The 72,089-nt window shown below is 40.7% G+C and overlaps 1 protein-coding gene across 3 annotated transcripts; it reads left to right on the top strand.

Moving 5' to 3' along the window:
- Positions 1–27,114: 27,114 nt before the first annotated feature.
- On the top strand, positions 27,115–71,738 carry ndst3 (N-deacetylase/N-sulfotransferase (heparan glucosaminyl) 3). Of its 3 annotated transcripts, XM_030736183.1 has the most exons (16): positions 27,115–27,326; positions 28,762–28,853; positions 28,961–30,262; positions 39,277–39,364; positions 41,094–41,248; positions 42,661–42,846; positions 49,797–49,925; positions 62,055–62,237; positions 62,775–62,871; positions 63,778–63,901; positions 64,450–64,624; positions 65,030–65,200; positions 65,461–65,570; positions 69,230–69,332; positions 70,363–70,473; positions 71,251–71,738. In XM_030736183.1, the coding sequence occupies exons 3-16, from the start codon at positions 29,264–29,266 to the stop codon at positions 71,278–71,280; spliced, it is 2,661 nt and encodes an 886-aa protein (XP_030592043.1). In that variant the 5' UTR covers positions 27,115–27,326; positions 28,762–28,853; positions 28,961–29,263; the 3' UTR covers positions 71,281–71,738. The 3 variants fall into 3 exon arrangements, with proteins under 3 accessions (XP_030592043.1, XP_030592036.1, XP_030592050.1); XM_030736176.1 differs by lacking the exon at positions 28,762–28,853; XM_030736190.1 differs by lacking the exon at positions 28,762–28,853 and having other exon boundaries at positions 27,116–27,326; positions 71,246–71,738.
- The last annotated feature ends 351 nt before the right edge of the window (positions 71,739–72,089 follow it).

Raw genomic sequence — 72,089 nt, 5'->3', positions numbered from 1 at the left:
ATAGGGCCTTCGCACAGTTCGTGCTCGGGCCCTAATAATAATAAACGAAGCAATTACAATAGGGCCTTCGCACAGTTCGTGCTCGGGCCCTAATAATAATAATAATAATAATAAACGAAGCAATTACAATAGGGCCTTCGCACAGTTCGTGCTCGGGCCCTAAAAAACATTCCTCATGCAAATTTGGCTCATATTCTCTCTACGGCTATCTTCTCATGCATCTCTGGACTTCTTTCAGTGTGGCTGTGACTTTCATGTCACTCCCTGAGGGGTTTATCTCTGTTGATGAAGAGCTGGGTCTCAAGCTATGACCCAGCAGTTTTCAGGTGAAGAGTAAACAGAGTCCAAAGGAGATGTGTAGGAGCACAAACAGGACCATGCCTGTCCTTTCCAGTTGGGGTTGTGTGCTGTGAACTCTTCCCCTAAAGCGAGACTTCCAATGGAGAATTCTACTACACTCACACTTTATTAGGTCCACATTCTCCACTGCTCATTAATGCAAACATCTAATCAGCCAATCCCATGGCAGCAACTCACTGCATTTAGACATGTAGATATAGTCGAGATGAAGTTCAAATGAAGATCCCAATTGGGGAAGAAAAGGGATTTAAGTGGCTTTGAATGTGCCATGGTTGTTGGAGCCAGATGGGCTGGTCTGAGTATGTGATAAACTGCTGATCTACTGCAATGTTTCCAGCAAACATATCTAGGGTTTACAGAGAATGGTCTCAAAAAGAGAAAATGTCCAGTTTGCGGCAGTTCTTTGGGTGCAAATGCGTTTCTGATGTCATCTTGCTTTAAGCTGATAGGAAGGCAACATTAACTCAAGTAACCACTTGTTACAACCAAGGTATGGAGAAGAACATCAATAAATACACAACACATCAAACCTTGAAACAGATGGGCGACAGCGGCAGAAGACCGCACTGGGTGGCACTCCTCTCATCTAAGCACAGAGGGTACAATTCACACAGAAAACAAAATTGGACAACAGGAGATTGGAAAAATGCTGTCCAGCCTGTGAGTCTTGATTTTTGCTGTGATTTTCAGATGGTTTGCCATAAACAACATGAAACCATGGATCCATACTGCCTTCTATCAGTGGTTTAGACTGCTGCTGGAGGAGTAATAGTTTAGGTTATACAGTGCTCAAAAATATTAAAGCCAAAACATTAAAGGAAAAGGGTGGCATAAGGGCCCCTCTAGTGGATGAAGGAATTGATACCACTGACTGGCCCCCATGCTCGCCTGGCCTAAATCCAATAGAACACCTCTGGGACATTATGTTTTGCCATTAGGTAGCACCTCACACTGTCTTTTAAGAAGTATATTTTCTTGGGCCCCTTAGTACCAACTGAGCATCATTTAAACACCACAGCCTACCATGTCCCTCCCTGTATTACCACAGTGTATCCACCTTCTGTAGGCTGCATCCAGCTGGATAACACACCATGTCACAAAGCTCAAATCATCTCAAGCTGGTTTCTTGAGCATGACAATGAGTTCACTGTACATAAATGGCCTCCACAGTCTTCAGATCTCAGTCCAATAGAGCACCTTTGGGATGTGGTGGAATGGAAGTTTCACATCATGGCTGTGCAGCTGACAAATCTGCAGCAGCTGTGTGACGCTATCCTGTCAATATGGACTAGAATCCCAGAGGATGTTTCCAGCACCTTGTTGAATCTGTGCCACAAAGAATCAAGGCAGTTCTGAAGGCAAAAGGAGGCCCAACCTGGTACTAACAACTTGTAGCTAATGAAGAGGCTGGTGAGCGTACAACCCTGGGGTGTCTGAGGGAGAACATTAACCTGAGATGTCCTGTGTGCCAGCACATAGCACATTAAAAATGCAGGAGTTCATCGGTCACACCAACACATCTTCACTCAACACCTGTCCAATTGTAAGATTTGCATCGATGGGACTTTGTCAGCTTCCACAAATCAAAATCAAATTAAAGGGTTGCTATTAGACACACTGGAGGAGATCAGTGTGCATTGCAGAGGCAGTAGTGCAAGGGGAGCTATTGAAAAATCTGCTGGGCTGAAAAAAATGCTGAGACAAGAGAAGATGACCTTGGAGGGTCACATGTGAGAATCATATTTCAAAAAAATTATTATTTAAAAGTTATTTGTTGGGGAATGTAGGGATGAGATTTTAATGATGTAATTCTCCAGATGTCATGCATTTACTTGTTCATTAAAGGTAAAGCCAAGATCAAGCAGACATTATGACACAGTGAAGTCATTTAACACAGAAGGCATATTGATCCTGTTTATGGGTGATTCACTCATCCCATATTAATGTGGAGGCTGAATCCGTCATTCCTCGAAAACCACAGATACCAGCACTGATACACTTGAACACTTCAGTGAATGTCATTTTAACAGTATGCTGAAACTTTATCAAATTAGGCAAAAATAATGTCTTTCTCTTTCTTTCTGGCCTAAACAATATTTCCCCAGAGTTTGCACTTATTGTTTGTTATACTTTTGATTCTTTTGGGGATGTTAGTGGAAGGTAGTGTTCACTGCTTATGATGTTATATTTATGTTACTGTTTTATATATATTTCTATATATATATATGTAAAAAAAAATAGGAGGTAATGTCTGAAAAGCAATATGCAGTGCAAAAAAAAAAAAAAGCTGGAGAAATAAACTAGAGATGTTATCATCTGAATTATTAATCAAGCTAATTCATCTCTCAATGATAAGAATCCATCTCTGCACCGTTCTGTACACACATAGTCAAAGATCCACAAAGACACAACCATATACACACAAGAACATTTGTTCTGGCATTTGCACGAGATACTTTTATCTTGTCTACTCAATGGTTATCTCTTTAAAATGGGTCAAGACAAAATGAAAATCGAGAAAATTCTCACTGCATGAAATAGATAGACAAGGAGAGACAGATACACAAGGGGAAGGAAAAGAGATAGATTGGTGCTGGAGTTTGGGGGTAGGGAGGTGGGGAATAGGGGGCTGTTTGATAAGAAAAGTTCCCTTCAGTATTTGCAGGACTGCAAAGGGAAGTTGCCTCATATTTGTAGATACTGTGTAAAGGCGTTTTCCTGGTACTACACATGTGCATTGGTGCACAGTTGTAATGAAGCCTTCCTAAAATACACTATTTAAAAGTGCAATTCCCTGGTGTAGCTGTTGTTTACTGCTGTGACTTGTTTTTCCGTCTCTGTTACCAGGACAACAGACTATAAAACGAATGTTTCGCTCAATTCAAATTTGCCCTCAGCTTCTTCTTCCCTTTAGGTCGAACAGTCCGAGAGCATCCAATACAATATTAAGGGAGGATTGTGGCTAACACCCAAAGTGTCAAACGTGGCAGAGAAGACAGAGTTTGGTGAAGATGAGGTCTAAAAATGGGAACAGCTGCTTTATTTGCATGTCACATTCTCTTCTAATTTGTCTGTTTATGCTGTTCAAAAACATTCAAAACCATTTAATAATTAGAAGCTGTATATAGATTGTCCCTACTGTTGAAGCTATTCAGTAATGTATGGCCTGCACTGTTGCACTTGCTGCTGTACAAGCTCTTTGGGAGTGCCTCATTCCCCCCATTTGCCATTGGCTTTGTAATAATTATATTTAGTTTTCTTGAGATATGGAATCAGGTTGAAATAATCGCATCACAATGAGAACTGACAAACCATGGCACTTAATCAAAATTTGACTATATTGAACTTTAAAAGGCAAACTGCTGTGCACATTTTGTCCAAGTACAGTTTTAATCAAATTGTTCAGCTTTTACTGGCATAAAGACATACCATACAGTATGAAGGTCATCTAGGACCAAAAGCATGCCATTTTTGCTTTGAAAGCTGTGCCTTTTATACCTTGAGTCTTCACTGCATGGCTTCCCTAAAGATGGATCTTTTTTTTTCTGTCTGAAATGTGTCAGGAGTGTCATATGATGGTGAATAAGTCCTACTATGCTCCTATATCCTTGTCAATCTGTCAGTCCTGACTTCTAGCTGAAGGATAAGAGAAGAAGTGATGGAGGACAGCACAAACATTGACTTTTATCGATTTCAACTTGTACAGCAGGATATCTATGTGGTTCACACTTAATGAAATGCAACATTTCATAACTGCAAAAGAGCAAAGTACAAAGAACAGTGGTTTTTTTTTCTTTTTTTTTATTAAGATTTACATTAGCATCACCATCAGCCAGGACTGTTCTTCCTGAGGTTACATAATTAGTGCTGTTTTGCCAAAGCCGCTGGTGTGGGTCATTTAAAGGCAAGTGAGCCTTTGGCATCTGTGCCCTAACTCAAGGAGTTATGGCATTAGTTAGAAGCATCTGTCACTCCCAACTCATCATAAGTCAGCAAGCAGAGTTACTATTGGGAAGGAGCGTATGTTACCATAAATTGTATAAAGTGTCTTTAATTTTTTAACTTAGTAGTTACTGTATTTGGTGGAAACAGTGGCATGGTACATTATCAGCAAAAACTAAGTTTCTTTAGTCATCATCTGTGTGCCTGCAATGCACAGACACATGGTGATAAGTAAATGGCCCTGAATCGGATAAGTGAAGAAAATGGATGGATAGAAAACTGAAGCACAAACTTCTCAGATGGGCTGTACCACGAAAAGCCACAATATAATTCCATTTAAATGCTCCAAAAGGTATCGACAGCACAAAAACAGTGGAAAGGTCCAGTTTAATTACTTGAATTATGGACGATTAGTAGACATGGATTGGCTACAGCTCCCTGTCTCAGCACACATGGCAACCAAAGTGGCCACACAATTATATTTAAGCCTTATCATACTAACACTAGGATGAGTTAAATAAAAAAAAAAAAATCCCTGAACAGAGTATATGAAAGAGGTCACCATCAAAAGAGGCCAAAACATGAGTATCTATAGGGACTGACTTGCTTTTGAAGCCAGTCTTCTAGAGAAGATGCAGTTTTTGGCACTTCAGTGTTGGCTCCATTTTTAGTCCAGAGGTTTGCAGCTTGGTTTTAACCCATGACTAATCCTAACCAGTGAGTGACAGCAAAAGAATTAACCAAGTGGAAAAAATCTGCAAATTATATTTCCACCTCATATTGCTTTTCCATATCACATATAAATTATTCCTTCACCAGAGGCAGTTTAAATCATTCAGTAGCCAGTGACACTATTTTGTAGTTTAATGTACTTTTAACTTTCTACTTGTAACCTTCTGAAATGAAGAGAAAATTGAGGTTGAGGGGACTGACAAGTATGCACACTCTACCTGAAACTCTTTCTGTTACTTTTGGAGTGAAGAACCAAGTAAAGATCTGCGAATGTCTTCCAAGAGAGGCTATCTGAAATTGTGAGCCATTGTCCATATTTCTGATCCCTACTTTTAAATTCCCTTCTGCTCTACATGACTGCAACATTTTATAGTTGAAACTATACTGAAAATCATGTACATGCCACCGTGCACACTTCATACCATATAGTGAGAATTTGTGATGATTGGTAGTTGGCAGTTCAAATATTTTCCTCAAGCACATTTGATGAGTTTTAAATAGTTTCTCTGTGGTGGCTGTATTGCAATCAAGCAGCTGCATATAGAGCATCTGACCTTAAAGAGAGGATAATGGTTAAACCTGGAATCCCCTCAGCCAGATCATTAACAAGACTGGTACTGACTACTGAATGGAGCAAACATTAGCCACCTCCTCTACATGGATGACATCAAGTTGTATGCCAGGAGTGAACAAGACATCAATTCACTGATCCACACCACTAGGATACAGCGATGACATTGGACTGGAGAACTGCAGTCGTATGGTAACAAAAAGAGGGCCACGGGTTGTATTGTAAAGCGTTACCGGTAGTCATTACTTTTGAATCTCTGAAAATGGGACTCTATGCATAAAAATGACTGTAAGCAACTTCAATTAAAGCTGAAATTCTGTGTTTCAATCACATATCGATTGTTTTATTTAAAATCCACTGTATTGTGTCTTTGTCCAAAAACTTATGGACACGACTGTTTGCTTGTATGTATATACTTATTGCAGCAAAATCACACTTTACAATTTTTATTTTTTTCTACAGATGGTGCACCAACTTCCGCTTTCGAATAATTCTCACAATGGCAGCAGGGCTGCGTGGCTTCTCTTATGCAGATTCCTTTTTAATCTAATCTGGAATGAGTGCTGCCCAGAAAATCAACATGTTGTACGTTCTTCTTCTGTAATTTTAGCCGCTCATTTTGTAGTCAATATAATTTTTGTTTTAACAACTTTTGTTCCTGACCACAGATTCTTCCATCTCTGGCCAGTGTATTCCTAAGCACCACATATCCATCATTTTATGGATGGCACAGGTTGACTCTGGCATCCAATATGATTTTGGAAATGATGGAATTTAGGGAATTTTTGTGTATGTACTTACACTAAGTGTGTCTTAGAGAGGATAAATATTTACACAGTCACACTGTAGAGGCATCATTGAATGTTAGCTGCATAAGACCTGTTTAAGGGATAAAGTAGTGTAAAGTTAGGGTATTAGGCTAATGCTAGGCTATATCAAACACATGTAGGTCAATTTAATGTCATCTAAAGTGACAGAATCACATGAGTGTGTGAACAGTGATACAGATGGGGGTTAATTCTGGAGGTAAAGTGAATATGGGAGGAAGGAGACATGCTCAAAATCCTTTAATATCTGTTCTTATCATTTTCATCACGTTGATCTTTAATAAGTTCTTTGCAGAAAATTACATACAGTGTTTAATAATATATTACTAAATACTGGAACACCTAAGCTTACAACATTTGGAAACAAACGTCTTACAGCAAATGCTCAACAGGCAGATTTTCATTTTAAGATTGTTCTGAAAGTGTGCGCCACCAGTCAGTGCAACGTGTGCTGATTGTTAGTCACAAATATATAATTATATTCATGCACGATTTACCGTTTTTCAGGAAAGAATATAATAACAGTCTATTCAGTGGGTATTAGTAATCAGTAGTTGCTGAAGTTCTGTACAGGCTTTGAATTAGCTCAAATATCCCCCTAATGAAGGCGGTCATGTTCCTTTCTTCCTTGCCTTTTGGTGTTTCCTTCATATGTGCTTACATCGTTTCAAATTCATTATTTTTAGCTCCTCACCCATAGTAATCCTGCAGCATGGATTTGCAGGATAAAACAGAATGGACCATGTGGAAATGTTTAATAAGAAATCCAGTGGGATTCCTTACACTTTGTTACTAGCAGCATGTTGCAAAAACACATAATTTATTCCAATTTCTTTAGTTGAATCTATGAAAAATGCCAAGGATAACACAACTGGGCTTATCTCAGCATGGTGTGTGTCCTTAAAAGATTTGAGAAAATTGGACAAGAGGGGGACAAAAGAAAAAGTGTTAAGCCTAAAAAACAATTTATAGCAGTTGAACAGTATCTAAAAGTCATGTCCATAAGAAACAGAAAAAAACATCCAGCAAATACCTGTGAGATGATCCATCTACAGTTCACTGAAACCTTGTCAGAGTTGGTCTCAGTGGAAGGGTGTGTGTCAATAAGCCATTCCTAAGGAAGAGAAACAGGGAGACAAAGTTGAGGGATGGAAAATTTCACAAGAACTGGATTGAAAATCAGTGGTAACAGGTCTTGTGGAATGATGAAATTTCTGCTTTAAATCTTGGTCAATATGTATGGAGGAGCTCAGCAGAGAGGTACAACAGTGAATCTGTACAGCAATGTCATGGTTTGCAGCTACATTTCAGTCAGTGGTGTTGAGGATCTTGTCAAACCTGATGGAATTATGAAGACAGAAAAGTACCATCAAAATTTGATCCACCCTGCAGCGCTACCTGGAAACATTCTGACTGGCAACGACTTCATTTTTTTTGGAAAAACAATATCAGTCATGGATTGGCCTCCCGAGAGTCCAAAACTCAACATTTTGGAAGCAGTGTGGGATCATCCTGACAGAGAATGGAACAAAAGGCAGCCGGCATCCAAAGTCTAGCTTTGAATGTCCTTCAAGAAACCTGGAGAACTGTTCCTTAAGACTACTTAAAGAAATTACAAGAAAGCTTGCCTAAGAGACATGTTTCAATAAATCGCTGCACCTATTTCTAATTTTGCTAGCAAAATGCTTTAAAAAATGAGCAGTTCCTCAAGACTTTTGCACAATACTTTAGTGAAGAACAAAAGTAAGGAGACAAAGCCATATACACAAGCAAAGCTGTGAGAAGGTCTGTGTTTTTCCAAGTGAGGAACTACAAGTAACCTTTGTAGATTTACATTTAAAATCTCTATTCATGTTTTATAATGCTAATGCACAAAAGGAGCAACCCTTTAAATACTTAAAGAAAGGCTGTGAGTCTTGGTGACAGCATTTGAGATTTTCAGTTGGCATTTTTTTTCCTTCTTCTGGATGTGGTTTGACACTTTCAAACAGGAGATGACTAAATAATGAATCATAATGCATAAAGGAAGGTTTGTCCCTTTTTCTCTGCAGTCAAGCACACAATTTAATGATGTATATTGCCACACCCCCAAATGCCAATTAGTATGAGAAGGTAATTAGTTTGTAGTTTAGTGCACAGGCTGTAATCCCCATGCTAACTCAAAAAGTAGTGAGGGAGAACAGCCCCCTTCCAAGCAATTATGATGCCGTCAACACATATCATAATTTAATTTTTCTCTGAAATGCCCAAATTAAACAAATAATTTTGATTCCACCAAAAGAAGTGTTTTTTTCTCTCTTCTATCTATCTGATTTAAAGTACACCATGGACAGGTTAGTAGTCTATTTCAGGGCTCTTGCTGAGTCAAAAAGGTGATTTGTGAAAAAATAAACATGCTCTCGATGCTACCTTTTAGACTGTGCCTTTTTGGAGTCTTCACACAAAAATAAGCATTATTTCTCAGTTGTGTCAAAGCTTTGAACCAGAAAATATACCTACAACTCTCAAGTGCTTTCAGAGAGAGTCTGCAGTTGTGCCTCTTGCTTCAAGCTTTAGGAGAAATGTATTTACTGCTCTTCATAATACTTAAGTTCATGCCGTGCATTCATATTGCGTAGTTCTCTTAAGATCAGTGCATCTGTTTATGAGTGATGATGATGATGCATGCATATGTGTGATTTGCATATTTGTGTGTTTTATATTGATCGCTGGTTGCAAAGGAAAATGCTGAATCTGCTCCATTGAATCTACACATTTTTGAGTAAAGGTATTAAGTCCCTGCAATAAATCCAAAACATAAATATCTCCTGAAACCTTTTCCATTTGGGTACCAGCAGAGGCTGACGGGGTCCTGTAAGCAAGCGTAAACCATTAATTCTATTATGCTTTACTGCTCATTATTGTGCTTTTATGTCAGATTTCATATGCCAGGATAAGTTACAAAAACACCTGAAGTGTCACCTGAAGTAAATTATTTCATGAATAAAAGCCCATGACTGAGCATGTTTGTTTCTCTATTCTTGCTTGTCACAACTTCTGACTCGCTCAGAGAAATGTTACCCTTAAATTCAAAACACACACACACACACACACACACACACACACACACACACACACACACACACACACACACACACACACACACACACACACACACACACAAAAAAACCCCAAAACCAATTGTATAAATACATATTAAGGTAGTGCCCACAGCCAAACACAGACTGCTTATATCAAACACTTCATTTGTGCTCTGACAGCTAAGTGCATGTCCAAGATGAAAAAACTGACAGTTCAAGGTGATGGCTACCTCCAGTCAATCCAGTGTTTCGCCGTGTGATGTGAGCTCTGAGCACTGGATTTGTGCGTGTGTGTGTGTGTGTGGGGGGGGGGGGGGGGGGGGGGGGGGGCAGTGTGAGTGCACATGTGGATGTCTCATCTCTTGTAGAGTGGTCTAGGTAGGGGGGTAGTAGGTAGGGGGTAGCTGACAGGTGTCCCTTCTTCTTAGCCATGCAATTTATCAACCCTCTGGTAGTAGGAACCTAGGAACCTTTGCCTGAGTGCAAATGCCCCAAATGCTCATGCTTCCCGCTCTTTCTACACAATTAAACAGCAAGTATAGCAAGCAAAGATCAAATCATTTCAAACCAAAACCCCTAATGTTGCTCTGCTATAATGAGGCCTGTTTTTTTTCCCCTTGTCTCTCTCACTCGGTCCTACTATCCATATGCTGACAATGGCAGCGAATATATTCTACCAAGAAAAAAAAGAAAAGTCACAGCATGCTGAGCAGCCATGGAGATTTTAAATCTTTTGTTCTTTCTGGCTTAATAATAAAAAGTGTTTCAGGGCTTGCTATGAGCCAGCTGTCAGAAATAAACCACGGCTATCAATATCACTCCCCAGATATCATTATTTTAGTTCTTTTCAATTAATTATGAGAGCGTGGTGAGACGGCACTTTAGATCTCATTTCAGGGCCTAAATTGGTTTGCGAGCATAAAAACCTTTATTGTGAGTGCCCCGCGGCACACGCACTAGCGCACAAACTAGTGTGAAGAGTTTAGATATGGAAGTTAATTGTAGAATTTTGCAGCTGCAGATCACAACATTTTGCCGGATATCAATCAGTTTATCATCAAGATTTTTTTTTTCTGAGGTAAAACTCTTCATAGTTTGTTTCACTGGATGATTTTTTTTTTTTTTGTTTCCATTGAAATGCACATTCCTTCACTTTCTCCTTGGTAACAGTAGCTTTCTCTGTGGGGAGCTCCTTAACACCACCAACACACACCCTCCCACACTGTCCCCCCCCCTATTCTATTCATTCAGTGTTGCTGTACCAAATCAGCCAGGGGTGAGGGCTTTGTGGAGAATGGGAGTGGGCTAAAGGGTTATGAGGGAAGCATGAACCATAGAGAATGATATAAGAATAAAGGCGGGCTTTAAAGTTAAGATAAAGATCCAATTCTTTGTTTTTTTTTATCTTTTTTTTTAAGTTTCTCTTCTGTTTTTGTTGCTCTAGCCTTGCTGTCTTCATCTGCTTCATCTCCCTCTCTCTCCTCTCCCTCTCCTTGGCAGTGGACGGAAGGAGTCAGGGTGATAAATAGGTGGTGTCCGATGTGCTTCTCCTCTCCTGTCGTTCTTCCTCTCCTTCTTTTCCACTCCTCCTCTTCGGTTTCGGCTCACCGCACTCCCAGGCTTACAGCGTGTTCATTCCTGTCAGCAAAAAGAGAATCACTGGAACAACCAGATCTACTCGGCACATGTGCGCACACACTTGCCTGCGCATACACAAAAGTAAATGAAGAGTCACACACAAGCATAGACCATAGAAGGTCTGATAAAATAGGCCAATGGTGGTATGCTAATGTGCAAAATGTACTCTGATGCATAGAAAGCCACAGTACTTAACAGTTCTTGTAGAAATACACTCACAGCCACAGCCTATTAGTGTTCACAATGCACATAGTCTGGATGAATTAACATCACCAGTGGCTAGCATTGACACTACAGATAGACCTATTTATCCCAGGCACTTTCTTGTGCATGGGATGGAGGTGTTTGGATTACTTCAAAAGAAAGAAAGAAAGAACCAACCAAGCAGCCTGGTTCACAGTTAGAGTCCTGAAGCTAGAGCTCAGGGCAGCTTTATTCCTCTTACCAGCTACTGACATGTGTCCTCCAATGTTCTGTTTCTACCAGCACCACATATCTCAAAGACCTATCAGTAGTGGAGAGCCCCTTGCTACATTTCTGCCACCTGTGCAAATCCTATCAGGACATCTCAGGAGATAAGACCAACATACCATACACTGTTTTTGAGTTTGCACTAACATCGCCTGCAGTGTCAGCGCACCATCTCTAAACATTCCCATTCTAGTGCACTTCTTTTGACCTTGTGCTAGGAAAGCGTGAGTGTGTCAGTGGAGTTTTATTGAAGAACAGTTGGTGTAAGCATCACCTCAATGGTGCCATGCATCACTTGTTGTATAATTGAAGGGGCTTGTTGCCGGTTAATGATCCTCTGGTTGACCCTGGGCCAGTATTTGCATTGTTTTTAGCTTAGCACATGGCTAATAGCTAGCCCAAAGGTAACCTGGCCTCACTAAGGATCGAACACCAATTTCCCCCATGCCGAGGGCGAGCTCACCACATCATTTGAAACATAAGAGAAAAGGTGCACGCTCACTCACAAACGTAGCCACCCATTCTCTGCATTCCCTGCTGTACAACAGACTTCTGCAGACATGTGCACAAACACACTGCATAACTGAACCTAGCATGTGGCCTCGGGGTGTGTTAAATAGGAACAGTGAAAGGTGCTATTTATTTAGCTGATGAGAGTGAACCTGCTAATAGAAGGGCTCCGAGACGGAGAGCTGGGTTTTTCCTTAACCCAGGAGGACTCCTTTAAAGAGGTCACAGACAGTGAAGTGCAAAGACAGAATGCTACAAAATAAAATTGAGCACAAATAAAATGCGCTAAACACAAAGATACACCACACCCCTTGCCAATTTTTTTTTCTGAACATGTCTTTAAACTGGGTTATAAAAATGTGCATCTACTGGCCTTATAGGAGAATCCAATCTTCAACAAGGAGGGGGGGGGGGCGAGCAACAGAGCGAGTGATAAAAACAAATAAATCAATTTAGTAGCCAGATTTATTTTCCGATCAGAGGGAGCAGTGAGTGATAAAAACTGTATTACACCAATGCTAAGCTTCGCTTGCATTTTTTATTTATGTGCACAGAATCTGTGTGTGTGTGTGTGTGTAAAGTATGTGTGTGAATATATTTGTGCAAGACCGCTGCCTTTGTTGGTGCTAAGAGAAATATTGTGTGTGTGCGCTTAAGGCAAGTCACCTAGCAGATGTACAGTGTCATAACCAATCCACAGTAAAAGCCCACTGGGTTCCATTTAACAACAAAGAAATATCCACTATTGCGTGCGCAGATACTGTATAAACAATGTTACAGCCCCATCCCTAGCCCACTGCTGTCCTTATGCTGTGTCCATACTTCACTCTCTTTATGGTGCTTATTATTGGAAAGTCAACAAGCATAAAAGAGTAGAGGAGCCCAGCCAATGTTTTTGGAGTGTCGTTTGGCAGGTGTAGTAAGGAGGATATTGGGAGATGGGCAACAAATCTGCCTCAAATCAAAAAACTACACAGGAAATAATTCACTTGGACTGTATGTCTCTAGGCACTCAGCATTTAGAATGGGCTCTGCCACTTTAATTGAAAGGGAAGGAGAGACAGGGTAAGAGAGGGAAAAGCTGTTACAAACAAGGGCATGATTTATGAAATCCATCCTTCTGTTCGTCCGAGCGAGCTCATTATGTATGCGCAACGGAGAGAGTGTGAGAAGACGGATGAGTCGTCCCCGTGGCAGAGGAAGAGGAATGGCGGCGCTAAACTCCGCCGGTAATCAACTGGTGAAATTAAACATCAAAAAAACAGGAATGATTGTGTGCGGCAAAGCGATTTGTCTGCAATTAGCGACCAGTCGCATAACTCACACACAGGCACACATAAACACATTCACTCTTAATGGAACAAGACATGTCACTGGGTGTGTACTTGTGTGTGTATGCAGAACTACAGCGCAGGGTAACCATAAAAACAGTAAGTTAATAAACTTGAGAGACATTAACAGGATCTGGGGGCAATTGGTGAACAGCTACTTCATTTGTCAGCAGCTTTTATTGAACGGTTTCTGAAAGGCAGCTGCATTTATGACCTTTTCGCTGTCATTTGTTTACACTAGTTTAGGAGAACTCAGAAAGGGAGTCAAAAGAGGAGTGATTCAAGTTTTCGTAGCTATAGGAAAATAGTAGAAATAGTAAGTGATTTCATGAGGAGTAATATCCATAATGATAGGTTCAACACTGCCTTTTTTCTCACAGCTTAGGAGCTCTCTTTATTCCTAGATTGCTCTCAGCAGCTTTGTGATTAGCTCTTAAGTACGAACTCTTAGTAATGCTTAGTGCCATTTAGGAGGACTAAGACAAGATGTTTTGTGAATACCACCATGGATATTTTTGAGGAAGTGTTTTATAGATATGTCCTGCATCAATATTTGCATAATAATTTATTTGCAGCTAGATTTCCTTTGAAACACATTTTGCAAGTTGTGCAGTTTTTTTAGGAAGCAGGCTGCCAGCTCTCAGACTTCTGTGAGTGTGTGTGAGTCAGTAATGAATATAGCCTAATCCATACTTTAAAATAAAATAAAATAAAATAAAAAAAACCACGAACTGGAACTGAAGTTGTGTTTGTGTGAGTTTAATAACTGAGACTTCAGAAGGGTAACCTACAGGATCTATATGTGAGTCAGGAAGTCGAGAGTTGCAAGGGTTAAAGCTTGTTACACGGCAGCAATAACTTCCTTAATTATTAATAACTACTCATTATTCTCAAAACAGAAACATGGTTGTCAGAACCTAGCAGTAAATCAAAATCTGTGTGAAGCACTGGGACCTCAGAGCTGCCACACAGATTCTTTTTTTTTTTTTTTTTTTTTTAACACAGTGTCCATTTCTAAAGTTGAGTCCTAAATGCCATTACAGTAGTTGGGACTTTTGGGATTTTATTTTATTATTATTTATTTATTTTTTTTACTGTTACTAAAAACCTGATCTGTTTGTTTTCTCCCTGCAGTAGGGATTTTTTGAACATTATAGTTTGCATACGTACATATTTTGGCTGACAGGCAGAGTTTCATGACCAGGTGGGGCCCGTCCCCTTGTTATTTCATTACAAATGAAGCATTCTGAAGTTGATTCAAAGTGCTGAACTTATATTTTATAGCTTTTAAAAATGAGGCACAAAGAGATGTCAGTGAAGGTGCAGGAGGCAATCATTAGGCTGAAAAACAATGTTCCTTTCTCTTACAATCCAGTAGTGCTATTTACATTTGGTACCTTGAGTTCTAATGATATTGTCCCTGTGTCTTCTGCATGTCCTTGTTCTGTCATTTGAGTTTGCTATTATATGTTATGGTTTGGATTGATTCTTTGTATGTTTATATTCTTAGTTCACATCATGTAGCATTGTTACCTTAGTTTAGGTCCTTGTATGTAGAAGTTTAGAAGTCTTGGTTATTCTCTAATACTCTGATTGGTTTCTTTATTGTTTGATCTGTTTTTAATCTACGGGCAGTTCCTTCTCTCTATTTTTTTTTCTGTTCTTCCATCTGTCTCATTTTTGTTCATCTTTGCCTCCCAGTGTTTCCTCATCTCGGTCTTCATGCAAAGTGAGTCTTGTGTTCATGTTCAGTATGTTTCCTATAGGTTATTTCCTTGTTGTGAAATTTCTGCTTTCATGTCTGTGTCTGCTTCCTTTAGCTACTTCCTGTTTTTACTTTGAAATGTTTGTTCTTCTGTCATATCATGTGCAGTTTTACTTTCCATCTCTGTCCTCTCTAGTCCCCTGATTATTGTCAGCTTTTCTTATTATTCACCTGTTTTGTGTTAGCCCTAATGTGTTTGTGTATAAATGGTATCAGTGCTCCTCTTGTTCCTTGTTGTGTTGTACTGTGTTCTCTGACTGTGTACTTGATCTGTTTGTTCCTAGCTAATTTTCCTAGTTTATTCCTTAGTATTTCTAGTGTTCCTTGTGCCTTATTTTGGGATTTATGTTATTCTCCTTTTTAGTTGGACTTTTGTGCTTTATGGCATTGCATCAGCCTGCAAATAAAGCACTTGCTTGTTGTTTTGAACTCTGAACTCATCTAACTCCAAAACATGACATACAGAGACTTTATAACAAGGTGCAAACTGCTGGTTGCATTCAAATGGTAAATGGACTAGCTCTTATATAGCGCTTTTCTACTCAGTATGAGCACTCAAAGCGCTATTACAACACGTTTTACATTCACCCATGCACTCCCATTCATACAAGCACTTCTATGTTTGCTAAGCTAAGTGCTTTTAATTAACTATCATTCATACACATTCATACTCCGACGGGACGGTCGGAGAGCAACTTGGGGTTAAGTATCTTGCCCAAGGATACATTGGCATGTAGCCTGGAGTAGCCAGGAATCGAACCGCTGACCTTCTGATCAGTAGGTGACCTGCTCTACCTACTGAGCTACAGCCACCCCAACAGCATTCAAGAACAGGAAAGCCAAGTTAGACTTTGCCAGAAAACATCTAAAGTTAGCTAGTTTGTCTAATTACTTTTGAGCCTCTTAAAATGGGGTGGGGGGTATAAAAATGGCTGTGAATTAAAAATCAATAAAAATAATAATTTGGTCAATAACAGGACAGATAATGAATAATCAGTTTATTAAATTAGGATATTATTGTGGCGTGGGACTTCACTAAAGTGGAGTCCCCCTCCCCTCAAATACACTGTGGCACCTCTGCCTCATAACATGTCATGGTCACTATAAACTATAGTCATTTGCACACATGTACCACACCCTTAACGTTTCTAGTTGAATCCAAATGTCCAAATCTGATATAAAAACAGACTTTAATCTGCTAGCTCCTTTGTACAGATGTCTGACTGAGCTTATGTGCGAATACAGTGGGTAATTGTCTGGAGAACTCACAGTGACAGAGTGAGCATCAGTTCTCTTCAAAATGTTTCCAGTGGAAAAAAATCCGATCCGTGTGATGTGTCTAATGAATTTGCCTTCATATAATTTGGGCTCACTTTCATATTTTACCTCCTGCCATCCTCATCATTGATTTAGTCTCCCCACTAAGCTTCAACAAACTCTTTTTTTTTATTTTTTTGTCTTTCGGATCTGCTCCTTTCATTGAAGATTGCTGAAGAGGTTAACATTAAGATGTGGGTTAATACTGAGATATTAGCCAGCTGCAAACTAGCCAGTCAAAACCTTCTCAGTGCTTTTCTATTCATGGTATCACTTTATGTGCAGAGAGTGCTAAAGTAGTTCCCCATTTGAACAGGACTCAGGTTACAGCCACACTTTAAAATGAAAACATCCAGACAATCATTTTAGGACAATTTTAGAATTATTCTCTGTCCATCGTAATATGCCCTATAATGCAAATCATGTGGCCATTCAAGTATACTGGGTAAGCCTCCTGTGCATGTAAGCAGTAGTAGCAGGACAAGGTCAGCAAATCATGTAATTTGGTATTCACATTGAATTAACCACTGCTAGTGAAGAATGATGTCTTTGGTTTGATCTGGAAAAGAGTCGTGATAGGAGCTGATGAATCTGGGAAGGACACATAGTGATCAGACCCAATCACGCAGCAAATGTGGGTGTCTGAATCATTTCCAAAGCTGTAAAACTAAAAGGGGTCCACAGAAAAATTATGCATTTTACAAAAATTTTGACATGGCCTCAAAAAAAAACACTGCTTTCCTCTGTCCCCTGAACAGAAAACTGCTTTAGTGCAACACATAGTGATGACTTGGCTGAGGTGGCATGAAGGGGAGCTTCCAGCATCAGATGATGTGTGTGAATTGGTGTCGCCGTATGTTTGACTCCTCACCTCATGCCAAGAAGCAGGTGAAATGGAGTTGACCCTAATGCTGTTTTGCTGCAACATGCAAAGGAAATGGAATCTTATAGGGTTCATCAGATCACATAAACTATAGGGCTGGATACAAAACCAGCTTTACCAAAGTCTCTTTTTGGACAATACCCAAGCCTCTCAATCTCTATTTACCCCCGTTGTCTTCAATCTATCTTTTCCTCCCTACCTCTAACCTTTTCACTTTTGAGTTCCTTCATACCAATCTGCTCTTTCATCTTGTCGTTCATTCTTTCTCAATCCCGCCATACTACTGACCTTTCAGTTTCATTCTTCCTACATTTCTCTGCCTCTCCTTTCGTCCTGGTCTAGGCTGTAATTCAGCTTGTTTCAGGGCCAGTTAGGCAGCCAGTGGAGTTAATCTGTCTTTTCAGGTCATAAATCACTGCTTGGCGTCTCTCTCTCTCTCTCTCTTTTTCTCAATCTCTCTTTCTTTTCTCTCTCCCTTTTCCTTGCTCTTACCTGCTGCTTAGACATGGAGTATACTTTGAGGTTATTGTGTCTGACAGTCAATGCTGGTGTTCTTTGTATGCATGCTTGTGTGTGGTTATCACTTCTTTAACGCCCAACAGATAGAGAGTGAAACTGCATACTCTGGAAGTGCCACAGCCAATAAGAAAAGATTGTTAAAATGTCAAGACCAATCAGAAGTGATGCGTCTCTCTGTGGTGCAGTTTGCAACTGTGTGTGTGTGTGTGTGTGTCTGTGTGTGTGTGTGTGTACGACAGCCTTTTTGCAAACACAACAATAATATGCACTGGTTAACAGATGGAATCTACTGGCTGAAATTTCAATCAAAAGCTGTGTAAAAAAAAAAAAAAACATTTAGAAATTGCATTAAATACGGCTTTGTGCACGTGCATGCGCATGTGTGCATTTGTCTGTGTGCATGTCTGTGTGTGCACTCTGACATATGTACAGCCAAGCAGGTGCATGGGAAACTGTTGGCCTCTACAACAGACAAAACCACATCAGGAACTAGAGTGGCAGAATTGATGGGGGAAGCAACGCAGAAGAAAGAAGGGGAAGGAGAGAAAACAGACTAGCGTAGCAGGAGGGAGGAGAGAGAAAGAGGGGGAACGCAGGAGGAGAGTAAAGTTGAATAGCAGGAGGGCGGGAGTTGGAGAGCGGGTGAATGAATGTGTTGTGGATCTATTGTGGCCGGTTCCTGAATGGCGTGTTAGTAAGCTAAGTAGTAACTGGTGATTTACTGCTCCAAGGCCATATCAGCTGAAGTGGCCAAACAATGCCCTTTCGTAAGCAACATTTACCAACTAGAAGAACCATGTAGGACTGTGATCTGGATCTGAAGTGCTTGAGAAGTTGGTGTTTCTGTGCAAAGAGACACTTCAGCTGAGAGGATGAATGCAGGGGCAGACGTTGAAAACTGAAAAATCAGGGAGGTTTTAGTGACTTTTCCAATGTGTTATTTAAGTCTTGAATTCTATAAGAGAACTGTAACAGGTGATGTGACATCTTATCAGCCGTGTTAAAAATACATCACAAAACTGGATTTGTGTGCATTTAGGGTGTATCCCTGAGTACAGGGATTGTATTTTGCTAATTATATTTTCGACCACACTTTTCTTGTCTCAGCTTCTCACTTTCTCTGTCAGCTTTTTCCTCGCGCTCAGTAAAAAAATTTGAAATGCCAGTCATTATGAGCAAAACTACCCAGCTTGGGGACCCTGAATTTAGACCTATCCATGACATTAGAAAAACAAGCCCTGTGACGAATGAGAGAAAATAGACAAGTGGCAGTGTGTGAATGTTGCTGAGCGTGCGCGCGTGCACGAGCATGTGTGTGTGTGTCTGTGTGTGTGTGTGTGTGTGTCCTTAGCTAGACATCTGCCATTCTTATTTGTTGAGAAAGATTCAGCTGACCATTCTGACTCTGTTGCACTGCAGAATTGTGATAAGGACCACACACACACACACACACACACACACACACACACACAATCACTCATCTAATTACTAACTGCATTCCTTACTGCACTGCATTATTGCTCTGCATATATAGTAGACTGCAACAAAGATAATCTGCATCAGGTTTTCTGCGGGAGTGTCACGGGAAAGGGACACTGAGAGAAACATGATTTCTTTCCACACTGAAAAGCACACACACACGAGTGCTGCATGAGCAACAGTTGGCTCTAACTTGCCTCCAAAAACCCCACAAGACCTCCTTTCAGAGACCCCAGAGACCTCAGCCTCCATCCTAATACTCCTCCATCCCTTTCCAATTCATCCTCTCCTTAGTTCTGTCCCTCCCCCTCCTCTGCCCTTCCCGCCCCAGCGAGTTCTCAGTTCTGACAGAACAGTTAATCATACACTCTCTGCAGGGTCTCATCCTGTGTGCGTGCGTGTTTGTGTGTATGTGTGTGTGTGCGCTCCTGCACAGGCAAGCATGTGTCCAGATGTACACCTTCATTTTCAGCAAAGCAGAAGATCTATCTTTCTCACCGCTATTTTTCTCATTTCTCATCACTTAAAGAATCCTTATCTCCCAGCCTTCATAAATAAGCACATAAACTAAAAGACTGTTTTCAGTTTTCACGGAGAAAAGTTTTTCTTTTCAAATACCAGACATTACAGTGGAAAGTAAAAGCTCGCCACTTAATGAGAATTGCTCTCCAGCTTCGTAGCTGATTTGCTTCATAATTAATCATTCATTTTCATTTTCATTCATTGCTATGGGAGGTTGTTGATTAGATCAAAGAAAGAGGCTGTTGAGCTCAATTCTTTCCGGCTAGTTCTTGAAAAATTTCTATGAAATTCCACTCAGAGTGAAACATAAAAGCAGCCTCTGAGTGACGTTAAATAAATAAATGAATTAATATATAAATAAAACCTGCGCATATTCCCGATAACCCTGTTAAAGGCATCATAATGCCAGAAAGAGCCGGGTGTGTGTGTGTGTGTGTGTGTGTGTGTGCTCATTCAGTGCTGTGAAGTGATCTCAGCATGTGGTGGAGTGCCCCTTTAATCGGAAGCAAAATGATGTGAAATCTGGTCTGTGGAGGAGAGTGAAGGATATGTAGATATGTCCTACTGTGGCAAGTTTCATCCCCATTTTAAAACTGAAATCTCTAACTTACACTGCACGTTGGCACCTTTGCATGTAGTGAGAGATCTCCAGCAATGCCAAGTTGTTACAGGGGTTTGCGAGGAAGCCTGTGTTTTATGTGAATCAGCTCTTGCAAGATTTGGAAAATATCTCAGCTAGCGAAGTGTGAACCTACTGGGCTTATGCTTGACTTTGATGCGTGAAACTACAAATGTGGTGCGAAATGTGTCTCTTTCAGTACGCTGGTTCGGTTTTAAGTGGACTGTATTGGCACTGTCAGCCGTGAGAGGAGCAACCTGTCGACTATCTGATCAACTCAGTAATAGACTGCAGAATTTCCATTAATGTGTGAACTTTCTCTATTTTATGTGCGCAACACAAATAAATATCTTGACAGCTTATGATTTTAAAAGCTTAATAGCTTTTGGTTTTTAGAAAAGTTGAAGAGATCTACGGGATAAAAAACAAAAAACAGAACGCATTCATTTCAGATGGGCGTGTGCAACTTTGAAACAAACAGAAAAGGTGACAAAACATTCATCGAAGTGCAGAGAGAATAAATTAAAAATAAATATCAAAACATGAAACTCTCCATTCCTTCTATGCAATATCTCCAAAAATCACGTGATTCACTTGTAATTATCTCTGGACTTGTAAGCTTTCAAATAGATTGTCTGAAACGCATCTTGTGTTTTGGGTCTTCAATTAAAATTTGTGCGCTTTATAGATTTCAGTCAGCAGGCAAAACTGTTACAAAGTGTAATTTGTCTGTCTTGCATTCCTTTAGCTACTTTGGTTATTGTATTGTCCATGCGTAGATGCATACTTGCAGATTTTAGTTACTAATGATTCCATACATTTGAAGCTTTCTCTTATGTTTTTCATATTAAATCAGTGGCCAGTCTCACTGCTGTTAGAGAAATTTAAGAACTTAAATCTTGTGAAAACCCGTGCGGCATCAGTCAAAGCAGCAGGAAACAAACGTGCTTGTTAGGACCAATGGAATCGAGATTATTTTGTTCTTTAAAGTTTCTCCTTGTGGAGAAAATGAATTGCTTAGTCAACCAAAACACTGAACTTCTCCAGACCACCTTCTGTTCACATTCTCATGTTACTCGTACTCAACTGGAATCTGCAGGCAAAACATCTTTGTTCTTATTCTTGCTGATATAACATGCTCAGGGACACACAATCTGCCTCATTCTCGCACACACACACACACACACACACCCCCAAAGTGCACAAAAGTGTGGGTGTGAGTGAATATTAAAGTCAGCAATTTTGAGGTGTGAAAATTGCTCTTGCTCTCCAGGATATTTTTAATTTCCTATTAAACATCATTACGCTCGCATGATTATGCATGAAAACCACACCTATGCACATGATCACACACTAACTGTCTAGGCGCACACACACACACACACACACACACACACACACACACACACACACACACACACACACACACGTACGTACACACCTTCGCTCTCTGTCAAAGACAAACTCACCAAGCTCCCATTGCGTGACTGACCATGTGACTCTCAGCCTTGTCCTTCATTTTATTAGACAGGGGGCTGAGAGATCTATTCTGGGAGAGAATGGTAACTCTTTGTTGATTGCTCAGCTGAAGAGATGTCTCCAATAGCAACTGAGACCTATGGCCTGCCCCCTGTGGCGTCCAGCTCTCATACTTGTGGCTGAGTGTCCACGTCTGCATGGATTCATCCCTCTGTGTGTGCTAGCTTTAAACCGGGTTTCTGCACGTGTGTTTATGTGTGTGCAGACGAAACAGCACTCGGCCTGTCTCTCCCAGATCTATAATAGTGGTGCACAGCAAGGGATGAACACGTTAGTGTCAGTTGAAGATGTAGAAGATGAGCAGAGGACAGGAGTGATGTGACTGTTATCGATCCTGTCTGGTAATTACAGCACGATTTATTACCAGAGGAAGAGTGGGGGGGAGCAGGGGTGGTGAAGAAAGAGGAGGTATCATATTTGGTTTGGGGTTGTAAGTCAGGTTTTTGGCGAGCCTGAACAAGGTCAGAGAGACAGAGATAGATCACTTTACCCTTCCTTCCCTTGAGCACTGTGCGATCTGATCACCGCTGTGCTTTCTGACATCCTCCCCTGTATTTTCTCTCCCTCTCTGCTCATTCCTATTTTTTGTTGTTTAAATTCTCATATGACCAAATGATATGCGAACGCTGCACAGGCAGACTCGTGTTTGTTTTCTTAAACACTTCCGCACATGTCTAGCCTTACCACTACTTGGTGGCTTTTTGACTGTCAGAAACATCACTTCTAATCAGTGCTGAGATGAAGTGTTGATATGATATGAAATGAAGGTGCGCTCTGTCACTCTAACAAGCAACAAGCCTGCCAGTGTTTGTGGCTTGTGAAAGTGTGGGAGTGTTGGGTTGTTTACAGAGATGTGTGGGCGTTAAGCATGATCTTGTGGGTACGTGTGTGCATTTCTATGTGTTTCTGTTTGTGTGGAGGCAATATTGTTCCTGAATTTGTCAAAAACCGTGTTCTTATTGGCGAACCACATCCTGTCTGTCAATGAGTCACACAGCGTAAACAAAGTCTTACCAAAACACACTGCTGTGATCCTGCTCGCTGTGCGCACTGTTGATGCATGGAGATCTTTTCTCCCTGACCACTAAGTGTTATCTAATGAGGTTGCAGTTCTGTAGTAAAATATTTTTATTGATGGAAATGACCAAAAAAAAAAAAAAAAAAAGGTCTTAAAATGGTTGATCGGATGAAGAGTTCTACACACATACGAGAGAAGCATTTTTTCCAAAGTTCCCAAGCATACACAGAATAAACTGGATGTTGAGTCTGTTGTGCTTCATTTCTGTTGTGTAAAATTTGTCAGAGCTGCAGCTGAGAATTTTGAGAATACATTCAATGGCCTCTGTGTCCACTGACTCACATTACACAGAAATCCTGGGAAGTATGGGAGGTAAACAAGTCTCCATTACTGCGATGACTTCTTGCATTTTAACCTTTGCTTTCTATTATGTATTATGCTGTACTTTCTCAGTTATCTGCTGCTCCAACTGGCAAACTTCAACTCTGGAAAAAAAACTGTAGAATACAAAAGTCTTTGCTTCACGAGCGACCCTATCTGCCCCTGCCTGGCTCAACACTTAATATAGGTTTATTCGGTGTGCAGAGGACTGAGATGAGTTTCAAGTAACATTTTATCTGATGCTGTGTTGCTGTTTGTTGTTTGTTTGTTTTTTTTTTAATTCAATTTCATTTTTAATTTTTTTAATCTATCTATTTATTTTTGGGAGGCACCTCCTGTCTTAATATACTCCATATTAAGACATGAGGTTTTATTGCTGAGTTATCAAGTGATGGCAGCAAGCTTAGTTGGCAAGGTTCATTCATAAACTGTACAGATACCTGTGAAATAGCTGTGAACTTATTTAATCATTAATCAATCAAATGCAACAGCTACACTCAAAACGCTGTCGCTCCAGCTAAACACCTCAGGAGGGACAGCAGCAGCACTAGATGGCAATACTCACGTCAGTAAGTGAATTATTCCAGCCTGTTATTTATCCTCTTTTGATTAGTTTTTTTTTTTTAATTAGTCAGAAGTAAATTTGTCCGTGTTTGCAGGAGTTTTTCAAAATCTTCCAGGTGTCTGATATTCACAACTCATTGTTTTGCACCCATTTGTGAATAAACAAGAGCTGTGGGCTTATTAAGTAAAATAGATTTAACCCTGTTAATTTCATTCATGATTTTCCTGTAAATTGTGCTACTGAGCCCTTCTGGCACTCAGGCTTTTTCTTGAAATCATATGCATGTGCTATACAGTATGAGTATGCTACATGTGGTATGGAACAGATTAAAAGTAGCAATTTATCTGGGTGCATAAAAAAAAATGATGTTATTCATAACAGAGTATAGTTGGTGCTGTATGTTGCTATGGTAATCCTGCTACTGGCAGCCTTCCAGTGATAGATTGATCCAGGACTGGTTATTCTATACACTAGACCCAAAGATGGAAGAAGAAAATCTTTCTTTTTCTCTATGTGTGTGCGTGCATGTGCTTGTTTGCTGTTGTGTATGTGTATCTTTGGCTTATCAATCTGCAAGTGCTGTATTGATTGGCCAAAAGATATTTCCTCTAATGTGCTTGGGGATGATGGGTAGGGGGGCAGCTTTCACTTAGCCTCCAAGCTCTTAAGAGAACATCTATCTATCAACATTTCCAGGCACGGGGAGGGGTCAGGAGCGGGTAGGTAGTTCGATCACACACACATACACAGAGAAAAAAACGAGCAGGAATCATTGAAATAGCACCAGCATCAAGCAGCCAACACACCTTAGCAAAGCGAGCATGTTGTTGTTTACACTGTGGGAGGCAAAGAGCTGATACATCTCAGAGAGCTGCTACTTCGAGCAATAGATCCTGTGCTTTGTGGAAACAGCCAGCAGAAGAGAGTATCATTAGTAGTAGTGCCCGGGCACAGGTTCCACTATGTGTTCTGTGTGAGCATGCAACAATCTGTCCAATGGTTTGTTTTGTTTTTAATTAGGACTGTATAGTGTGAACGATGTACTGTGTGGATGCCTGCTGCTCCAACTCCTGCAATGATGTGATGCATCGTAATGATAACATCTCCCCCTGTTTTTACACTTGAGCTCCATTTGCTCTCTTCAGGCCTCACGCAGGACTAGAGACTCGCAGAGCCACCATTTAGCTCTCAGCGGGGAGAGAGAAGAGGGGGAATCAGTCGCTCCTCCTCTCTTATCTCTCACTTAACAAAAGCCTCTGATGAAGACAACAAGCATTCTGCCTCCCGCTCTCTGTCTCTCTTGCTCTCTCTCATTTATCTCCATGCTCTCCTCTGTTGAACAGTCAGAGTGCTAGTTGAACATGGCAGCTCTGACACTTTTCACATAGTCCTTTGTTGCGTGTGCGCTCACATGCGTTTGTGTGAGCGACTGCATCCGTTAGTGTACTGTTGTGAGTTAGAGACAGCATATACTTATGCATGTGTGAGCTTAGCATTCTCAGCAGTTATTATTCTGTGGTTTGTGGCAATGGGCATCTCTGTAATTAGCTTTAGGGTTAACACACTCGTGTGGAAACACATACACATTATGGCCTACACTGCACCCTGTGCACAGCTGTCTAGTTTTCATTTCTGGCTTATTGTCTCCAACTAGCACCATAGCAGGATTGCTTCTTCACTTGTAATGTGGAGGAAATGGGTGAACAGCCTCTCTAATTACACTTCACCCACTGACACTAATTTACATACAAACACAATCACACTCCAATCCAAACCTTCATTATCTCTGGATTCCATTCTGTAGGGCATGATATTTTGGCTATTATGCGGTTTTTCATTCAAGCTCTGCTACTCGCCACTGCTGCTTAGTTATTACGCTAGGTCAGAGTCACAAACAGGGACGGATCAACTCAAAGTATGACCCAAGAATGTGAAAAATTCTTAAAGTGTGAGAAAAAAAAGAACACGGTAACAGCCTGAAAGTGTTTTTCACCGTGCTACTATATTAACCTTATGTGTGATGGTAAAGTTCTTTGCACAAAGTTCCATCTTTCTGTCAGTGAGTCTCCTTCATCAGCCTCTGCACCGTCCTGCTGGCTCTCTAGAGTTGATACATTTTCTTTATACCTTATGCTCTCTGTCAAACACACATTACTACAACAAGCTCTATTGTGATGTGAATGAGGGGCCCACCGGCTCCACTGAGGTTTGTGTGAGCCAGAGTGTGTCAGTACAATTAGGTTAAAGAGATTGATGAACTACTAGGACGTGAAAAGGGAACAACTTTATAAAAAAAAAAAATAAAAAAAAGAAACAAGAATTTCATGATTGACAAGCTGTGGCTGTTTGATGGAGATGTACAAAAGCAGGCCCATTGGGGCTGAATCATATGTGGGCAAATGTGCATGACTCAGGGCCATTTGAATAATGACAGTGAGAAATTTCTTGTAGTCATTCCCAGGACTGAGGCTATTCTTTGTGATGTGAACACGTATTTTCACCCTGGCTGTAGTCTAAGTGTTGCTCCTTTCTTCTTCTTTTTATCCTTGAGTACTACAACTTGTCCAAGGAGTGAGAGAGTCAGTAAGGCGCGCCATTAACGTGCACCGGTTCGTATCGGTGTGTGACATCCCTCATCCACCTAACACCAACTAACGGGCCGTTGAGGTTTTACCGGGCCTGTGATCGCTGATGCCCGAGAAAAGGCTGTTTGTGTCAATCAAACTGAGCCCCCACCCCTCCTTTCTCTTCTATCTCCCACCTCCCTGTGTCTCTCTCTCCCTCGATCGCCTCCACTTGTGTAGGCGCTCTTAAACCACAGCGTTTACGCACGGCAGTCAGTCGTTTACAAGCAGCCCGATATCGGTGCTCCTCTGTCTACGATATATGAAGGCTAATCTCCACCTTAATAAGCTGATATAAAGGGACAAGTGAGGATAGTCTACAGTGAGAGAGGAGACAGCGGGAGAGACAGAGTAAGAGAAAGAGAATGATGAAAGAGGGGAGGAGAGCGGATCATTCCGGCTGGCCGCCCCTACTGCTCTAGTGGAGGAGAGAGAGAGAGAGAGAGAGAGAGAGAGAGAGAGAGAGAGAGAGAGAGAGAGAGAGAGAGAGAGAGAGATGGCGCAACGCCTCAGCATCCGAAACACACGGGAGCGGTGCGCCACCGAGACCGGAGCTCTGGACTCACCCGAAGCAGCGCCACACACTCACTGCTCTCCTCTCCCCGCACGGCGGTGTCTCATGCTGGGTTAGAGGTAAGTGGGCGAGTCGGTACTCCTTCTTAACATAAACTCCATCGTGAAAGAGCGGAACGGAAAACTCTTTTATTACCTGCCGTTAAGTTTGAGTCAGCCTTTCTGTCTGCCTGAATAGGGATGTCTGTACTGCCTGCTTTTCTTCTTCTTCTTCTTTTTATTAGGCATTGTTTTCTCTGTGGATCGAACAGACGCAAAGCTAGATTTGTGGTTTTTTTTTTTGGTTGTTGTTTTTCTCTCCAGTCTTTTAGTGTTCATACTGTAGTTAAAAGAACAACATTGTTAATCTGTCTAAAGCATCATTTATCCTTTGATTTTTTTTAAAAGATCGCAGATGAAAACAACAATAAATATTAAAAATTATTTTGTGACAAACACCAAAATAACAAACCCTTTTTAAGTGAAAAATGTTGGGGTTTTGTTGCTGTTTTAATAGAATTTCAATTCTAAGATGCACAAACTTTTTTGATGTTACATTTAACAAAATATACCAAACACAAGCTGCAGGCAATGCATATTCTGTTTTTCTTACCAATCACAAGAACACTTTAAGTTATTTAAAAAGGCGAAAACTTCCACACGAAGTGTCTGAGTGTCCATGTTAATCCAATTCCAGCGCCCTCCTGTGGTTCCGAATAGTCGGGCACAAGCATACACAGAGTAACAGGTTCAATCAGCTCACTCAGGCACCTGTACCTAAGTTGCTGGCGCTTCTTTATCCACCTCTTAGACTCCATTTCAAAGAGTTTCCTCCACATTTTTTATTCATATAAAGAATTAATTTTCTCATCATCTCCTTTATTATATTTAAGGCCTCCATCCTCTATGTCCTTCTTGTTTCCCGTGATCACTAAAGGCTAGGAACATGGAAAGAAGGATGGAGAACATGAGGAAAGACTATTGATATTAAATCAGACAGAAGGAGAGAAGAAGGGTACAGAAAGACAGAACAGGGGGTGGTGAGAAGAAGAAAGAGTAAGTGATGCTGTGGGATCTTTTTCTCTCCCTGGCTCCCGGCAAATACATTAAGATGCTAATCCTGGTCTTTTTTGTCTCTTTCTATAATTCATTGCATTTTGTTCCCCTCTCTGCTCTTTTTCTCTGTCTCTCTCATTCTTGCACTTTTCTCTCGCTCTTCATTTCCTCTGTACTGTCATGGGCTCCCCCCAGATTAGTGCTCCCAGCAAAAGGATTCCAACTCTAATTTTGTGGTATTTCAGATGATTAGGCTCAGAAATAGGACAGAGGTGCACAGAGTTTGGCACAATTAAACGTATTCTCAGTGGAACTTTATAGGACTGATTAGTTGAGCCCGTATCCACCTCCCCGCACAGCCATATTAGCACACAACCAGCTGTTGTTTATTTGCGAGGATTGACTTTTGTGTTGTGTCTGTGCTTTTAACTGTGATGTTATTTGTGTGTGTGTGTGCCAGAGGTTGGCTAAGCCCTAAGGATGCGAGTTGTTTTCAATCAGCACAGTAGTTACCAGCTGTGCCCTCACATTCCCCAGGGTGGCACAACCAAGGTACACACACACCCGCAAGCAGGCACGCAGAAAACTAATGCATACTATTCAACCTTGCCCAGCAAATTCACTCTTTCTTCTTTTCTCCTTGTCCCCTTTCTCTGCAGATATTAATCATCACCCACCTCCGTCTGCGCATGTGATTCCACTGCGAGGACTGGAAGTCGAGTACCTCAGCTGCTTTACTTCAATCAAGACCTTTGTTCCCTGACATCCGGCATAGCTCCCTTATCCAACTGCCATGGTGACATGACACACCTGAGTGGCTTTGTGGGTTTGCGCCTGTCTCACGCCTAGTCAATTGGTTGGGTTTCTAAAAACGCTCAATCTCCCGCACACACACTCTCTAGACTTCAGCAAACTAAAAACGACATCGCTTCTTCCTACGCACGACACCTCAACAGTTTGCAATGACCGTGGCTGTCCGGTTCCGCCGCCACTTACGAAGGCTCTTGCTGTTACTGGCCTCCTGCTGTCTCGTCTCCTTGCTCCTCTCTGCCTATTTTCTCTTTACGAACTCCTCCCCTTCCATGCAGCTTGGACAGTCCCCTGAGCCTGCCTGCTCCCAGTCGCTCTCCATGTCCCCATATCGTCAACTCCCATACCCCTACCCTCCTAACCCTCCTCACACACATGTCTACACTGACCCAGTAGTTTTGGTGATGGTGGAGTCCCAGTACTCCCAGCTTGGCCAGGATATTGTAGCTATACTGGAGTCAGCACATTTCCAGTTCCGTATGGAGATTGCTTCAGGAAAGGGCGACCTTCCGCCACTTACAGAACAGGGTCGTGGACGATTTTCGCTCGTCATATATGAGAATCTTTTAAAGTATGCAAATGCAGACACATGGAACAGACAGCTGTTGCATCAATACTGTACTGAGTATAGAGTTGGCATCATAGGTTTCTATCGCTCCACGGAGAACTCCCCATCTCCCCTGAAACTCCGAGGCCTACCGCTGGTGCTTAGGACCACCCAGGCACTTTGGGACTGCTGTGTGGTGTCTAGCTCACCTCTTCTCCAGCTTACCAAACCTGGCACAGATCGAGGACCTTTACCTGGTGAAGACTGGACCTCATTTTCGTCTAATCACTCCACATACCAGGCGGTGCTCCATGCACGGGCTAAGGAGGGAGCAGGCTCAGGCAGCGGAGATAATTCAGGCCCTGGGTTCAATCTAGGCCTCCACGCCACAGTGGTACAGGACATGGGACTATATGATGGGGTGAGGAGAGTGCTCTTTGGCCAGGGACTGGCCTACTGGCTCCACAGACTCATCCTGGTGGATGCCATTTCCTACCTCACAGACAGGAAGCTTACTTTGGGTCTGGACCGGCACATACTGGTGGATATAGATGACATTTTTGTGGGGAAAGAAGGGACTCGCATGAATGCCAAGGATGTGAAGGTATGATGATGGGGGTGTGTGGGATAATGTGCATTAGAGAGGGAAAGAAAGGGATAAAGAGGATGAATTCATGTCAGATCAGTAGTGTTGGATTAGATTTTTCATTCTGGTATCAACTTCTAAAAAAACAGTAATTGATGGCAGTGCAGAGGTGGAGATAAGGAGGGTTTGCCGATTGCACTGTAAGTCACCTCAGCAAAAAATTGTTCCAGGAGAGTATTTTAGAGTATATTTCTTTTTTAGCTCAGGCATGGGTGCACTGAGAAATATTTGGAAGAGCTTTTGTATGCGTGTAAGGCCTCTATATGTTTGTGTATCAAGTGCGTATTTGTTGGGGTACAACGAGAGGGTATTCTCAAATGGAGATTTAGCCAAAAGAGGCCATTTAAGGGAACAAAGATGTGGTGTGAAAGAGGGAAAAGAGGAGGGGGTAAGAGAGAGAGAGAGAGAAAGAGAGGTAGTGAATGAGCCAGTCAAAAGATGAATGGCAATTATTCCTCTTTTCCCACGTTCCTCCTCTTAGGGAAACTAAGGGAGAGTCAGCCATGCAGCCTGCCTCTCAGGACAGCTTTTGTTTCAAAACACACGCTTGCATGAGCAAACACACATATAAAGATAAAGAGCCGTGCACCTATGCACATGTATACTTGCTGAAGTTAAATATTCCCAAAGACTTTAAATCTTGAGTGAATGTAATATTTATGAGAGAAAAAAGTATTTCATGTTTGCTGGAGGGTGGATAAAGCTCCGCAGCAGGAAGAATTTTGTTTGAAATCATTGGTCACATTCTCCCACTGCGTTCTCACTCAGAGAGGTTCAAGCAAAATAAATTGTGTTTTGGTGGGTTTTCATGTTTGGGAGTGTGTCTGTCTGTGGAGAGGCAGGAGGGGGGGCTCTAAGGAAGGTGAGATTTATGCTGCTATGTGGTTATGTGCATGAGCTAAGAAGAGAGGAGTTTGCTCATCACGCTGCAGTCACAGGATATATACGTGATATGGAAATGGGTTTGCGTGTGTGTATGTGTGTGTGTGGTTGGTTTCTAAATCACTACTTTAGATTAGAATGTCACTTTCACATGTCCTGTCAGGCACTGACAAAAAATGAGGCACCTGTCCGTGGCTGAGAGTTGGGCCGGGGATGAGAGGAATGGAGAGACTGAAAAAGCAGGAACGCAGTGCGTGGTGAAGTGGAGAGGAATTCCACCCTTGAATATAAAAAAGATGCTTCTATCCAAAAAGGATAAAAGAGTGCATGTTCGCGCGCAGTCGCACACATGTACTAACACGCATGCGCGCGCGCATTGCTGTGTGCATACGCATTCACAAAATGAACACACAAATGCTCCCTAGTTGGAGTTTTCATTTTAAGTCTGCCTGACTCTTCAGCTTTGTAGCATAAATATACATGAGGATGAACCAGTGCCATAACAGAAGGGCAGGGAGATGCGGATGGAGTAAGCGATGGAGATAGATAGATAGAGAGAGGATCAGAAAAAGAGGGAGGGATGCCATTTGAAACACATTACTTCCATATTTCTGCTCTTTTCTCTACTTCAAGATAGTTGGCAATTGCAGGGAGGAAGGCTCAGGAAAAAAAAAGGAAAATAGGCGAGAGGGAGGTAGACAAAGTTGGAGCACTGCGCCCAAGGGAAGAGCTAGCAGCTAACTTTGCATTTTCAGAGAAACAAAATGCTGATGGGAAATGAGAAATCAGAAGAGAGCAGGAGGGGGAGCTGGAATATGATGATTTGTAGCAGCTGTCCCCTCAGAGACGGACAGCCTCAGGTAGAGTTGTCAGATTACAGTTTGAGTAAGGCAGCTTACTACATACACCATCAGCCACAACATTAAAAGCACCGACAAAGAAATGAATAACTTTAATGATTTTGTCACAATGCAGTGCCTTTGCTGGGAAACCTTGGGTGTTGGCATTCAACAGCAGCGGCCTTCCACAGCAGGGTAAAGTGCACACTGCAAAAAGTGGTCCAGTTAGAAAATGACAAAAAATTTTTAAAAAGACCCCAAATGTGTTGAGCCAGCCAGCAAAAATAGATCAAGCATGTGGAGAATGTGCCAGAACAATGCCAATTGACAGAGGCAAACCTGCAGGACCTAAAAGGAAAAACATCCCAATGCAAGAGACTGTCCACGCTCTTACTCTATGTGTCAGAGGTGTTTTCAGCAGCAATATTGAGTAATGTTCAGGTTTTAATGTTGTGGCTTATCAGTGTATAGTCATAACAATGTGACCAATGGATTAATTTCCCTTGTTTTCAGTTATGTCTGTCATGGTGCAGAGATTAAGTAGTAAAGCCGGTTGTTTAGATTTCAGATGGGCTCTTAAAAATAAGTCTGTCCCTTCGAGCAGCATGTCAGTGAAAAGCTGTTGAAAGGATGACTCATATTAGATGACCCTGTGTGCAATATACATCTGGCTTTGGGTGAAGGTGACAGATGAAAAGATGAACACTAGTGGAATTCAGCAAATTATTCTAATTATAAAAGCAAGCTTTTTGCCAAGTTTGAACCGTGATAGCTTTATGAAGTAAAGTATGTAAATTGTTTTTTATTCAATTTGGGTCAGAACTGACTGACTGATGACCATGATGATATTAAAGGTCAGTTTTATCCCCCAGAAATCAACATCTGGGAACGATGAGTGCTTTGAAGGTTCATCCAGACATCATTTAGTATTTCATTATGGTTTCATTCAGCTATGTGACATCTGACATATGACTAAGATAAACAAAAAAAAGATATCACAATAACTACTTTTGAAGGACATATACTGTCCTCCTCAGTGCTTTAAAAGCAGCTAATGTCCAACATTGCAACAAAGTATGTAACACGGAATGTTATCGACCAATTAGTAGAACAAGATGTTTGCAGGAGCAATGTTAGAAATCCCTTTGTATCACTGCAAAGCCAACATTCAGTCTCATGTTCTCTCTGAGAGGGGAGCAGAGTGAGACACAGAGAGAGAGAGAGACCAATTAAAATGCCACCCTCCTTCTCTCTGCACTCTTCATTAGTCTCACCCCACGAGTTCATCTGGTGACAAACAATACCTACACCCCCGTCTGTCTGCACACACACTTACACACACAGCTGTATTTCCTCTATTAAAATGATTCACAGGGAGGCACCCCACAGATGACATTTCTCAAAATGAGGAATGATGCCAGTCAAAAGCTCCCATCAATGATACTTGTGCCAGTGGTTGTGTTTTTTTTAATTCATGCATGTAGGTTCTCTCCTCTTCTCTGCCTCAGAGTGGTCCTGAGGGAGGTGTCAGATCCTCATCTTCAGATCTCTCTTTATCACCTCCACCTTTCCGCTCTTCCACCTCCTCCTCCTCCTCCTCTGCACACCTTCTTCCTCACTCCCTCCTCGCCTGAGTCATTGATCACTATCTCTGGCCTATCTGTATTCCCCTCTAAGCCTCATTCTCAACTCGTTCTCGTTCTCTTCGTCTCCAAGGTGTTTTCTGCAGTGGTGTCATCAAGTTTAGACAAGACACTCATAGAAACATACGACTTGTTCATAGATTCAGAAGCCATGATGCTCTCTCAGAGCATGGAGGCTGCAGTCATCTAAAGTAGATATTTTGGATTGTTATGTTTACAGGCAAAAAAAAGTGCTTCACTGATTTGCACAGTTGCCTCAACTCAGAACTTTTCTGTGCTTTATAGCCCCCCCCCCCCCCCCCCCCCCACCGCCGCCCCCCCCCCCCCCCCCCCCCCATATTTCTACAGATATGTATTCAATTGTCCAGCAATAGACATGTCATCATGTCAGAGGAAATTGCCAAAGTTTACCATTTTTATATTGTAGCAGTCCAAATATTGCACTTGTAAGAAATAAATAGCTGAGTAAATAAGATTAAATTGTGTTTGCAGTGACAGAACGGGGCAGTTTTTGCCATTTTCATTATTTTGTTTAATTTAGTGAGTTAAATAGTTGCTACTTTCATGTGGCCTAATAAACCGTAAAGTGCTTTTTTTGCCTCTCACACTGAATAGAAAGCCTGTTTTTGCATCGTTCCCAGCTAGATGGGAGTGATTCTACAAATTACTGTGTCACACTATGACACATGGGGCAAAAACAACACATGGCATGCCCATCTGAAATAAATGTATGGGCTAAGGTCTTGTTTTCATAGCCTTATAATCGCTTTGATCTAACCTAAAATTAAAAATAAAATAGCATTAAACAAAATAAGCAATATACAGAATTGAGTGAAGGTTTTGGGCTTAATTTACTGTGCAATCCTATTTCGAGTTAATCTTTAGACCTAATTAAGTATGATGCATATTTGCAACTTAAGTCAATCAAACTAAGCTCTTTCCATATCTGTTTACCAATTTGCCAAATGCTAATGTATTACTAATGTAAAAAAGAAAAAGAAAAAGACGTTAACAGTGGCGAGGCAAGCAAATTTGAGAAGGAGGATTGATTTGGAGGAGTGTGTTGTTACAACAGGCACACAAACGTCTTTTTCTTTTGTTTTTTGTCAGTGCTATAATCACGTAACGCATGCACCCTTTAGGTAAATGACAAAGTTGCAGGTGGGAAAGCCAAAAAAAGAAATTATATAGAGGATGCCAGAGGAGAACAGGATGATGCTTCCAGCATGATGCATCCTGACATCTGCTCTCACTCATCCCCCCGATCAGGGCAAGTGAAATGATCACAGTCAGCCCTACAGAGAACTTTTACAGATAAGCTATTAGGAGAATGAAATTGCATGATGAAATTGTCTTTATTTATTTAATTTTTTTAACGTGTCACCAGTCTCATTGTAAAGAATACTCTAAAGAAAGCATTTGCCTACAAAAAGCATCTTTATAACTTATTTTGTTTAATTAACAGTTATTGTCAGTGCTCTCGTTTCACTCCAATTAAACTCTAAGAATGTGGCTGTGGGCCATGCATTTTCTCCCACAAAATGAGGCAGGTTTTGCAGTCACTGCAATCACTGAAACTCAAACTCCTTGAGGGGCTGCCAAGTAGAATTTAGCGTGAGTATAGCGATGCCAAAGCAATCACAAGTACCTTGGAAACGTAAATGCAAGAGAATAGATGATTTTGTAAAATGCTTTCAATATAATAGGCTACACTGACTTGAAACTGATGTTGAAGTGAGAGTAGAAGTGGAATAGGGAAAGGAAGAGTAAGCGAAAGGAAGACTGGCATTAACTAGTACAGTTTTCTTTCTGCTCATCAAATAGAGATGCCTGACCCAGTTAAATCTGCTGGTCTAGTGTTAAACATTACACGCACATACAGTGTAGGCACAAAGCACTCATGTAGATGAATCAAGAACTTTGACCTGCTTTTGCAGAGGAATTAAACTTGATACGTGTTCCTCTCTTGTTTGTTGTTTCTTTCCACTCGCCTTCAAATCCATTTGTCTGCAAAATCCTGCCTGAAATCAATTATTTCATAATTACTCTTATCATTTTAGATATCCCAGTAAGGCTTAAAGCTGTGGAAAGAAAGAAATGGAAAAAAGAAATGGTGCAAATGCGAGAATGACAGAATGGGGATATGGTGAAGAGGTGGCTGCTGTAAAGGGTTTTTGAAAGGCAGTGAGTGCCAGCTGTCCGGATGCCTGTCTCCCATCTGTTTGAACCCCAACATCTAGCTGGCAACTCTTCCTACACATACGCATGAAAGTACACACCAACACACACTGTCACTCTCACATACACAGAAACAACTGGCATCGCTTCTGACACTAGCAGTGTTAGGGAGCTGTGGGATTGGGCACAGAAATTAGGGCTATTGCTATCCACTAATCCCAGTGCGTGTTTACCTTCATCACTCGGATTGGAAAGATCTCTCACGCGCGCCATAGTCCGACCTCCCGCTAAACTAAATCTCACTTTGTTTCTCGCAAAGAATCACTTATGGCCCATTTTAAAGCTATTCTCAGCTTTGAGCTCAGTATCCAGCGGACACTTGGGCTCTGTTTTATTCTGTTTCCATAAGAAAAAAACATCATGAGGGGACTTCGCTGTCCCGCAGAGACAGAATTAGTTTGGTCACATGCTCAGTGTTTCATTTGTGTCCAAGAAGTGAACTCCCCCTTTTCTCTTTTGCTCACCACGTACCCACATTCTCCCTTCTCATACCTTAGTCAGATAAACTCTGAGAAGCTGGGTCTAATTTGAAGGCAGTAAACAACAATCTTTTGCTGAGAGCACAACATTTTTTGCATTGGAAATTGTTTTTTTTATCACTGAAGCATTAACAAAACATTCTGGTTCCTTTGTTTCTTTTCAGCTTTCTTTATTAATTTCCCACTAAATGTAGCTTTTAAATGGGTTTGGAAACCACTCGAGAGCTGACACATGGTTGAGAACTCTATCTCAGTTAGCAATTTGTTGCCTGTAAAGGTTTTGTAATTGCTGTGTATTTTGAAAAAATATCTCCTTGTCACTTGGTTCTCTGATGTTTACAGTGTGAGAGTTGGCTCCTGAATAGCAGCTTCTTTGATGAAACAATTTGTCAACTTCACATTGTCCCTTTCACAACGCCGCATGTCACACTAATCCTTTTCAGGAGCACTCAAATTAGAATCCAAAAATGGAGCAGCAACAAAAGGCGTTTAAAAAAAAAATGTTTTCTGCTCACAATTATGTTGTGACACAATAAAAGTATAACTTTGCCAAGTCAGAAACGGGAGGAAAAATTTAGCAAGACACAGATTTACCCTTATGCAGAAGTGATCTTTCAGAAGACCCACATGCAAAGGGTTTCAAAAGCAAGGATGTGAGTGATGAGCACAGGTGTGATTATCTCGCTCTGAAGTTTATCCTTCTGTGAGCTCCTGCAGTATCTGCACACAAAACTGTCCTTGAGGTCTCTGCAGAGACAAAACAAAAGAGGAGAAACGGAAGCCAGTCAGGTCATTACGCTTCAGTCTCCACCTCTACCAGACCTGACCCTTTCAGGCCTCCCAAAAAATAGTGAGAACTCACTAAGCAGAGGGATAAAATCCCAGAAATCTACAGCAAGAAATAGAGGTGATAAAACATTGACTTTCATATTATTTTTTTTTTTTTTAAGTAAAAGCTTTTTATACACAATACAAACATTTCCTTTGTGACTCTTCTGTTTCCTCTGTGGATGTTTGGTAGCTGAATACAAATGAGATGTTCAAACTAATATGCTGCACACTTGGACACACACCTACGCTGACTCTCAGATACCTATACACACGTTAATAATACATTTTGGCCAAGTGCATCAGGCAGTGTAAATTGAGTTACCATGCAAAGCACTCAGCTGCAAACTTAATTTAATTCTTAAGTCTTTATATCCACACATTGGCTTGCATGTGCATGTGTGTGTAAGATATAGAGGATGTCATAGCAGAGTAGACAGGGGATCAGATTAGGGAATTGTGCACATCTGTCAGCATGCAGCCATCTTCAGCACCATTAGATTAGAGTTAATGAAGACACTCCATGCATGTGTCTGTATATTTGTTAGTTTGAGAGACACACTCAGGAGGAAAGAAGAGAGAGAAAACAGAGAGCGGGAGAGTGGAAGACTGCCTGGAACCAATTCCTTGCTCTGAGTTCAGCTGCTCAGGTCTCGTAAATCAAGGACGGTTCCTGGGGATCGATTAAAAGCAGCATGACAAAGATTGGTAGTAGAGATGTGGAGCTTATAGCCCGACAGAACGACCCAGCAGACTGAGATATAAAGAGAATTACAGGAGTTTTATGAATAAACAAAATATTTGTGGGAGCAAACAGCGAGGAAGTGCAACGATAGCAGGAACATGGAGAGTGTGAGAGAAAGAGCAGGGGTAGAGGGTTATAGAAAGGGAGAGAGAGCGCTCTTTCCTCCATGGTGCTTTAGCCTTCCTTTCAAATTAGAACAGCCCTGTCTCCTGAGAATGTGACATTTTCACGGAGCAAGCGAGGGAGAGATGGAGGTTCAGAGAAGGGTGGGAGGAGTGGAAGACAAATGGGGAAGGGGGGCAGAGAGGCAGCTGCAGGTTCTCAGAAGTAGGAAGATGGAAAAATAGAAGGAAAACCAGACAGAGAGAAAAGGGGCAGCAGCAGAGAATGGGGTGGGATATTCAGGGTTTCACTTAGTAGTGTTAGGGATGGATGGAGACAATGATCAGAAGGGAGGAGACTGTGTGTGTATGTGTGTGTGTGTGTGTGTGTGGGGGGGGGTATTAGTCCACCCTCCAGAGGCTACTAATGCACTGACCTTCATTAACTTGCATTACTGCTGGTGTGCGTGTGTGTGCGTGTGTGTGCGGAGTGTGCGGCTCTCTTTAGTTAGCACTCATTACAGAGTCTTTGTTTAAAGGCCAGTAAACTAATGAAGTCATTAAATAAGTGAAGAAAATCCTGATTCAAGCATTGTAACTAGAGATTGCAGAAACTTTAAGGATGGGAATGGAAGACTCGTGCACCTAGAAAATACAAGAGGAGACTTTAAATAATGAGACACATTGCAAGAGCACGTTGGTAACTGCATCCGTTGAGCAGCCATAGTTTATGCACTGATGGGAGCGCACAGCCATCCTGATAGTTGACGAAAGAACAAGTGCTCACTTAAATATACATCAGAGAAACATAAGATCTAAACCCAACACATTCACATTTCATTTGTAGGCTCAAGCTGGGGAGAAATAAACTTAATATATTGCTGTCTGTTTGAAGGACTTAAAAGTGCTTCTCTTTTTAATGTTATCTATTTTCTATCTATCTCTCTATCTATCTCTCTATCTATCTATCTATCTATCTATCTATCTATCTATCTATCTATCTATCTATCTATCTATCTATCTATCTATCTCTCTATCTCTCTATCTATCTATCTATCTATCTATCTATCTATCTATCTATCTATCTATCTATCTATCTATCTATCTCTCTATCTATCTATCTATCTATCTATCTATCTATCTATCTATCTATCTGTCTATCTATCTATCTATCTGTCTATCTCTCTATCTCTCTATCTATCTATCTATCTTTACAGGCTCTCCTAGAAACTCAGAAGCAGCTTCGTTCTCAGATCTCCAACTTTACCTTTAATCTGGGCTTCTCTGGGAAGTTCTACCACACAGGTGTGTTTGTTTTTTTTTTATGTTTTCCAGCCTAAAATATCACTGTCAGAATAACTATGGAGAATACTGTAAATATAACAACTAAAACTATAAATCTTTGTTTGCTAACGTTTTTGTTTTCAATAAAGGTAATTCATACATTTATTTTTTGTAGTGGAATTTTAGGTATACACTGTGTAAAGAGTGTATACATAAAATGTTTGCCTTAATGTGTATTCATGACCAGCTAACTGTGACTGAAGCATATATATTAGTTGTCGACTTAGATTTACATTTTTTTTTTTTGGGGGGGGGGGGGGGGGGGGGGTGTATGCACTAAAACATAATCAGGTTAACATTTTTGGAACATCTTCATTTATGATTTGGACACATTATTAAGCACAACAAAGAACCATGCGCTCACATTTTCACCAAGACAATCAAGCAGTTGAAAAATGGTCATACATGAATTGACATGACATAAAAATATCTTTATAGTTTGAGTTAATATGCCACTCAGTTGACACTGTGAAAGGGCAACTTATTATTATGTTACAGTAAGCAGCACCATTCCTATCTTCTGCAGTTTAATCCATTAGTTTACCCTTCAAACTAATCAACAAAATGTTTCTTATAAACATTTATTTTAATAATCCTGATTTCTGCTGTTCTTCCTAACATGCAGGACATTCTGCATTATGAATCTTGAAGAAAATATTAACAGCATAAACTGATTATATAAAGTGAACACAGCCTCAGCACCTGAATAATGGAAGTGCCTTTAACATGCTTTTTTTTCCTATTGGCCAGCAGAGTGCCAGTCCTCTGGCCATTTTCTTGTATTGAAGGACCCTACTCCGCCCTTGATGTATGATCTCAGTAAACACTTTACTGATAGGTTTATGGTCTCACTTGTTTATTGCATATCTCATTAAGTAAACCTTGTTAATTTTGAAAATTATGGCCATAGTTAGGGACCATCAATCAGGGTATGCATTTGGGAATGCTACCTTATAATTTACAAGTAGCTGCCAAATGAGCGGTACCTCTCAGTTTCTTAGTTAGATCCACTTATCTCTCACACCCTTTTGCAAAGCACTGAGATGCTGGTGTTCAAAATGCTCAGCCCAAGGCTTTATGATGGGACTAACCAATGGAATACAGTAGCTACATCCATCCTTTATATACAGACTATGGTTTTACAGGGGTGTTGGTTGAATAAGTAGACCCACATAATTATATTATCACATCATCAATAAAACCAATATATATTATATAATACCTTTAAATATAAAGTTGCAGAGTAACATTTAACACATTTATGTGGCCTGACATTCTGCATTGGATCCTCAGCCTTCTGGCTCCAAGGACAGTGCTATTGATTTTCTACTTAAATTGTCTAAATCTGCAGTAAGAGAATGAAGGTGTGGGATGCACTGGAAAAGAAAAATCGAGGTGAGCCTGAACACGATTATAATTAGAAGAAATCTGATGCAGAATAGAACACATTGCCATCGCATCTGTTATTGCTATGGCATCACTTTTCATCACCATGGTATCGGACCACCGTATTTAGCAACACAACCTTAAGACAACTGAGTCCCACAATGATTTTTCTCTAACCCTACAGTAGCAGGAAGTTATGTACAGCCATAATTTAAGCATGATCTGAATCTGCTTGCTTTTGTACAGGCTTCATTCTTCAATTCTCCTTTTCTCCTTCTGTGTATGTGTGTTTTTGTGTGCGTAGGCACAGTGGAGGAGGACGAGGGAGATGATCTACTACTGAAGTATGTAGATGAGTTCTGGTGGTTCCCCCACATGTGGAGCCACATGCAGCCTCACCTCTTCCACAATGAGTCCTCACTGCTGGAGCAGATGGTCCTCAACAAGGAGTTTGCTCTGGTGAGATAGATGTGCAAGCGTGTAAACGTATTTCTATCACTGTCTCTGTCATTGTTGTTTTCTTCACATGGGTCCTTGATCACAGGCATTTCCCAAGATTGCATTTTCTTCAAGGACATCTGTTGCAGTAAGTAATTAGTACTCACGTGATGTTCTCAGGTCAAAGAACAGGATCTGTTCTGTGGCAACTCTGGGGCTGAAAACGAAGCCGTCGCAAAAGTGCCAGAAACTGCAGTCCCTTGAATGTCCACATGAGGCAGGCTTCAAAAGCGAGTTAATCCCCAAAGACTCCCATGATAAACTGCTCAACTTTAGAGCACATGTAAACATGTTTACAACCTTGTGCAAAAACACTTTTGGTCTCTGTTGACAAGTTCCCTTTTTATGACAACTGTGCAGGGAATTACATTTTTATAAGTCTCCAGTCTAAATTGTATTCATGCTTAAAGTTATGTAATATTAGAGGTGTGGCCGGGGTTTAGTGAATTGGAGTTGTTAAAATGGATGCCTCAAACATATTTGAGGTTTTTGGTGCCTTTTTTATAATGCTGTGTCACATCAAACATAATAACATGTCTAACATACAATCTACTATTTTATGTTATATTACAAATATTTGTGTGTACATTTCCTGCTTAACAAATTAGTTGGATATGGCCATATTTAACAGACTGAGACATGGCTGGGGTACAGCAGTGAAGGAACAATTTTGCTTCCAACAAACAAATAAAATGTAATATCCCAGTTGGGAATGATGCACTTATTTTAAAAGACACCTGAGCCCTGTTTAATGTCTCCTGGTTAATCTGAAGTCCTCAAGGTTGAGTGCTTTTGTTGCTCTGCTCTGCTTGATTTTGTCTGGTTTGTTAGCGTATATGTGTGTGTGTGTGTGTGTGTGCGCGCGCGCCTATGTGTGTGCACGAGCAAGAGATGATTTGTATGACCATGTTGGAATTTGGTGTCATGCGCACAAGACAACGAGGAGGGGTTGGGTCATGCTGTTGAAGGTGAGCGTGAACATAAAGTCTGATCACTAACCTCTGTTGTACACACACACACACACACATGCACACCTCACTCCTTCATCCCCCTGGCCGCTGATGCTTAGCTTTGACAGTGTGTGTAGGTGTGTGTCAGAGCAAAGGACAACACCATCAGTCTTCAGGATGCACCCAGCAACCACCTACCCTCACACACATACACATGCTCGCACAAACTATATATTTTTTTTAATTTCCAGCCCGAAGGCCAGCATCATAACAAACATGGTACAAGCCACGTACTTTGTCTACAAGGTCAGATTGTTTATGTGCTGCAAAGTCCTTTGTTTGGGAGCTGTAAATGTGCCATAATTTCTGTGTTTATGTACATATCCCTCATTGTCTGTGTCTTCGCGTGTCTCCCGTCTCCAGAACCACAACATCCCAGTGGATATGGGCTACGCTGTGGCCCCTCACCACTCAGGTGTCTATCCGGTCCACCTGCAGCTGTATGAGGCTTGGAAACGTGTGTGGAACATTCGGGTCACCAGCACTGAAGAGTACCCCCACCTCAAACCTGCCCGCTACCGTAAGGGCTTCATCCACAACAGCATAATGGTGAGGAGATAACACTGTTAATTACTCATTTATGAAAACGCCTCAGAGGTGCATCAGCTTCACATCCATGCAAATACACTCCTCCTCACTCACACCAATAAATGCACACTGATTAATTGACATGTTTCTGTAAACACGTGAAAACTGATTATACTCTTCGCATCTACCTGCTGGATATTTATAACTGAGCGTCTCTTGTTTTATGTGCAGCTAAATGTCAAAAAAAAAAAAAAAAAATGCTGCCACAGGTCTCATTTAAAAACATTTTTTTTTTTCCTGAAAACATATTTATGATTATTTAATAATTTTGTATTTTCCCTGCTGCTTCATTTTTTTGTTTTGTTTTGTTTTTTTCTCATTATTTTCATCTTCTCCCAGGCTAGAAGTAGTAGTCATTAGGCTTGCTGTTCCACAGCAGTGTGTTGCGGGTTCCTCTTTGATAGAAGTCAGAGCCGGTGCTGTTGGCAGACATGTTTAATAAAATACTTTGGCCTGGCAGACAATGCATAGATGTGCATTTTCTGACAAAACGCTGTCAGTCAGGTTGGTCAGATAAAGTGATGACTCTTCCTCTGAAGAATTCCTCCGTGTTATTGTGCGCTTCTGATTGATGCAGGGGTGACTTTAGCACTCAAGGCACATCTAAGAGTGTCCTTCCCTGTAGGAAGAGAAAATATTAGCAGAACTTTAACTGGAATTAAAGCAATGAATTATAAATTTATGGAGCAGCTAAATGAAAGAAAGCTTAAATAACTCTGTTTGGATGTGTTGCATTGCTGCTCTGTTCTTTTATCTTGCTCTGAAAAACCCTGTATGACTGCTGTCTGTGTTTAAATGAGTGTTTGCTGAATAGTAAATTTTGCGATGATTGTTTCTTGCGGTCCTAAACAAAAAATCAATGATGCTGTGCATGGTGTGTAACCTCTCCGTGTACGCAGAGGTGGATGCGATATGAATTCGTTGACCTTGTCTCACCACATGCTCAGCTCCACGTTAATTTAATATTTAATGGCTTCTCAACGCAGTTGAAGGGGTGGACTTTCCTTTGGGTTTATTTCTATAGGTGCGGGATGTATCACAGACTAAAAGGTTAAGTAATGAGAGCATTTTTAGCACTTTTATGCTGCAATAAATAATTCATCAGTCGCTGCTTGAGACGACAATAGAATAAAACTTTTGTCACCCATTTCACCTAAGCAAATTGCCTTCATCCCTCCCTCTGCCTCCCTCTCTCCTTTTCTTCATTCACTTGTCAGTCAGGCTCTTTGTCAGTGTGCACAACAGTTCCCTTATTGACAAAAGAACCAATCACATCTGACACCAAAATTACCAGTCCATGTTGTTCTGTCATATAAGGGTCTTGAACAAACAATTTGAACAGACAGCTATGTCAATTTTCTAATCAGTCCCTGAAGTCTACTTTTATTTTCTTGTGACAGCATCATAAAAGACATCTACGTAATCCTGCTTTCTCTCATTACAATAGCAAGCTCACTTTTTGACAGGCTTTAGTATGTTATTATATATTATCAAGAGTAAGGATTTATGAAAACTTCAGTGAATCACTGAATTCAATGGGGAAAAAAAGAGACACACACCTGTTAAACAATTTGCGATGTGACACATCACAAAGAAGGATAGAAAACAAGAAAAGCAACAAATAAAATGTTTGCGTTTTATGTCAGATAAACTTGCAAAGCTGCTGACAGAGAAACTGAAACATTTTCAGATCCTCAAAAGAAAAAGACTTGCGTGCTTGCGACTGACAGGAGGGATATTGTTGTCCAAGAAACATTTGTTCCTTTTGTTTTTCAAATACAAGTGCAGGCTGTAATGACACACTTTTGAATAGTGAAATCAACTTTTGTTTTTTCTCAGTTGGAAATTTTATCCACATTGACAGCAGGCAAGGACATATGCAAATGAGATATATTCAGCTGAGCCTTCGCCGTCTCTCTGCTCAGTCAGGAAATGAAGGGACTGATTAGCCGATCACGTTGTTTCCACAAAATCAGACTGCGGACCGATGGAATCACCCATCGCTACTAAGCAAAGACTCTTCATGTTGAGGAAATAGAATTATCTGCCACTGGTGATCTACGAGGTAACCCAAATGTGCTGCAACTAATTCACTCCCACCTCCTACAGCAGTCTTCAAAACAATGCACATTGATGGGATTTAAAAAAAAAAAAGAAGTTCCTTTTAACCTCATTACCGCTTTGTTTAAAGAAGGTGCTATTATTGGATGTTTTAAAATGTTCATTTCAGTGGAGTTCACCAGCTTTTGATTTTAGAAACCACAGTTTCAAAAATTAATCTCACCTTGAGGTGAATTTATTGGCTGTTCTGAAGTTTTTTTATTCATAATGTAAAGTACTTGCATTTACATAGCACTTTTCTAGTCCTACTTCCTACTTAAAGCACTGTAGACTGCAAGTCCTTTATCCATAGAGCACTATTGTGTACATTCAAAGCATTTCCATGGCCATAACCTCACATCCATAGAACCACCACTTTACCTAACACAAATGTCTTGAGGAAGGATGCTAAAATACTGGGATAACATGCACGCTCCTCACTCAAAGGCTCCAGCCAGGGCTCGAACCACAAACCTTCTTTCTGTGCATTTACAGTGGTAACCACTGCCCCACCATGCCACCCGTGTCGCATGAGCTTTATCGAGATCTTCATACAGAGCGTGTGATAGCCGCACAACAGCTACTCAGGGCCGTTTTTGTGGTGACATCAAACTGCATTTAGAAATTGTACAAAGTGTAGCCAGTGTATTGAAAAGGCCCATCTCTCACTCCAAGACATTGCACGCTACACTGACTAAATAGCAAAGGGAGGCCAGGAAAAAAGAAAAAAATCAGAACACAGCTCATGGAGGCAGAACAGTTTTTTTTCTGAGAGGCAGCTCCTGTGGTGGTTTGTGTGCGTATAAATATGCACGTCCATGCATGGCAAAATTAAGTTTCAAATGAGTTTGCTGTAAGTTAGCTGACGAACTTTAAGATTCTGATGCTTCATCTAGCTTCCTGACCTATTGTCGTGCTGCTCTGGGACATCACTCACATCCTTCCCGTTGTCTTTACCTTTCACATTTTTCACTTCCAATTTTTCCTGCAATTTCTGTCGATTAATCTCTTTCTTCTCTGCTGCTCGCTCCATCTTTGTTTGTTCTGAGGAGGACAGGAAGTTGTCTTAAGGCTGTAAAATTGGCGCGTGTGTGTGTGTGTGTGTCTCTGTCAGCAGATTGAGAGCCACCCACCGGACCCACAGTATCAGAACAAATCACACTGAGATATGGGGTTGTGCTGCGTGCGTGTGTGTGTGTGTGTGTGTGTGTACGTGTGTGTGGTTGTGCAAACATGCATACTTGTGTGTGTGTATTTCTTTTTAAAATGTACTATATCAGTTTGAGCTATAGCTCTGTGGATAATTGGTTTGATGAAATAGTGCTGAGTGTCTGTGGCTCTGGTGGCCTTCTCTCTCACTCTGGTTCCATCTCTTTCTCTCTCTCTTTCTCTTTTTTGACTCTGCAGTGTTTTATAGATAAACCAATATCTGTGCTTCCAGCCTTTACTCCCTATTTCACACAGAGAAGTGATCTGCAAGAGGTTAATGCACTTATTTTGAAAGACCCCTTCTCTTCTCTTCTCTTCTCTTCTCTTCTCTTCTCTTCTCTTCTCTTCTCTTCTCTTCTCTTCTCTTCTCTTCTCTTCTCTTCTCTTCTCTTCTCTTCTCTTCTCTTCTCTTCTCTTCTCTTCATTTAATCATTTATTGTATATTTCTGTAGGCAAATTCTTTAAATTAATTAAATACTGTATTTTTGCATGAACAGTCTAACTTACAGAATTTGGAAAAATGTTTAGCCAATGCAGTTTTTAACATTTTGGATGAGTATTTAGGTTCCCAGCTACACAACTTGCACAGGGTGTGGTGGTTTCTTTTTTTTTTTTTTTTTAATGTATTTTTATGGCCAAGGGTGCACAGTGCACCTGCTTGAGATGGGATTAAAAGTAATCTGTTATCATCTCCTCCCGCTTCAGTAAACAGCATGTTACCAAAATACCAAACAGGTGCAGGTGAGGGGGAAAAAACTGGAAGCTGCCCCAGGAAGGTTTAACTAATCACCAGTGCCTTGTGCTACACACCTGCATGAAAATAAGGTCTCTGTCGCTGTAGAGAAGTCATCTTAGCTGGACATCTCTTTAGGACACACAGATCAAGCGCACTTGATGCAGGGAATAGTGTGTCTTTTGACACCATTAATTGGACTAATAAATATTTTTCACAGTTGGCATGTTGACTTGTCATTACAAGGAAAGTGAAGGTAGAGCTAAAAACATTTAATAATGGGTCCATTATAACTAAGTGTCAGTGAACCAGCATACCAAAGGCCTGGAAGTGCAATACCTAAATTGAATAGAACCGTCATTTATATTATTAATTACGCCTTTGCTTTTAATCTTATGGCAAGTCAGAATGCCAGTTGTGAAAAATGTCTGTTAAACTGTGCAAGACTGTGACTTGAGCCATCTGTAGACGTACAGTACGAGTCAAAAGTTTGAACACTTTTTTTTTTCTCCTACATTTTAAATTGATACTGAAGTCATTCAGACTATGAAGGAACACACAAGGAATCATGTAGTAAACTTAAAAGTGTTAAGTCTTAGCATTCTCTCAATCAGCTTCATCAGGTAATCACCTGAAATGGTTTTCCAGCAGTCTTGGTGCTGAGCACTTCTTGGCTGCTTTGCCTTCACTTTGCGGTCCAACTCATCCCAAACCATCTCAACTGGGTTTAGATCAGGTGATTGTGGAGGCCAGGTCATCTGACGCAACACTCCATCACCCTCTTTCTTGGTCAAACAGCCCTTACATAGCCTGGAGGCGTGTTTGGGGTCATTGTCCTGTTGAAAAACAAATGATGGTCCCACTAAGCACAAAATGGCATGTCGCTGCAGAATGCTGTGGGAGCCATGCTTTGGACTCATCAGACCAAAGGACGGATTTCCACTGTTCTAATGTCCATTCCTTGTGTTCCTTGGCCTCGTGTTCTTCCTTAGAACTGACTTCTTTACAGCAATTTGACCATAAAGTCCAGATTCACGCAGTCTTCTCTGAAAAGTTGATATTGAGATGTGTGTGCTACTTGAACTCTGTGAAGCATTTAGGTGGGCTCTTATCTGGGGTGCTGCTAACCTGCGGTTTCTGAGGCTGGTAACTCCAATGAACTTATCCTGTGCAACAGAGGGAACTCTTGGTCTTCCTTTCCTGGGGCGGTCCTGATGAGAGCCAGTTTCATCATAAGATTACTCAAATAGGGCTATTCACTGTATATCAACTCTACCTCTTCACAACACAACTGATGGTCTCAAACACATTAAGAGGGCAAGAAATTCAAGAAATTAACTCTTGACAAGGTGCAGCTGTTAACTGAAAGCCATTCCAGGTGACTGCCTCATAAAGCTGACTGAGAAAATAACAAGCTGTGCAAAGTTTTCATCTAAGAAAGAAGTGCCTACTCTGAAGAATCTAAAATATAAAACATATTCTGGTTTGTTTAACACTTTTTTGTTTACTAAATAATTCCATAAGTGTTTCTTCATAGTTTGGATGACATTAGTATTAATCTACAATGCAGACAATTTTTAAATAATGAAAAACCACTGAATTAGAAGGCGTGTCCAAACATTTGGCTGGTAGTGTACGTGGGTTACAATGCCATATGCTGTGTGACACATCAGAATAACCTGCTCAGATGTCTGCATTTTCTATTTAGATAATGCCACGCAGACAAGCACGCACGAGAAAGCTCAACAGCTGTACATTTAATCTTATCATCATTTTGTCTTTGCATCTGTCATTTGAGCTATTGCTGCTATTTCACGCCATCTTTGTGCCTGGTTTGTTTGTATTTTGAATTTGAAACAGGCGAGCGATCAGCACTTTCACAAAGCTCACATAGAACCAGCTGTTGAAGCTTTTTTGATCTCAAATCATTGCATTGTGTTGGTTTCATGCCCCACTTAAAGGGGAATTCCCTCACTTTAACAAGGTGTGTTCACAAGAAAATTACTGGGTGAATAAAAAAAAAAGTATGAAGTGTTTTTTAGTTTGAAATTGGATAAACTGCCTCCAGTGATGTTATGTGACGATTACAAGTCTGAAAATGAAAACCAGGTCACCAGATGTCTGTAGCTTGCTCCTCATCAGTGCTTGAGGCCTGAGGCTCAAGGCTACATTAGCTATATTGCTAGCATAACAAAAAAATTATTCAGAACTGTTTGGCTTTTTTGTGATGCTTTGTGTAAACTGTAAGTCACAGCTATGTCTAAAATTACTCACTATCTAGTGGACTTATGGAGTGCATTCAACATTTTGTAGTTAGTTCCTAATGTATAGTATTATATAGCCTACATGGTCTGCTAAATGTATCCAACAATTCCAACTGAGAAATGTTCTGTAAACATGAAGGTCTCTACCTGAGAATTGCGTATCTTCATGCATTGAACCAAACCTGAAGGTTTTCTATTTATTAAGTAAGTACCCTTATAATATGTATTTACCACAAAAATGCATGACAGCATTTATTTATTTAATCAGCATTGTTGTGCCATGTTTTCATTACGCAGCAGCAGTGTGATATAATTAACAGAATGACCCAAGTGGTGTCAGAAAGTGATTTTTCATTTTGCCAATAAACGGACTTATTGGCAAAATGAGGAAAAACCACTAAAAAGGAGTTGGAAATACTGAATGAATCAATGATTCTGGCTGCAGCCCATGAGCCTGACAGGGTTAGGAATGCCCTGATGTCATTGTCATTTTTTTTTTTGCCCATAAGTTAGTAGTGGATAATGATATCTGGCTTGCTTATTTGCACTTTTAATTTTAAGTGAAAATATATCGCTCGTCTGTCTGTGTGTGTGTTTGTGTGTAGGTGCTGCCTCGCCAAACGTGTGGCTTGTTTACTCACACCATCTACTATAAGGAATACCCCGGTGGACCAAAAGAACTGGACAAAAGCATCCGTGGGGGAGAGCTGTTTCTCACCGTGCTGCTCAACCCAGTGAGTCAGTGAAAGCACGCCCACAATCACACTTCTCATGCAAATGGATGTAGGGAGTGTAAGACAGCACTTTAGTTTGATTTTGATTTTTTTCACCTTATAGAACCAACAGGGCTTCCTGCTCTCGCTCTAAAGGTAGCTTCCTCTCTGTCTGGTTCATTCTGTTTTATTTTTGCTGTGTGCGTCTGTCTGTCTCTTTTCCTGTCAGGGGCTGCTTCTCACTGTGGAGCTGTGTTCATCTCCCCACTTTAAATTAGGTCTCACCACAGGGGGGTTGCTGTCACACACGCACGCACGCACACACACACACACGCACGCATGTGCGCACGCACGCATCCTCCCCCTCTCACTTACCCCTGCTGCGTGTGTCAGCTCAGCTCGATTTTGCTTTGAATTAAGGAACAGAATTAGGTTTTGGTGGCAGTTAAGATACTCGTCCATGTGCACATGCTCACAAGTGCATGCACGCACACAGTTAAAGACGGGCAGAGAGATTCACGGGAATTGTCCCCAAACAATCTCTTTCTCTCTCTGTCTGTGTCTCGAGCCACATGCGTGCACGTGTACAAACACATACAGTGACGCTCATAGACCAGCAGTAGGCTGTATTGAAGTGTCAGGTAGGGGAGTGTTAAACTAGAGGAGCTGTCAGAACTCTCTGAACATCAGAGACTGAAGCTTCATACAACAACCCAATCTGCCTCTCCTTTTCTGTCTCTGCACCACTTTGTCTCGTGTGTCTTTCTTTTTGTTACTCAGCTTTTCTTCCTTATTTTCTTTCTTCTTTTTGTCTCGTTTTCTCTGTTTTTCTTTTCTTAGTACTTCCTGTTTTTCTTCTGTTAAGTACAAAGTCTGAAGTGTTTTAGAAGGAAATAATGCATGACATTTTCATTGCTATAATTGCTGCTCTAATCTCAAATGACACTTAATAGGAATCAGTATATATTGAGTTCTGCTGAATTTTTATAATTGCTTTGTAACAGGTAAGTCCTTCCTGGAAAAAATTCTCCAGCGCACATGAAGTGTTTTACATTTCCCCTCACAGCAACAATAGCTTTCTAATAATAGACAAAACTAGGTGGTTGGCACGGAGCAAATACTAGAGGGAGAATAATTTGCCTTTTTTCTGTCTAACCAGCATCATGATCAAGAGCGCTGCTTGTTATGTATTGTTAGAGTGAGTGAGACAATTTTTATTAATACACTGAGTTAGCGGGAAAAGTTTAGCAACAGAAAGAGTCACATGTGGTTATAAAGGCATAGGCACTTTCAAAATGTCACAGGCATGTTAACTATATACTATTTAGCAAGACCCTGCCTAGTTCAAGCCATTGCTTAAATAAGTCTGCAATAAGCTGACTGATATTTTGGTTCACTCTAGCTTATAAATTGTGCTTTTTCCTGACATGCCTAAAATAGTACTGATATTTTTCAACTCTGTTTGGGAATCTCTAAATGTCTGATATCAAGAAAGTGCCAACTGGCTCTGTAGTGTAGTGGTTTACACATTCGCTTGACAAGCAAAAGGTCGCTGGCTGTATTCCAGGCAGAGACACAAATCCCTTTGGGGTTGTATCAGGAAGGGCATCCTCTGCCAAATCAAAACATGTGGAACAGTGCGGTGACCCCTTGTGACAAGGGAGCAGCTGAAAGTAGCTTTACCAAGGAAGTACATGTACCACCTGAAAATGAAAATCATCACTAATTTGTTTTGGTTTTTTTAAAAAACTGCCTCCAAAAACTTTGATGGAACATATTGTAAGTTTATACAACTCCAACATGCTACCCCTTTTTATTGCGCAATTCCCCAGTACACACAGGAGTGCAGTGGTGTGTGATGTAGGAATGGTGAATATAATGTGGCCAACTGCTGCAGATTTAAGTACAGCTTTTGTTATGTAAATTCTGACAGTGATCATTAAAAATGTATTAATGTCATTATTTAAAGCATTATACTTTAATAGAATTGTCCTTAATAAATATATAACACAACAGGAACTCAACACGATCCAAAAAAACTTTGTCATCTTTGTCCTTCTCCTGTACATGCACACATGCGCACACATATACAGGATCTATACAAGAATTTGTAGTTCTTATTGAGAGTCAGAAACACACAGAGGCTAATTACATTTCTTCTCCTCTGTTTCTGCTATCTTTTGTCCTCTCTTTCACTTTCTTAATCAGTTTAAAAACGGAGATGAGACTCTCCTCTTGTGATATTGAGGAGAGAAAAAAAAAATGCAATTTTAGCTCTAAATGAGAACTATCTGCCACGAATACATCTGCACACACAATCCATACACATATAGACTGATGAATCATTTTCACTTCTCTCTGCTATGCTACCATTTTGCAGATGCAAAAGTCTAATTAGTGTGTGCACTTTGTCCATGCAATCAATAGTGTTCTGCAGCTCGCTGCTTTAGTCCCCGAGGGTTTCCTATTGTTTGATGATCTGCACATTGGTAACATTGACACTTTCTGTGAAGTGACTTTAACTGACCTTTTCTAGCTGTCCACTACTGACAACAACCAAAATACTGTGTGTGTGTGTGTGTGTATGTGCGCATGCATTTGTGTATGTATGGTTTGAATACCTTTGTGTCACTTCAGTCTGCATTAACGTTTGCTGAGCTCAACTCTCACATACAGTAAACAGTACACTCAGCAATTGATTGGACTCTGCAAACAGCCAATAGGCCACAATTCATTCCCCAATAAATGGCCAGAGAGATGTCGAGAGAGACGAGAGAGAGAGAGAGAGAGAGAGAAAAGGGGGAGCAGGGTGAGAAGGTGGCAGACAGATTGAGATTTAATTTTCAGGTCACGGCATCTTGTGTCACTTGAGAATCCAGACACATACAGAGAGGAAGTGATGCACATATAGGGTCTCACACACACAAACACACACCGATGCAATGTTTGCACGTCCAAGGCATCTAACTGTGGTACGCGCACGCGTGTGTGTGTGTGTTTCTTGTATAAATGTGTGTCGAGCTGGCATAAGCAGAGCTATAGACATATATCAGGGCTGACATTTAGCGCTTAGCTCTGCCACTAAGCTTATTAGCCAAACACCAAATATCAGCACAATCTCCCTCCCTCCTAGCCCTCTGTTTTACCCACTTCTCACCATCACATGCTTCTCCAGTCTTCTCATGTCTGTCTATCTTGAGGCCTCCTATCTCTTTACATCTTTTTTTTTCCCCTCTTTTTCTAATTTTCAACATTTGCACGTTGACTTTGCTCACACATGTGAATCTTTCCATTTTATTCGTTCTTGTCTCATTTCCACCCCTTACCTCCTTCCTTTTGATTGCAACTGAAGGCTTCGGCAGCTCATCAACACATTAAGGCCCTGAAACACACACATACTCACACAAAATAAGCTACAGTCCAAACAGGGAGAGAAATTACAAAGTGAGAATAAACCTGTGAACGATGGCAGAATGTACAGGGCCAGTAGATGTTGACTCGAGCGGGCAGAATAAATTGAAATGAAATCATTTGCTGTATTGATGTTCAGCTTTCAATTATCCACTGATGAGGCAGAGACAGTGAGATGGCCTGTGAGACGAGACTATAGTGAGCCGCTCCCAGAGCAATAAGAAGAGAGAGGATGATGATGAAGAAGGAGGAAGAACTGGGGGGAGGGATTTAGGCTTCTGTTTAGTAGCAATAACAGTTCAATCAAGGAGGAATGTATGTGGAACTAAGTGGTCTGTAATGGGAAACAGGCTACTGCAGCTACACATTTAGGAGAATAAAAGCACCAGAGATCGGTGGTGGTGTGGATGTAGTTGGGGGAGAATAACACACACACACACACACACACACACACACACACACACACACACACACACACACACACACACACACACACACACACACACACACACACACACACATATACTCAACATCGTGGACAACAGTAGATCTATGCAAGTTCTCCAAGATACTCAGACAGTTTGGAGAACGTGGGTGAACTTGTGCAGTTCTACCCTGCAAAGTTGGTGCTGTTTGGAAAGCATGCTCACATGAGATACTGATTTCATTGTTTTCTGTTTACTGAACTTAATATGAAGTTAATTGAGAAATTAAGCAAATTGTGACATTTTTAACCACCCTTCAGCAATCCTTATAAAATATAAATAGTACTCTATCTTCTTACTTACTGCATACTAGGGATATCACCAGAACCAATACTTATTGTACCTTTTGATACCAAAATTCAGAAAAAGCGACGGTACTTGATTTTTTTTTTTGTTTTTGTTTTGTTTTTTCAGTACCATAGCCACCCTACATAGGTTTGTCAAAAAATGTGATACTTGGATCCTAATTAAAAATTACTATTTGATTAGATACTCATTTGTAACAGTACTGACTTCAACTGTGGCATCTTTGCCTCTTCCAGCTGATGCACACCTTCAAATAGCACAAGCCTTACCTCACTAGCATCTGAACACTTGAACAGTAACACAACAAACTTGGTGAAACGTCTTAAAGACTGACACCCTGGTCTTTATGGAGAATTTCATGACTTCAGTAAAGCTCCCGTTTCAACAACATTCAAGTATTAACAGTTATCATGAATGTTAACCTGGCCGGCACACGTTAACGTTACTCGTTTAACTATTAGCAGTTACCGACATTAGCTATCAACAAGTTATCATTAAGGCAGTGGGTCGTGGCTATATCTATTAATAAAATTCTAACATTAAAGTGGCAGCTCGGTGTTATCAGTCCTGCCCATCTGTTATGTTAATACAATGTTAATTTAACAGGTTAACACAATTATTTGTGTCTAAAAAGTATCTTGATTCTCTTAAATTCCCAGATTGAAGCAGATAAAAAGTCTACCATCAACTAGGCAGAAACAATGGCAGCCAACCTCACCAACTTTATTTGATAGGAAATGAAATCTTGTGCCAAGTCACCAGAAGGACAGGAAATAAACAGGACTGTAGCTGAATGCATTTGCACCAACCATTATTGTTCCAATCTTCATTTTAAAAAAAGCATGCCTCTTAATTTTGTTTTTGTTTTTTTTCCTCCATGGTATCAAAAATGGTATTGGCTATTAAGTATTTTCCTTGGTATCACTGTCAGGTTTGAATTTCTACTATCATGACAACCATACTACATACTGCATGCACCCTAAATATGTGTGCCAAAAGTCATGCCACTCCCCAAAACACCAGAGCTGCATAATAAGTAAGAAGGAATCAAATAAGATTAAGCAAAAGGAAAAAGAACAAATATCCTTTTTTTTAAATTAAAAAAAAAAAAAAAAAGCTCAGCCAGCAGCAATGAATATTAAATAAGCAATGGCATCTTTTATGTGAGAGGAACAAAGAGAAATTAATCATGTTAAATAAATAATCAGATCAGAGGTGTTTTCCACACAACTCACAAAGTGAATAGGATACCTGTGAACTTCTTGGAAAATTCCTTAATAAAGTGTGTTTGAGAGACAGAATATATGTGATGCATAACCGGTCAGGTGTTCATTGGCTTCCATATGAAATTAACATTAGATAAAGTATAAACTGCCAAAAAGGATTTAGGATAACTAATTTGCTGAATTCTTTAAACAACAAGGGATATTATCCTATTGGAGAAATGGACATTGATATTTCAGTGAAGTACAACTAATAAAGAAATTGTTTTTTAATAAAGGAATGAAAGCATAGATGTTGCTATTTTGATTCAGTATAAACTTAGGACAAAAATCAAGGAAATTTGTCTTTGGTCAACTAGTTCTTTGTTGTGACAGTGCTTCTTGGGAATAAATCTTATACCGCTGGAAAGCCTGTTTATTTCTCCTTAAATGGTGCCACGTTTGTGGGTTGTGTATGTGGGTTATGCCCATAAAACTTGCCAAATTTTCTCTGCTAGTGCCAAACAGCTTATTCTGCTATTGACTCTTTTTGGCATTGTTTATTGAATTGGATGATTGAAGTCTGAAGATGACATACTGGCAATTTAACTATTTATTAATTTAACAAACAGGGGCCTCAGTAGCATGTGAAAGAACCATATGCATCCACAACAGCCTGGCACCTCCTCTTCATGCTGGTCACCAGGTTGTTCACACACGGTTGTGGGATGGAATCCCATTTTTCAAACAGCATTTGTCGCAAGCCATCCAGTGTGGTTGCGTTGGTCACTCTGGTACAAACAGCACACCCAAGTGCTCAGTGGGGTTGAGGTCAGGGCTGCATTGCTGAACATAACATTCCTCCACATGCTCAGGATCCAGTGCACATGCTGCCAACACCAGTGCATACGGGCCTGATGGTGAAGGGCAGTCATGGCAGGCCTCCTGAAAGCCCTACGAGACTGGAGATTTTCTATGTGCAGTCTGTTCCAGATTGTCTGGGTAGAGAGCCATCGGCCATATCATTGTGCAAACCTTGACTGTAAACCTGTACAAAAATACCTATGGTTCCTAAGTGCTGACAGGGTGAGGAAATGGCCTTCTTATGGTATTGTCTTCTTGGGACGCCCACTTCACAGCCTGTGTCTGACATCCCCTGTTATATGGAACTTGGCTTTAAATTTGGATATAGTACTTGGGCTCATTCCAAATAATGCTGCAACTTGGTTTAGCAGAATACCAGCTTGATGTTGCCCTATGGCACACGCCCAATTCAGATCAGTCAAACCTGATTCTGACTGACCGCTGCAGCAGGGTCCATGCTCACAGGTGCTGCTTATCAGTATAGTCAGCATCTGGGAAGAGTCAATAGCAGAATAAGCTGTTTGGCGTTAGCAGAGAAGATTTGGCAAGTTTTTCCTGGGTATAACCCACGTACTCAACTCTGCTGCTCAACCCACAAATACATTTTCCTTACGTATGTGGCACCATTTAAGGGGACATAAACAGGCTTTCCAGCAGTATAAGATTTATTGCCAAAAACCATTGTTACAACAAAGAATCAACCAAACAGCAATTTCCTTGCTTTTTGTGCTAAGTTTATTTTCTATAATCGCCCTCACAAATGCTGGCTCAAAATCCACATCTCAAAAGAACACTACTCACCCAATACCCAAATAAATGAATGAACAAAACAAGAAATGCTGCCAGCTGGCACACTGTTAATGTTGAGGAATGGTGGCGAACAAAACAATGACATTCTTCCAATAAGACCTCATTTCAAAGCCACGGTTAAAGTAATTTTCGTCTAACTAGTAAAATCTTGACCCACATTCTCAAAAGCAGAAACTTAGACAAGCTGAGGTGGAGTTCAAAGTGCAGACGATGTTTTAGTATCATTTCCTCTGCATGACTTTATAAACATGAGCTAATTTGGTCACCACCAGTCTTATCAAGGGGCTCTGAATTGCACACTGTGTAGTCAGGGAGCCAGCTATTATTACAGCCTGCTTCAAGTTCTACACTTCCTTCACTCTTGCCTTCATCTTTCTCTTTCTCCTCATCCTCCTCTTTGTGCTGCCTGCTACAACTGTAGTTGGCACTGAGGGTGGTGATGCGCTGAAAAAAAGGCCTGTAGCATGCATGTTAGTGTTTTTTTGCAGTTTTTGCCATATTTGCCTGAAGGGTCTATGTTTTTTGGGCCCAGTTTCTCCCTTTTGTTTTTTCCTATCCATTTTGGCAATTTGACTTTGTTTGCTGGTGTGCATATTAATGAAGACATTTACCTAAAAGAGAAAGGTTTTTACGATGGGACTGGGCAATCCCAGTGTCAGTTTTACTCCACCAAACATGGAATTATTCCATTTTGTAAGTGATCCAAATCTGATCAGTCCACAGCTGTATAATCTAGAGATGCACAGGTGTGACCTGCTGATTCTGATTTTTTTTTTTTCCAATTCTATAAGAACTATAACTGATAGCATATACAGACAAAAATCAACTTTTCTTCTAAATATTATTTTCATAATAAAAGAAATTATTAAACTTTCACATTTCCTCCAAACTGCAGTAAGTTAAACAATCTAATCTCACTTAGACAGCTGAAAATAAAGGGCTCTGCTGCTGGAAATAAGTACAAATAATTAACTGAAAATTAGTAGCTGCACACCCACCTTAACATGACATATTCTACCTTACCAAACAAAAGTATATTTGTAGTGCAAAACAAATGTCAGGTATTTAAATGTTTATAAGTTTGCAAGATAACAGGAAATCGTCCCTTTTCTCTTTTTCACTCGTATCCATAATTTTCCTCATAGCTGCTTTGATCCTTTGCTCATATCAAGGCTGCTGACTTGTGGCCCTGGATAGCTTTAGATTTCGCCATTTTGCCTTTGTTAGCTTCTTTAAAATGTCCATGTTCAGCTGTCTGAGGGTGATTTAAGTGTCTGACTAGGTTTGTTGCTACAAACTTTTTCATGCTGGTTCCCTTGCACTTTACTTTGACAGACTTTGTGTCTTTACTCACAGTACAGAGCTTCCGCACTAATGACAAGTTAGCATTTGGGCGTGACAACTATTTTCCTGCGCCATTGTGCGCTTATCTACTGTATTATGCATGAAAGGCACCTGCTCGTTATCTGAAGTATGTGAGGCTGACGGGCCGGTCACCATAAATCAGCTGAATTCAGTCCTTCTATCAGTGCATCTCTAGGATTACCCGCAACTTACCTGTGAACTTCACTAGCATGTGCCTTCCATTTAGCATACAAATGTAAGTCACAAATATGAGTATTGTAAATTATATTTATCCACCGTGAGCGTAACAGAGTAACATCACTTTATGCACAGCCTGCTCAGTCAAACATTTTACAGACACCAGCCTTCACCTGAAAGAGGATGCTCGGTGTTTTCCAGCACTTTTTGCTTACAGTAATGTAATGTTGCAATGTTGCATTTGAAAAGCCCGTGTGTTGTTCTCACAAAATGCTTTTTTTCTTCGAGAGCCTACATGTTTTTGTTCTGTGCAGTGCTGTGTTCATTTTCTCTTTTTGTTATTTATTGTACTGTATTGCCTTATGCAAAATTGGACCTTCCGTGCATATATATATATATATATATATATATATATAAACCATGTATTCACACAGACAGACAGATAGATCAGTAAAGCAAATAATTTCTTCAAAAATTCAGTAATGTTCTAAAGGATTGGAGCTTGTTACAAACTGAAATACATGACCCGTAATCATCTAGGACATGGTATTTATGTTTGCGTGTGTATGCGTGCCTGTGTGTGTTCATGTGTGCATGGATTTTGAAGAACATCACTCCATGTTGGACTGACACGCCTCATCAGATCATCTAGGTCAGCACGAGATTGGAGAGAGGAGAAAAAAAAATTAGTGACTTTTTTCAGGCATATGAGAAAGTGAGAGCAAGACATTAAATGGATGAGAGAAGATGAAGGAAATGGAGGTGGGTGGGGGGGTGAGAGAGAAAAAGACAGGGGACAAAGATTAAAAGAGGAAGACTGAGTAGTTGGGTTTATTTCTCTCATTTTTATACTTCTCTCCCAGTCTAGCTCCGAGTATGATTTGAGCCCAATTCCGCTGTTAAATTATTAGAGTAGTATTCTTTATTAAACACACATATGGGGCTCAAAGCTATCCAGTATTCAGGAAAAGTATCCAATATTCAGCAAGAAAAGGTTTATATGGTTCTGGTAATTGAATTCTTAGACAGAGTGAGCCCCTCCACCAAAAGGGTTTGGAGGGTTTTGCTGTGTCGGGAGATTAACATTCTCTCAAGTGGCTTTTTTTTTTTGTTTTTTGTTTTTTAATTCAGACTCACCTGCCAAGGTTACTTTCGCTGTCCTTTCTTTTGTTAGCCCCCTCTCTGTACTTTTTCTCTTTTTCTCCAGCTCTCCAATTACAAACACAAATCATCTTTCCTTTACCCCCTTTGTTTAATTTGGCAGCCGGTGCTTAGCTCCATAATGAATAATTTCCATGTTCGGTAACACTGGGATTCTCTCTCTTACTCTCTTTGTCTTTCATACACATACACCTGCACACACATACACACACACACACGCACATACATGCAGTACAGCCTGCCTCCTCACAGCCTCACTCAGACATCATAGGCTATTGAGTGGTTTGAAGGGAACATAAATCACTTTTTGATCACCTTGCCTTGCTTTCAAAAAAAAAAGCACAAAACAACACACAAAAAAAGGAGATTTTGAAATTGTTCTTATTTACTCAGGTAAGATTCGCCTGCACTCACTTTATGCCACTCCAAATCCTTTTCATTTATATTCACAACCCACATGCGCCACCCTAACTACTGAGCGACAATATTCGTTCTCAATCCCAAGTGGGGATGTTTCCAGTGAGACATGGTTGGATTTAATTTTACATTATTCTAAGAGCAGTGCTTCAGCTTTTTTTGTTCCTGATTCTAAGAAGGAGGTTTTGAGGTTTTTACATTACAATTCATTGGAGAGGATGAGCAAGCAAACAGTTTTTAGTGGCTTGCCTTTCTGTTGTTGTTCCTGGCTGAGTGCTCGGTGATGCCTTGACAGTGGTTCCACATTGTTGCTCTAACATCAGCTAGATTGATATGAAGCAGGCAAGCCTGGGTGGTGCACTGCTGGTTGCTTAGAGTGAACACAAGATAAGAAGGCACGGGCGGTTGCACTCAATTGCGTTGGCATACACAAATGCATAAACATTTACGCTGACAGAGGCGCACGGACGCTCACGAGCGCATAAAAATGAGTGTGACGTGGATACCTTTGCTTCTCTCCTGTGTCTGTGTTGCATTCTCACGCACAAGTATCCACAATTCATCCGTTGTCTCCTTTCCACAATGTCTCTCACACTAACGTACCGACACATTCCTCACATCAATGTTCAGAGGCGATCAGTATTCTGAGCAGCTTTCCAGGTCAGCCGGACACTGATCCATCAAACCCCCGACACTGTGTCGCTCTGTATCTACAGCAACCTTCGCCATTAAAGATGAGCAACAGCAGCCTTCTGCCATCAGGAAATTCACAGTCTGTGCTTGAATGAGTCATTGTATGTTTGTGCATGTACCCGGACTACTTTTGTTTTAGGGACAAAAAATGTAAGGTTAATGTTAACATAAGGGGGAGACTAAGGAAATGGTACTGGTAGGGTTCAGGTGTAATTAATGTACTTTTAAGGTGAGGTTGTTTTCAGATAACAGTAAGGTTTGGGTTATGGTTAGAGTAAGGATAGGTTTTGGTTACGCCAAGACTTTTTAGCCATAGTTAAGAAGAAATGAATCCAAGAAATGAGTATAGCGTAATGAAATCAAAGATGCTCGACTGTGTGTGTGTGTGTGTGTGTGTGTGTGTGTGTGTGTGTGTGTGTGTGTGTGTGTGTGTGTGTGTGTGTGTGTGTGTGTGTGTGTGTGTGTGTGTGTGCATTCGCAGACGTTCTTTTACACAGTGACACATCTATTCATGCATATACTGACACACAAGCTCACATTCAACAAATAATTCATACCTTAATGGCTGATGTTACTGTTTCACCCAGACACATTCTCGAACACACTGCAATCACAAAAGAAGCATGTGTGTGTGAGCGTGTGTGTGTGCACATTGACTTGCATGCATTTGTCTGTAGCAGCTATCTTAGCTTGTCTCTTTGATCAGCCTATAAAAGCACTGAGCTGTGGACAGATAGCCCGGACCAGCACACTATCGCTCCTTTGCTCCCTCTGAGTCTTACCTTCGTTCTCGCAGACATTCATTGTCGTGAACACCATCAGAAACACTCTCCCATGTGCAGGTGCATCTTTCCGATCACCCGGCGGCTATGAGGAGCATTGTGCTGTCTCCTCAGCTTTATCTATCAGGAGTGGTGAATACATCAGTTTCAGTTTATCTGTTTGCCTCTTTGTACTTGAAACCTGTGTTGTGCTGAAAGTTAATGTACAATCTTACATAACAAAAGTGACTGTGTCACTTTGCAAAGCGATAGCAAATATTTATACTCACCGGACAGCTGCTCTGTTAGGGAATTTAAAGCCATCACACTCTGAGAAATAATCTGTTTGCTTTGCACCGCAGCCAACAAACATGGGAACTTGGGAAATGGGTTTTTGACTTTATCTCAATTTTACAAAATATAATATGTACATATTTTCCACTCCCTATTTACATCCATTTCCCTCTCCACCTCCTTCTTTGCCTGTGTCCTTTCCAGATAAGTATATTCATGACCCACCTATCTAACTATGGCAATGATCGACTGGGTCTATACACATTTGTCCACCTGGCCTCCTTCCTTCGCTCATGGACAAACCTGAAGCTTCACACCCTCCCACCACTCCAGCTTGCACACAAGTACTTCCAGCTCTTTCCTGAACAAAGAAACCCACTCTGGCAGGTGTGTTTGCTATGGTATTTTCCCACAGGTATGGGCTCGTATTGGTGCTCACATTTGTACAGTTTTATCAGTGCTGTTGGGAGTAATAAGAAGTTCTCATAACTAAGATTAAAACATATTCCTGAGGAAACAGAAAAATAAATCCCAAAATATTCCGGTGTACAAATCTAATGTTAGATTAATAGTTTCATTTTCAGAAAACGTTATTTAGGTGGTCTTTACTTTGGTTGATTGAAAATGTTTTTACTTGTGTGTGATTATGATTTTTGTTTGAACAATAAAAATCTGAAGCGTTAATTGTAATGTTTTATTTCAAATATGATACTTTTAATAGTATTGCTAAAGATGTACAGTATATTTGCCTACATGAATTTGCAGTGTCTCATGAGCAGGCTGTGAGCTGTATGCGTAAAATGAAAAGCTTAACTTATGCTGCAAATCCTCCATGATATGGATTTTTAGGGGCGTGTTTGTGTTTCTGTGTATAATATGCACATGACTGCTTTAACCTCTAATCCTTTTTTTCCTGTGCTGTAGAACCCATGTGATGACAAGCGACATAAAGACATCTGGTCTAAAGAAAAAACCTGTGACAGATTACCCAAGTTCATGGTAATAGGGCCACAGAAAACAGGTAAAGATACAGGGGAAAAAAAGCACACAATCAGACATGCACATGCAACAAAGAGGCTCCTTCTGTGTGCCCAGGTGTCTGGAACTACCACATCAGAGTCTATTCATTTAATCCCCCTCACTCCTGCGGTCCTGTCAGAGGCAGACAAAGGAGGAGGCTCTTACCACCTTTGTTCCACCCACATGTGATCTACTTTAGATGCACAGATACAGAACCTCTCCCCTTTTCCCATTTTCTTTCAGTGTGTCTCCACCAAAGAATTAAAAACAAGGAAGTGTGTTTACATTGGACGAGTCCTGCCTATTGCCTCTGTGTGAATTTAGAAATCTAATTGCTGGTGTTTGGTGTGAAAGGTTAGGAGGTTCTAGCTGGTAATTAACCAGGTGATAATCTCCCAAATGGGAGGACGGGGTCATTATAGCAGCATTAGCAACCCAACAGCAACAATTACAGCGCTGTATATCCTCATTGTGTTAGAGGGTATGTCAGAGATGTTGGAACAAATGGGAAACAAGATGAGAGAGAAAAGTAGCAGGTTGTGCAGGAGATAGTGTGAGGGGGACTGGGGGAAAAGAGAGCTGCTCGGGGCAAGACAGAGGGCATGACCAGCGCCCCAGTGCTGATTGGTGTCAAATGGTTTTAAATCATTTGATGGGTAGGCCTATGATCACTGCACACACAAACACACACACACACACACACACACACACACGCACACACATTCACATAATCAGTTCTCAGCAAGATATAAATCTTGCACAGGGAAAACTCATCCAGTATGGATCAGTGGATGACAGCTCTCACACACACTGATGAATACACACACACACACACAGACACACACACAGACTACTCTCTCCTGAGCTGAATTAACAAGCCAGTTATGAATTATGCCCTTTCTTCCAGGAACGACAGCACTTTATCTCTTCCTACTCATGCATCCCTCCATCTCCAGCAATTTCCCAAGTCCAAAGACTTATGAGGAGGTCCAGTTCTTCAACACCAACAATTACCACAAAGGAATTGACTGGTGAGAACAGACACAAACACACACATCCTAACCACGACAACTGTTCTTTGTCTTTGCCTTTTATTAGTCAGTGCTTAAGGTGAAATGAAAGATTACGTTGTGAAGTTGTTATGGATTTTCCTATGTCTTACAGACTTGATTGATCCATTAAGCAGTTCAGAACAGTTCAACAATGTCTTCCAAATGATCTTTTAAGCCTGCAAACATAAGCCAACAGACATATGGCTGCCTAAATTGACCCATAAATGGGTTACTTAGCTGACAGAGACACAGCTGGTGCATTCTGCAAAGTAATCCATAAAATCCAGACTCTGGAAATTCTTCATTAAACATTGTTTAAAATATATCAAGTTTATTTCAGGATCATTGTCTAAGCAGAGATAAAGGCTATAACTTCGTGACTTTAGAAGTGACTTTGAAAAAAAAAATGCTTAAATTCAGCTGGGTGAGTTTGCAGTGATGATTAATGCTTGTGCGTGAGGGGTACGCCTTGAGTGTGTGCATATGTTTATATGACTTCTTAATTTTCCCCATGTCTGTTGCCTCAGGTACATGGAGTTTTTCCCCGTGCCCTCCAATGTTAGCACAGACTTCTTGTTTGAGAAGAGCGCCAACTATTTCCCCTCAGAGGAGACCCCACGGCGAGCGGCTGCCCTGCTGCCCAAGGCCAAGATCATCACCCTGCTCATCAACCCTTCTGACAGGGCCTACAGCTGGTATCAGGTAAGTACTGTGCACAAACACACACAGAAAATATTAGATGCCTTTGACGCCTCACATATTATTTTCAACTTTCTACAGTTGCCTGCTTCATCTGCTGCATCTCCGTACTAATTTAAAATTGAATTCTTTATCCAAGACTGTGCTTGGAGTCGCTTGTAAGTGCAGAGTTAATGAGCCTAATTATCTATATATTTATCTATGAATATCATTATAGGAAATGTCACAAGATCCTAATATCATCTCCTTAAGCCTGTTTAATTAATGAGATATGAATGTCAACTATGTGCCAGCTTAAATGTTATGTCACTGACCAAAATGAAAACACTCTCTCATGGAAAGATGTGAATGTATTGCTCGTCCAGAGTATTCTGTGAAGCTTATTTGGTCATTGTGACCCCTCTCCAGCATCAGAGAGCTCACGAGGACCACGCAGCACTACGCTTCACCTTCTATGATGTCATCACTGCAAAAAAGGGTGCACCAGCTGAGCTGCGGTCCCTGCAGAGCCGCTGTCTCATCCCTGGTCTGTACGCTACACACCTAGAGAGGTGGCTCACATACTACCCTGCTAACCAGGTATGCACAGTCACAGACACAGGGGTATGCATACGCACGTGCAATTATAGAAATTTGCTTTTTGAATTTGTGCTCGTGGTAAAAGGGCATGGCTGAAACAATGGAAATTACGTCCTCATTTTAGTGTTTAGATTCTGCCTTGAGGAACCAGTAAGAAAAACAATTGTAAACTGGTCTTAAAAGTCTGAGTTCAGTTTTCCATTAAAGTGTCATTAAAGTGGATCGTGTTAAATTGAGCACATGATTGCATCTGTGTGTAGCTGATGATCATAGATGGCCATCAACTGAGAACTGACCCCGCAGCAGTGATGGATGAAGTTCAGAAGTTTCTTGGAGTCACTCCTCAGTTCAACTACTCCCAGGCCCTTACGTAAGTCTCTCCCACGGCATGCCAACTTCTTTCTATTTCTCTTAGGTTCGGTCATCACTGTCTTCCATTACTGGCATGCTGGAGTAACTGAGTGTGCGCTGTGGTAGAAATAATTCAACAAATTAAATCTATAACAAGCCCCCACCCCCACCCGAAATTTGTGCAAAGCCTGACATCTACTGGTGAAAACTGGGAATGTTCTACACTGGCCCTCTCTTGATGTAAGCACAACAGTGACATACCTGTTTCTTAAGAGTTATTAAATGCCACATTCAAAGGAAAGAAAACCTGTCCGTCTGTTTACAACAGAGGTAATATAGAGGATATGTGTAGATGGACGTGAGATAGGAAAGAGAATCTAAATCTAAAAGAAGAAAGTGGCAGTAACATGATGAGTGGAAGAAGCTGTTTATGTGCAAAAGACAGAGGGAAGCTTCCTGAAAAAATATCTTTAAAAAGTATGTCTGCTGCACAGTGTCAATCCAAAAAAACTAAAATAGCAACAATGCCAGTGCCAGTTACCAAGATAAATAATGAACACATCCATTGCAGTCTTTCACAGTGGATAAAAAAAAGCATGTGTACTGAGCAAGTCAGAAAGATTACTTCATACATGATGTTTCCAACCTCAAAGACAGCACTTTGTAGAGATATACTAAAATGTCTTCACACGTGTAGTCACTAAAATGACCAAGATTTCATTTTAAATAATTAATATATTTTAAAAACAGTTTAAATCGCAATAAAGATATATGTAAAATACTGCATATCACATATTTTAAAATACTGGAACATCTAATGTGTTGGAGTAGCTGCCTCAAATATGCATGTCAACCAAACTCTCTAGAGCTGGGGTAACAAATATACGGCCAAAAGCGGCCCGCTCCAGGAGCCAATCTGGCCCACTGGCCGGTTTTTGAAAGTGTGAAAATTGCAGAGAAGAAAAGCACAATTTTTGTACTTTTTACTGCAGTTTGCACCAGGAAGCATTGTGCATCAAAACATTAAAAATTGATCAAGAAGGTGTTTGTAAGAGCTGACTTCTTACTGACAAAGACAGTACTGATGGTTTGCCATATCTTACTGAAGCAAGACGATTTTAAGACAAGGAGGATCCTTGTTGTTATCTTTCTTTGTAATGACGGAAGATTGAATGTGGAAAAAAGGACAAAATATTGTTGAAATTACTTTTCAAGACATGTCAGGCTGTTTATTGCCATCCATCTGGCGGGGCACACCTTGGACATGTTATCAGTCTAACACATTTTACCTGTTTTGTAAATTGATTATTTATTAAATCTTTTATTTTTGCTTAATTAATATTAAATGGTATAACTGGTCTGGCCCACTGGCGATCAAGTTTAGCTGCATGTGGCGCATGAACAAAAATGAGTTTGACAGAGTTTTAATATACATAACTCAAGAGAATTAGCTTTCGCCTGCGGATGCTCTGTTTCAGCTCATTCTCCATTAGAGATGTTGCATTTGACCTTTACATTTTGGAGGAGTGCTAAACTGTTTATTTCTCAAGCACCACTCATCAGAATGCAATCTGCCTGCAAGCCCTCGAGTCTACAGACAGGGACATCTAGAATTTGTAGCTCAGACTGGGACAGAGTGCCTCTGTCTTGGCTCACAAACCCACATGCATACAAATAATTTGTAAAGAGATGCATTTTGACAGAATAATAAGGAAGCTGTGTGTGTGCTTGCAAGGTTGCGTTTTGGCTGAAGACTGAGTTACACAAAAGCCTAATCTTTCTTTTCTCCTTCTCATTCTTTTGACATGGCAGCAGTCTGACAGATCCTCAACAGTGGAGCCTATTTATTTAATCCCCCTTTCATTTCTTCCTCCTGTCCTGTCAAAGGAAAAATTGAAGAAGAACCACTTAACTCTTTTTATACTTCTATATCCACTGATGCATGCAAATAAAAATAAAAAAAATATTTGCATCTTTCAATCATATCCACATTAGCCCTTATCCTCCATCTGTCAAAACCAGTCAACCACAATATTTATCTTTTTTTTATCTCTTTGTCACCTCTCTTTTATTTACGCTACTGTAATGTGTGAAAATAAATCAGCCACAAGATTAAACCCACCTAATATTGTGTATGTCTCTCACTGAAAAAAACTGATCTGACCTGTCAAGGTTATGGACGCAGGAATTCTCTGGCACTGGTACATTGGCAGCTGATCCTGTGGGTCCTGTGCGGTGGGTCAGTTTCTGTCTTAGGGGGAGGCCAGCCACCCTTCACCCTTCAGAGAACGCTCATTTCCACCGCTTGTATCTGCGATCCCATTCTTTCAGTCAGTACCCAGAGCTCATGACCATGGGTGAGGGTATGGGCGTAGAGCTATAAGATAAGCCATATGATAGATTAATTGAAATTAGCTTTACTTTTGAGATGGGGTTTCCTTCAATGGTATACATGCCCACTGACCCATACACTCAAGGGTTCTGGTGGCTCTGTTATATTATCCACATGTCCCTTTAGAGGAAAGATTTACTGCAGATCAGTATTCACATTTTTCGGAGTAATTGCATTTGTTCTTCAATTAAATAAGTCCTACCCTGATGGAAATGGTTTCTTCCAGGATGATTATACCCCTATTCAGGACATGAGGGGTCACTAATGGTTTGATGAGTATAAAAATTTGATGGATCACATGCTGTGGCCTCACTGTTACAGATGTCAATCCCGTTGGAGATTTTGGCCTGACATGTCAGAAAGCACTCTCCACCAGAATCATCAAAATCCACGGGGGAATGTCTTTTGCAAGAATAGTGTCCAAACCCTCCAGCAGAGTACAGTAATTTACAAAGGCACTTTGCTGTGAAGGTCACCCACTATCTTCTTGTCTGCAAGGGTTTGCCTCATCTCATAACATCAAGGCTGTGTGTGTGTGTGTGTGTGTGTGTGTGTGTGTGTGTGTGTGTGTGTGTGTGTGTGTGTGTGTGTGTGTGTGTGTGTGTGTGTGTGTGTGTGCTAATTTCAATGACACAAGGAAAACTTGAGACCTAGTGGAGAAAATGATATTGAGGTATTTAGTTCATTAACACATTTCTGCATCACATTTGAGGTCACAAAAAGCAACACATTCATTCATCATTTCCCAGGGGCATTATGTTCCATATTAGAAACTCTGTTTTCTGATGCCTGCTCTTTTCAAGTGCAAGATTGCAGTTAGTCACTCTGTACCTGAACACAAATACAAATTAAATACACAAATGCGGTGATTAAAGTAGATTATTCAAACATACCATTTAATATTTCCAAGTTTCCTTCTCTGGGGCATTTTTTTTCACAGAATAAAGAAATGCAATATTTCAGTTTTTTCACCACAGAAGAGGATTACTGTATTAACCAATCAATAAACTGCACTTCTTCCCACTGTGCGAGTACATTAAGAGAGGGCGAGAGCAAGCGAGGTGAAGAGAGAGTGTGCATAACAGAGATGATGTGACAGAGAAAGCATGTGAGCTGAATGCAACATTTCTGTTTAGCTTGTGCTAGGAAGATGTGTTCTTTTTCAGGTATGGCTGCTAAAAAAAAAAAAAAAGGAGCACTTTCAAATATCATGGCCTTGACAGCAACATTGAGATTTTTATTTATTTTTTAAATAATAGATTTTTTTTTTCCCACTCTTGTCACAGCTTTGACCCTCAGAAGGGTTTTTGGTGTCAGCTCCTTGAGGGTGGAAAGACAAAATGTTTAGGAAAAAGCAAAGGAAGGAAGTACCCCCCTATGGAGCCAGAGGTAAGTTTATTTTAGTTTAATTAGAACAGATTTATGCTCATGGAAAAACTTACATGAATAAAATGTTTGAAAACAAGACATGGAGAAAAAAGAAGAAAGAGCAGCCTGACTGATTGACAGTGACAGCCCACAATCCCCTCTATCATTGTGGCAAAATTTCCCATAGGACAGCAATAGGATGGAAACTGTCACCCAATCAGACCCAGCCAGAAACTTACAACCTAATCATGAGGACTCGATAGTGACACAACCCCTGTGAGAGAGAATGGGATGGAGGGAGTAAGGCAGAAGGAGAAAATCCAATCCATAAATCTTTGTCCTGGCTACTGAGTCCACAGAGGAGACCAAACCTGCAGACAATGAATCACACGTTTGCTCTCACATGAAGACAAACAGATAGATACAATTTGTCTTCCCACATGTACTCACACATGGCTAATGGCTGTGCCTCACTGTCACCTATAATTAAACAGTTTTTGAGTTTCCACCAGGGGTACGAAAGTAGAGGACAAAGTAGGGATGGGGAGGGAGGAGGTAACGATAGGGAGGAGAGACAAGAGAAGCAGAGAGATGAGGAAGTCACACAGGGGACGAGAGATATAATGGATCTCGTGCATCCTTCATGTAATTTTCTTCCTTTTATAACTTCATTTTTTAGCTCTGTTCATACCACTTGGCACTTAGTGGCCCTAAAGTCCTACAGAGGAGAAATAAACTAATCTTGCTTTGTGGCTCATCATTAATCTCTCTCTCTCTCTTTCTCTCTCTGTATATACCCAAAATGCTTATCCCTCATTTTCAACCCATTTTGCACCTCTTGTACTTCTTTCCTTCACCTTATTCTTCCCATTCTTCCTTTTCACTCCATGCCTTTTCTGCTTTCCTTCTCATTTCAACAACTTTCCCGTTTACAACTTATCAAATCCCGATTCACCAACTGTGTTACTGCCTCTCTGTCTCCCTTACTCCCTATCTCCTGCTCTTATCTATTTCCATTCTTCCATTTTCTCTCCCCTGCCACTCTCTTCAGGCACGTGCATATCTCTCCAGGTACTACAGAGAACACAATGTGGAGCTGTCAAAGCTGCTGCATCGGCTTGGACAGCCCCTTCCCTCTTGGCTAAGAGAGGAGTTGCAGAAGGTCAGCAGATTGCTCATCTCACCAAGAAATACAGTATATGCTAGTTGAAATGTCAGAATGAATTAACAGGGTGTTAGACTGAATAGTATCACATACTGTAGTTTCTAATCCTTGGTTTTACTCTGTAACATTCATTTTCATTTCTAAAATGAGCAGCAATTTGATTTGCTTTTTTTCAGTGGAAAACACTGCACAATTCCAGGGAATTGATTTGTTATAACATGGTTATAACTCTGGTTAAAACACTGGTTTAACCACTTTTGGTTAAATGTTTGGGAGGTAGTATTTTATATAAATGTATATACAGTAAAAATATTTTAAAATCAATAAACCAAAACAGATTTTAAAAAGGCCTACTGACTCAGTAAAATAGTGTAAGAGTAGTGAACAGTGCAGTGCAACAATGTGGCTTAGAACGTGTTAAGCATTGTGACAGCACAGAGCTAAATTAAAATAAATAAATAACATAGATATTCAAAGCATACTAAAAGCGCAAAATGTCATAATCTAAGTGGCAGCCTCACCTTTTATTCTCCAGTGCTGTTTTGTTTTGTTTGCAGACTTGAATGTGCTGTATTTTGTCACTCCTTACGAGTCAAAGGCAGGTTTTCCAGTCTGCTGACAGCATTCACATCATGCTCTCTTTTTAGTGATGTGGTTAGCATTTAGATCAATAAGTAAACAAAGTGAAATTAAATTACTTTATCCCATTTCTTTCCCTCTTCCCTGTATTTCCCCCTAATCCCCTCCCTCTCTTTACTGCTTTCTGAAGGTTAGATAACCTTTGCATCTATGAGCCGTGGTTAAAGTCAGGGGGGTCACAGAACAGGAAGCGACTGGGAGCACCTGACCTTCAGATGCACTGTCTGTGGCCTTTTAGTGCACCCTGAGGTGAAAGCAAGGACGGGGGTTGCCTTGTTTTACCGAAGAGCTGTGACGCTGCTGAGAGGAGCAGAAGTCATGAAAGCACAAAGAAACCTTGTGAGCTGAAACAGAACTCTGGGATGGATGGATGGATGGATGGATGGATGGATGGATGGATGGATGGATGGATGGATGGATGGATGGATGTTTCAGGCGAATAGACAGCTCTGATGAAAATGGGACTAAAAGGAAGAACCATATGACAACAATGAAGCAAACTGCGGAGGACAATGAGAATTTGGAAAATGTTTGATGCCCAAAACCTGTTCTAGTGAATTCTTATGCACACCTGCAGTGAATTTGATTATTAATCCTTTTTATTTTATGATCACTTTTAAATTATGTTGCCAGAACAGCGCTGGTCAGCTGTGCGTGGTTCTCATAGACATGACTGCACTATGTTCTGTTCTATGTATCTCCAATACAAAAACATATGCTATGAGGTTCGGTTTTTACCTTATTTTTCCTTTTTCCGTTGCAATGAAAGGGAATAAACAAGGAGGACACATGCATAGTCTCAGGGTGAGTGAAAAGCTGTTACATTTTTGTTTGTTTTTTAGTTTTTCCTTTAAGTAAAGCTAGTTTCTGGTAGATCTGGTAGCTTTGTTCACCCTTAGAGATGTCACTTGTGGCTTTCACTGGAAAGTTTGGACTGTACATGAGTCACTGAAGCAAAGAGAATTGCCTGCTCA

The sequence above is a fragment of the Archocentrus centrarchus genome, chromosome 1 (assembly GCF_007364275.1).
Source record: "Archocentrus centrarchus isolate MPI-CPG fArcCen1 chromosome 1, fArcCen1, whole genome shotgun sequence".
Lineage (NCBI taxonomy): Eukaryota > Metazoa > Chordata > Actinopteri > Cichliformes > Cichlidae > Archocentrus > Archocentrus centrarchus.
Note: the sequence above shows the minus strand (reverse complement) of the source record. Positions and strands in the feature narration are given on the sequence as shown.

Excerpts from the sequence above, each read along its gene's own strand:
- ndst3 (XM_030736176.1), top strand. The coding sequence starts at position 29,264 with ATGACCGTGGCTGTCCGGTTCCGCCGCCACTTACGAAGGCTCTTGCTG. Across the intron at positions 64,625-65,029 it reads GGGCCTACAGCTGGTATCAG|CATCAGAGAGCTCACGAGGA; the intron begins GTAAGTACTGTG and ends ACCCCTCTCCAG. Across the intron at positions 70,474-71,250 it reads TAAGAGAGGAGTTGCAGAAG|ATAACCTTTGCATCTATGAG; the intron begins GTCAGCAGATTG and ends TCTGAAGGTTAG.